The sequence below is a fragment of the Syzygium oleosum genome, unplaced genomic scaffold (assembly GCF_021117445.2).
Source record: "Syzygium oleosum isolate NSW1041296 unplaced genomic scaffold, Sole_v2.1 Sole_v2.01, whole genome shotgun sequence".
Lineage (NCBI taxonomy): Eukaryota > Viridiplantae > Streptophyta > Magnoliopsida > Myrtales > Myrtaceae > Syzygium > Syzygium oleosum.
In genome coordinates, this window is record NW_026607485.1 from 12523226 (window position 1) to 12594443 (window position 71218).

The 71218-nt window shown below is 41.0% G+C and overlaps 4 protein-coding genes and 1 pseudogene across 9 annotated transcripts; 3 read left to right on the forward strand and 2 right to left on the reverse strand.

Moving 5' to 3' along the window:
• Positions 1–3391: 3391 nt before the first annotated feature.
• Positions 3392–4571, reverse strand: LOC115683561 (uncharacterized; annotated as a pseudogene).
• A 9975-nt stretch (positions 4572–14546) lies between these two features.
• LOC115683562 (protein NRT1/ PTR FAMILY 5.2-like) lies at positions 14547–22578 on the forward strand. 2 transcript variants are annotated; one of them, XM_056321368.1, is made up of 5 exons: positions 14547–15761; positions 15821–15941; positions 17842–18059; positions 19510–20075; positions 21459–22578. In XM_056321368.1, exons 1-5 carry the CDS (start codon positions 15642–15644, stop codon positions 22333–22335), a joined length of 1902 nt encoding a protein of 633 aa, XP_056177343.1. In that variant the 5' UTR covers positions 14547–15641; the 3' UTR covers positions 22336–22578. The 2 variants fall into 2 exon arrangements, with proteins under 2 accessions (XP_056177343.1, XP_056177345.1); XM_056321370.1 differs by having other exon boundaries at positions 14548–15712.
• A 619-nt stretch (positions 22579–23197) lies between these two features.
• On the reverse strand, positions 23198–27299 carry LOC115683575 (protein unc-13 homolog). Its single transcript, XM_030608109.2, has 5 exons — positions 26716–27299; positions 25552–26433; positions 25014–25466; positions 24730–24916; positions 23198–24396 (listed from the first exon to the last, which is right to left on the reverse strand). Exons 1-5 carry the CDS (start codon positions 27142–27144, stop codon positions 23396–23398), a joined length of 2952 nt encoding a protein of 983 aa, XP_030463969.1. The 5' UTR covers positions 27145–27299; the 3' UTR covers positions 23198–23395.
• A 17772-nt stretch (positions 27300–45071) lies between these two features.
• LOC115683563 (uncharacterized) lies at positions 45072–45494 on the forward strand. Its single transcript, XM_030608101.1, has one exon. It carries the CDS (start codon positions 45072–45074, stop codon positions 45492–45494), a length of 423 nt encoding a protein of 140 aa, XP_030463961.1.
• Positions 45495–48536: 3042 nt separating this feature from the next.
• On the forward strand, positions 48537–58352 carry LOC115683583 (uncharacterized). Of its 5 annotated transcripts, XM_056314213.1 has the most exons (25): positions 48537–48690; positions 49034–49242; positions 51802–52019; positions 52592–52697; positions 52825–52926; positions 53125–53184; positions 53308–53386; positions 53571–53718; positions 54003–54126; positions 54466–54646; positions 54953–54981; positions 55091–55239; positions 55568–55670; positions 55810–55905; positions 56003–56058; positions 56151–56274; positions 56440–56502; positions 56645–56704; positions 56797–56958; positions 57038–57111; positions 57194–57287; positions 57382–57518; positions 57600–57680; positions 57766–57871; positions 58038–58352. In XM_056314213.1, the coding sequence occupies exons 2-25, from the start codon at positions 49069–49071 to the stop codon at positions 58107–58109; spliced, it is 2598 nt and encodes an 865-aa protein (XP_056170188.1). In that variant the 5' UTR covers positions 48537–48690; positions 49034–49068; the 3' UTR covers positions 58110–58352. The 5 variants fall into 5 exon arrangements, with proteins under 5 accessions (XP_056170188.1, XP_030463977.1, XP_030463978.1 ...); XM_030608117.2 differs by lacking the exons at positions 48537–48690; positions 49034–49242; positions 51802–52019 and having other exon boundaries at positions 52600–52716; XM_030608118.2 differs by lacking the exons at positions 48537–48690; positions 49034–49242; positions 51802–52019; ... (1 more) ...; positions 52825–52926; positions 53125–53184 and having other exon boundaries at positions 54050–54126.
• The last annotated feature ends 12866 nt before the right edge of the window (positions 58353–71218 follow it).

Consider the following 71218-nt stretch of genomic DNA (forward strand, 5'->3'; position numbering starts at 1 on the left):
CGACGACGCGTCTGCCTCGCCCCTGTTCGGGCCGAACCTTCGCTGCCGTCCCCAGCTCGCCTGGCTACGCGTCGCCTCGGGGCCTCGCGCGTGGCCGTTGCCGTTTGGCCGCTCGTCCTGCACCGGAGCCTGCCACCGTCGCCCCTCCTCTTCCTTTTCTTCCCCTGTTCACGCGGCCTTTGGTCGCGCCGGAGCCGAGGCCGACCACATCTACCGCTCGCCGCCCGGCCAGCAACCGCCGCCCGTCCTCCCAGCTGCCGGCCTACTCGCCGTCGCTGGCTTGCCGTTCACGCCCCACCAAGCTGCTTCTCTCTTTCCCCCCTCCTCCCTGGTTCAGCTTGCTCCTTCCCACCCCTGTTCCAACCACCGACTCGTCGCCGCCGTGAGTCGCCGCGCGTCCGCCGGAGCTGCCGCCGTTCCGGCGAGGCCCCGGCCCTCCCTTGCTGCCGCCGAGCTGCTGCCGCCTCAGCCGGACCTCCTTGCCGCCCGGCTGTGGCCGAGAGCCTCGCCAATTGCCGCCGCCGTCGCTGTCCCGACGATTTCCCCCGCTGTCCAGCCTCGCTTTCTTCCTCAAGTCGAGGTAAGCGACTCCCTAAACCTTGTCTAGGACTTTGGGTATTATTAGACTTGTTTAGTGGTTGTTCGGTGTGAAATTAGTGGCTGATTTAGAGGCTAATTAGGGGCTGTCATTGGCTGGTTCTTAGGTTGAAATGTCGGCTTTTATATGTTGAAATGGTGGGCTGAACGGTGACGAATTGTGTGCTGTCGTGGGGGCTGATCAATGGTAGAAATTGTGCTCAATTAGTGGCGGGTCATCGAGCCGAAGGGTATATCGATTGAGAATGAAATGGGGACTGATTTGTGGGAGTTTTTGACCGTTTTGTGGCTGAGTTTGGAGTGGAATGATGCTGGAATTTGTATCGCGATTAATGATCGTTTGCATGTGATTCGATATTCGATTGGCGGTGGTTCGCGTTGATTGTTCGTGGTTGGATTGACGCATGTTATGTGAGCTTTGGCTTGGCGTGATTGAATGAGGGGCCGAGCGTGTTTGAATGGCGGTTTAACTTGTGATTGCCCATGTGTGATCTAATGCTTGAATTGTGAATGCCATGTTGGTTGTTCCGTAGCTAATTGTGATTGGGGCTAGGGACCAAGAGTGATTAAATGATGGCTGGTAGTTTGTGGTGAAACCGTGGCTGTTTGGTTATGTGGCGAGTTAGTTCGGATTTACAATGGTGGATTTGGTTTGTTGGTTAGCTCATCGTGTGATCGACACTTGAAATGAATGTGTTATGGGGCGTGTGTGATCACCTGATTACCCTGATGCGTGTTTACGCGGGGATTGAAATGTCCTGAGGCGTGTTACGCGGGACAATGCCCGGATAGATCGGAGGGCTGCCAACCTGAGGCGTGGTTACGCGGGACAATGCCCGGATAGATCGGAGGGCTGCCAACCTGAGGCGTGGTTACGCGGGTGGGGCGAAAAAGGCAAGAAAAGACCTGAGGCGTGTTTACGCAGGTCATTGGAGGATGTTGAGCCTGAGGCGTGTTTTACGCGGGCTGTGAGAATGAGCCTGAGGCGTGTTTACGCGGGTCATTGGAAAGAAAGTTGAGCCTGAGGCATGTTTACGCGGGCTGTGAGAATGAGCCTGAGGCGTGTTTACGCAGGCTGTGAGAACGGGCCTGAGGCGTGTTGATGTGGGCAGTGAGAAAGGACCTGAGGGGTGTTGACCCGGGTTGTGAGAAAGTTAGATGGATGCGCATGTGAAATGTGTTTGGGTTGAATTGGGTGAACGCATGTGTGTATGGCGCTCGAATGATTGTGATATGTGCTTGAGGCTATTTTTGCGTTATAGTGACATGATTAATGTGCAGAGTTGGCGTGGAAATTGAGGCGAGGTAAGTACATTACGTGATTTCTAATATGTCATTAGTTAGGTTGCATGTTGATACTCGTCTGGGTACGCATTGGCCTATGTGGGGTTTATGGGTCTGCTTATTGAGATTTATCTCATTCCAGTTGTTAAACATTTTCAGGTTTTGAGTGACGAATAGTCATCACGTGTGGTTCGGAGGCCGGAGGTGGTATTGGACATTGATGCTTCACCCTTGTTTGGATGCCCCTTGTTAATAGTGAAGTTAGGCTACCAAACCACCACCCCATTTTGATGATCGTGGTTTTGAAGTTAGTAGCCAGGGGTTGATGTTGTGTATTGTGAATGCTATAGGTAATTGCCAAGCTTGTTATGCGTATATTGATTTGTGCAAATATTATCCTTTGGTCATTATGTATTGTCTGGGTTATTTCTATTTCGCTTCCGCTTGCCTTTATCGTTGGTTGTTTCGTTTGGGTCGGCGACGCGTCCTGGGATGTCGCGTTCAATACGGCCATCGAAGGGATGTCGCGGGCCCGTCGGGGTTCGGGGCATGATATTAAGGCAGGACCTGTTAAGCTTGCTTGAAATGTATGGATCATCAGGAGTTCATTATCAATATACGGAGTCATCTGCACGTGGTATAGCTGTAGGTGGGCATTTGGGCAAGAGGTGCCATTGTACTTGTCAAAATCCGGCATCTTGAATTTTTTCGGAATTTTGATTTGTGTGTAAAGAGACAAGTCGATTGAGGGCAAATCATGTGAGCCTTCCACTTGTTTCACTCTTTCTTCAAGCTTATTGAATCGTTTGTCGTGCTTTGCACCTAGTACGTCATCAGGTTTATCTTTGCTGACTACAATCCGGACGGGGTCATCTACTAAATCAGGAAGATCATCGTCCTCCTCACTATCAGCATTCTTTCCACCTTTCTACTTTGGATCTAGTGTCTCGAGAAGTGCAGGAATAGGAGTCAATTGAAGGGCTTTGATGTCGGAGGACATTTGTTGCATTGCGGCGAGGAATTGTTTCATTTGATCCTCAATACCAGCGACACGATCACGCAATTCAATTTGATCGGCCATTTTGGCCCTTGACCTCATATGGATAGGCGAGCGTGATCGCTCCGTAATCACCTAATTCGCGAGCAAATGAGCATATATAAGTATTAAAAACAAATAACATGCCAGTCCATGACACAGGTCTATCCGCTTTGATTTATAAAAAAAACTTTATTCATAAGGAATTCTTGACCAAAAATTATGAAAGCAACGACTTGAAATCCCCTAAACAAATATGCTAGAAAAATAATGACCCAACTTCCTAAACAACGAATCTAGAAAAAAAAATATCTTAAAAGACACGAGCTATTTCATTTGGCTTGATCAATATTAAAATGGGATGTGATTTCCAAACGTAATCGCTTATTCTCCTCGACTAAGTGTGTAACTTGCTGTTGTAACTTCTCAGCTTTTCTCTTGAGACATCTTTTCTCAACACGGTTGGTGATCTTCTCAGGCACCCTTGGTATCTTTGGGTAAGTTATTTGGAATCTTGTGTCGTCGAATGTATTCAGCTGTAGCATAATACTTTCTTTCTTTACCCTCTAATTCTTTTTTGGGCCATATGAGCATTTGTGGATGGCACATGTCCCACATCAACTTGATTAGAGAAATGTTATCCTCATGGTCGAGGACTCTGTCGGTGAAGTCGACTCGAATTGAATCAGCCTGCTTCAAAGCTAGGGGAAGCTCTTCCACCACTTGATACTGGTGAGTCACCCTAATCGAGTAATATTCCATTGCCCTAGTGAATCCCAATAAAGGGATTAGGCAAGCACGTCCACATGTGAGTCTATCCTCACAAACTTGGAACCATTTAGCATGCCATAGGAAACATTTGGACTTTGGATTTTTAAAGAAAGCTAGCCAATTCGAATAATGATAATCTGGTGCATGTTTTTGTTTATTCTCAAATCTCATGATAGGGTGATCAGAATTGCTAACTTTATGTATAATCATTAAACTACCAAACTCTTTTAAGTGAGATAAGAACCAAATTTGCAAAAACTCAGGAGAAGTATGGAAAATTTTGTCACCGTTTTCTTTAAATCGAAAAAGGGAAAGAAAAGTTTCTGCCATGAGGAATTAACAAAGTTCATTCCCCCGCACACTTGTCCTACTAACTTAGCAATCAAAGGATTAATAGCATTTTACAATGAGGGAAAAGTATAAATCCAAAGAAGGCTAAAAGGAAAATCCTTCTCATTTGAAATGAGGTGCCATTTTGAAAACATTCATCAAGAAATGAAAACGGGCAAGTATTACAATGACCTTTCAAAAATTTTCTTATCTTTTCTTCCTTGATTCTCAGAAAATTAGATAAAATCGAGACATGATCTATTCCGATAGGTGGACTAATTAATTCCGATTTCAAAGATTTTCCAATGGCAATACTATATTCTTCCAAGGTCGAAGTGAGCTCATACTTACCAAAGATGAAAGTAATTGTCTCTGGACACCAACAATGGGCAAATGCTTGAATGAGGCCGCCATGAATGTTGATATGCAACAGAGGGAGGAGTCGGCCAATTATTGATTCCACGAACTCACGGCTAGCTCGGTCTAGCTTGTCCCACCATGCTTTGAGTTCCTTCTTGGGAGGAAGAATAAGTCGAATGCCGGAATTTCCCATTGTGTATTGACCAAGACTTGCGATCAACCTAGTGTCATGGACCGACAAGACAATACGATAAAGTAAATAAATTGTAGAGGAAAAGTTCAAAGGACTTACTTTACCAATAACCAGGTGGCAATTACATAGACATATGCATGCTACGTGGCTCGATTTCTACTCTAGAAGGCTTAACAAAGTGGAGCCACGAGGATGATCGGACTAGCCGTGGGCATGCGGACTAAGTCGGGTCCTCATGACTCCGGCATCATCAAAGAGCCGACCCATGTTGCGGACATGCGGACCGAGGTGGTAATCTCTTTGATATCAAAAAAGAAATTTCGGAATTGAGATGGGCAACTCATACCGCGAGTAGACAGTCGGAATGGTATCCATCTCAATACCATCCTAGGTGATCCTATGCAGCCCAGGTCCGACGACAGGTTGTGTGTGCTAGAGTGTAGTGAAAATGCATAGGCATGCACAACTATTCATATGCAAACAGCGCTTCAATATCAAAATTAGAACATTCAATTCTCAACACCTCCTTGCAAGACAAGAGTTAACAAACACTCCACCCATTATACCTCCCATTCTGCAAAAACATTTAACACCTTAAACGTTAGGGACGTACTTGGAATCCTCGCTGCCAAACAAAAATATTTTTTTTTGTTTTTCAAAAAAAGAAAATTCGGCCTAAGTTCACTAAGAGATTTAACTCAAGTCCCCAACGGAGTCGCCAAGCTGTCGCGACCTACCCTCGGGTGCACCATCTAGGGATTCGGCTAATGGATTATTAAGTCTAAGCTTAACTCGAGCTCTTCCAAACCCTTACCAATTCGCGACTTAAGGTTTAAGTTCTTAACATGCAAATTGTTTCAATCGGGAGTTGCCACTAATATATTTTTTGGTGGGTCAATTAGAAACCCAAGTAAAGTATCGGGATAATTATTTTACTCCTACGAACTAGAGATTATGGACTCGGGGACTTGGTTACACTAGATTACTCCAATGCCCTTTCGGTACCTTTTCTCTTTTATTTAAAAAAAAATATTTGCAGGCAGCTTGAATTGATTTAAAATTATCCACTAACATGCGAGGTGATCATGCGGGTGCGCAATCAATAATTAACACTCAATAATGCAAAGCAATAAATAAATTGCAAGGATGGATAGAAAATACTTACCTTAGAGCAACAAAACCATCTGCAATGCTAGTTAGAAAATTACATCAACAACTTTAATATGATTTCTAATTAACACACAATTTCACTCACATTTTTTAGGGTTTTCTCTGATTTAACAAAAACTAAATTTTATGCAATGCATTCTACGTCTAGTATGACATGTAACGTACGATTTATGTAAATGTCCAAATTCTAATATGGCACGCAAATGAACCTAGATGTACGATTTCTAATGACACGCGAGCAATGACACATGGCAAGGTATGAATGACGTGGCAAGATGACATGCGAGCATGATGCAATTAATCTATATGACATGCACGTGGTATTTTTTTTTATATTTTTTAATTTAAATACGGAATAAATAACTAACCTAATTTAAACATGTAATAATAAAATCTAAGAAAAGAATCTAATCTATTGTAAGAAAATAATCAAAATTTATCCTAAACATGCATTGTATTATCTACTCAAATCTTACCTAATCTTTTTGTATTTTTTTTTTGTGGAAAGACAATCAATTCAATTCAAACAAAAGATAAAAAAAAATAGCAATGAACATGACACCCAATCACAATAAATATTATCCATATCCATTTAAATTTAAAAATAATAGGTTGACAAATCATATCTCGGGCATGAGAATCGGATTGGTCAATCTTCCGCACAATTGTGAATCATATCTCGGGTGGAAGATCAGATTGACGATTTTCCGTGCGATCGCGAGTCATATTTCGGGTCATAAATCGGACTGTCGATCATATGCACGTTGTGAAATTAGGAAATAATTCCTAATTTAAAGGCTATTCGAGAACTTAATGGATACGATAATATCATTCAAAGATTCATACAAAATTGCAACATTTCAAATAAGGAAATAATATACTCGAAAGTCAAATTATATGAGCTTTTTTACTTAATTCGAATATTTGCTTTCCAAATTTGAATGTCTCGGGATCGGACTCGCGGATCAGGACGGGGTGGACTGGCGATGGATCACGAGCGGCTCGTCTCGATGGTGGTTCGCGGCCAAGGCTGGCCAGCAATGTGGACGCTCACTGTGAGTGATGCTCACCGAGATCTCGGTGGAGTTAGTCGCTGAGCTGCTACTTCATGGCTTCGTCATCAGAGGGAGTCACAATAACCGGCAAGGAGATTTATCGGACTTCCCAGCAAGACCAAAGAAACCTGCAGATAATTCAAGTTGGATCCAACGAATTCTATTGACTTCGTTGGACCCACTGAGCAAGAAAGCAAGACCAAGTGCTTGCAAATTGAATGTCACAGAGGCACGATGATGTCAGCAAAGATTCACTGGACTCGGTACAGAATTCCCGAGCGCACTGTAAATTCAACGGCAGGGAATCTACTGGACTTGACTGGAACTCGGCTGAGGAGCTTTGGATGTGGGGTGTCCATGGTGGAGAGTGCTCGATTCGGTGGTCTCGGTCACGGTAGCTGCGATGTCAACATTAGGGAGTGTGGCGGTGTTGGAGCCGGGCGATGCAGCGACTGGAACCAATAGTGCGCGGTGGCAGTATTGGGCTCATCGGCACAGGGGCAACAGCGGCAGTAGGCAGAGATCGGTGCGGGAGCAACAACAGCAGCAAGCGACTCACAGCCACAGGTCTGGCCGTGAGCAGGCGGCGATGGCGCGGTGAGGCGGCACGAGCACGAGGCAGCGCGGTGATGAGGCAGCGCTTTCTCACTCCTACTCTTTAATCTCGCTATTTTCTCACGTGTATCTTGTGCTCTCGAAAATTGGTTTCTAGAAATTATTAGAGCTCTCTTTTACGCATTGTGCTGTCATCCCTTTATATGCAAAGAAATGGAGCCCACCAAGGAAAGAAAATATACAATTTTTTTCCACTTTCCAACCACATATTGCACGATCTAGATGTGCAATTTCTTTCCTCCTCTCCCCTCTCGCACACATCTCCTTTTTATATTTGTTTTGTCTTCTTCCCCCACCAAATCAGAATATTGTCCGTATTTCAGCCAAGATTCCACGCCTAAGCCAACAAGATTACGCCTTTCAAGACTTGGAAAAGAATCTCTTTCTTTCTAGTCTCTTTGTTTTTCGATTCTTGACCGAGAATTATGCACCAAATATATGGCAAACATATAATATGCGCACAATCAAGAATATAACCTTTTGCACAATTTATATTTCGCTCTTGATTGCACATCCCTAAATCATGAACTTATGAAAATTCTTTCCAAGTCTAGGACCCCTCGCGCAAAAGTGAATGGACTAGGCCAAAATTTTTAATCCACGCGGGTTTAGTCCAATTCCATTAAGTTCAGAACCATTCATTTAAATCCATTCGCCGCCGGTTTGAAAATTATGTAATTAATGTAATTAAACTATATGATAAATGCCCCTAAAACTAAATGCAGTTTAATTATTATTTTTGCTAAGTGTCGGGATCGACTCCTAAATTTCCTATGCAATATGTAGCTAAATGGATCGTCAAAATTTAGGTGTCAACAGTACAAAAATTTGGTCAATAAAGAAAGGATTGAAAAAGGAAAAAATACAATATATTCTAGACATTCTTGAAAGGAAATTGGGCTTTGTCTTTTCCCATGAAAACCCCTACGATATGCCTCCTATAAAAAGGCCACTTACGGACAAAGGTGAAGGGGAGGCCACGCATATTGAATACACGGCCACGATATAGGTGGCAGCTTGAATGGAGGGAGAGATCGTGAGTGGAAGCGAGAGATAAAGAGAGAAAAAAAGTCCTCTTCTTCCTTTGGTGGTCCACTTCTGCACTTTAACCTCCTCTTACTGTCTTCTCTAGCCTTGCAAGCACGCTCGACAACTTGCGACTGCAACTTGGAACGGCTGCCGAGTTCCTCCCAGCAGCCGCCGCCTGAGACGTCGCTTGCATAGCGAACACCAGCTGTTCCTGCAGGTTTTCTCAACGCCTACCATCGAGTCCAAGCTTTTTGACGAGTTCCCGCTGCGCATGATCTCCTCTGTCCAGTTCGGGCAGGGCCTCATCAACTCGGGTGGCTCTTGGCTAGGGACATTCAGCGAAGCAGCTAAATCCAACCCCGATTCTGCCTCCGGTCAATGCTAAACTGACAATCCCAGCAAGTTTTTCTTCCTTTGCAGGTTCTGCAAACGGACCGAGCAAGTTCTTGGCAAGATCCACAAGGAGTGGACCGACAATTTTGGGGATATCCACGATTGAGGAATTGGTCCATAAAAAGAAAAGGAACAGAGGAGACTTGGACTTGCTTGGCGAGACACACAAAGGAAGAAACATACAGAAGAAGACAAAAGAGAAGTCCTCATCGACGGTCCTTGCCGTGCCACTGTCGGGCACTACTAGCCAAGGTGCCACTGTCCTTGGTGTCACGGCCAGTTGAGCCCTCACCCCCAGTCCTCGCTCCACCACCACCACGAGCTGAGCCGCTCCCCGCCAAACCGACGCTGTCGTTGCTGCGGTGTCCGTGAACCCGGCGCTTAGCTGAGCCGCCTCCGCGCCGCCGTCGGCCACCCGTCGTTGGCCATCCTGGTCCGCGATCCCGATATCCTGAGACAATTCAAACTTGGAAGTTACCCGTGAAATTAGGTAAGATTCTCATCCATATTCTTAGAATATCTAGTTTCCTAATTTTTCGGGTGTTTGACTATTTTTGCGAATATTCTGTGGACCGCTAGATATCTAAAGATAATGCATCTGATATTCGCAATATTCTAAGATACCCCAAATTAGGAGTTTTTTCCTAATTCAACAACGTACTTGGATGACTATCTGATACGCAGCGGTACGGAAGATTATTATCCTATCCATAACTACTTGCATATTATAATATATTTTATTTGCTTTCCAAATTCAAACGATCGGTTTTCCATCGATATCCACGACCCTCTGGATATGATCGTTAGTTCGAACCGTTTGCCTAATTTGAACATGACAAATAAATCTTGCGGATTGCAGCCTAATTTGAACATGATAAATAAATCTTGCGGATTGCATGGACTGTTTGAATACGATGGCTATCTTTTGTTTGATTACCTTATCTTTGACATAAAAGAAAATCCAAAAATATTAATTGGGATTTAAATTAGAAATTTTGCATGTTTAGGAAATCCTAAATATATCTAGAAGATAAGATAATTGCTTAATTTAAATTGGGATTTAGGGTAGTTTATTTCCTAGTTTGAATTAGGGGTTATTCTATTCCAAATAGATTATTTAGGACATTTTAAATTTCGAATTTTCATAAAAATACCCAAAAAGAAGTCATTTTAGGATAAGTTAGAATGTCTTTCTAGAATAGATTCCATGTTATTTTAGTCATTTTTTTAATTCCAAATTTCATTGAAAAATACCAAAAATACATCATTTGCCCATTGTTAAAATTAGGTCATATTGTCGCATGACATATAATTCTCATGCTAGGTTTAATCAATCGCATGTCATGTTTTACATGTCATTGCACTTAGGTTAGTTTTCATCTTAATAAAGAGAAAACTCAAAAAAAATACGTTGAGTGAATTGCTTGTTAATTAGAAATCATATTATGGTTATTTGTATGATTTTCTAGCTAACATTGCAGATGCTTACATTTCTAAAATGTACATTATTCTCCTAAGCTAGTAATTTATTTACTGCTTTCTTTATTGGGTGTTAAGTTGGTGGATTGCGCACCCGCATGGTCACCTTACGTGTTAGCAACTAGATAATAAAATGGATCCAAACTGCCTGCTCAAACATTTTTATAAAAAGAAAATGTACCGAAAGAGCGTTAAACTAGCTCTAGTGTAACCAAGTCCCCAAACTCAAAATATCTGGTAAAACATATCTTCTTATGTTTTATTTGGGTTTCTAATCGACCTACCGCAAATAATTAGTGGTGACTCCAGCATGAAAACATTTGCACGTTAAGAACTTCAATCCTAAGTCGCAAATTGGTAGGGCTTGGGAAGGCCCGAGTTAGGCTTAGAGTTAATAATCCATTAGCCGAACCCCTAGGTTGCACACCCGCGGGAGGTGAGGTCACGACACCAATCATACCATTTGTTGGGTTGACGTCGCAAAAACTTGATATATTCACCGAGAAGATCATCAAGAAAGAGCCAAAGTTGGAGACCGTCAACATAACCAATCGGATCGACCTTCACTAAAAAACTTAAGCCAATGACTTATGAAACAAATGAGATTGTTAGTTGCTCCACACTATACCAGTTCTCCGATGTAGGACTTTTTCAACACAATTTACACGTGCATCTCAACATCTCAATGAGAAAATTCCTCCCAATGCAGTCACCAACGACAGAACATAATTTTCTCTATGATATCCCAAATGATAATGCACTACTAATTGATTGTTCTGCAATCAATAACATAAGATCCGCAATCCTTCTTTTCTGTCGTCTCGTTCTATTTGGAATGTTCGTTTCAAGAACCGATTCGCTACTTGATCATTCCTGTGACACAAGACTCGTAGTATCGTGTTCGGATCTGATCTACTCCACTGTTCGGTTGTTGGAAGCACAAATTGCTTTTTCCTCGTATCCTCGGTTCCGTTCTCGTCCATTTTACGCATCACAACACTAATATCTTGGATTAGCTTGTCCGTTGGTTGACTCATCAAAGCGATCACCATTTCCACCGTCTCTGCCTCCTTCTCCACTACGTCCTCGCTCATCAATCCTTCCCCAGATACACAAAATGATCGCTTCAAGCACTCGAAGTCCTCCTCGATCATTCGGTGATTCGACCTGTAAAATATTCTAGAGTTCCCTCCTGCAAGCAAAACCATAAGGTAGGCATCGAAAGAGGCCTTCATGACTTCTTTCATCGCTAATGGTTGTGCTTGATCGATGAGAATCATGCAAAGCAGACTCAAATCTGCTTCAATGTCCGCAAAGTTGGCCTTACACGTGCACTAGCGACTTCACCAATATAGAGGCTATTGTAGAAGATATGGTTAGAGTCGACGAAGTTCAAGCAATGGGCAGCAACTTCTGAGACATGTTGGCAGGCTTCACGTATGGCCGAGCAGGCGTTCTGAAAGTAGGAAGCACAGTCGTTATGGTGCTTCTTGTTGCCGAAATGTCTTTGACCAAGAGAGCCAATGCGAGAGAGTGACAACATCTCTTCCAAGGAGTGGAGATAGGCGAGGAGATAGTGCAAAGTGTTGAGGCGGATGTAAAGGTGTTGCGTCCCGTGGCTCATCGATGGGTGAGTATGGTCAGCTTCTCTCGTCCGGCATCCTCGTGAGTCTTCTATGCCGACCTTGCAAGGGGTCACCTTTCTACAGAGTTTGGCAAACTTGGAATCTCGACGACATCTCGTTAAATGGGGAAGAACAGGTATGAAATTTTGCTTTTATCCTGCATTGAAGATTTTCTAGAAATAATGAAATCAAGTTGTGGTAATTCGAAACAGAACATTATATTCTAAAGATTATTTTTAAGAAACTAACAAACGTTTCATGACTTTTTAGATATATATGCCATACTTACTCTTCATTTCTAAGGTGTCATTGGTCAATAGACATTAAATGTTTTTGCAATAAAAGAAGAATCTGGCAGTCACTTCTTATGTAATCGCAAAACTAAAGCATGAGCATACATCAAGTCAACCATTGACTTAGATGAACAATGAGAATGCAATAGGTACAAAGTGATAAGCGAGGACAAGCTACATGACAGGTGATACTTATCACATGATGCAACAATTGCGGCATAGTCCTGAAAGAGACTCCGTAAACTGTTTACGAGATCATGAACCAAATCCTTAGTAATTTCCATTCGAATGGCGAAGAAGTCGTCCACGGTTTCTTTAGTGAACTTGATCAAGTCTTCAGCTGATTCCGCACATGGCTTTGCTTTCGATTTCGGATTCCATGTCTGTTACGAACCACACTTGTCATTAGCTTTTGTTTTGAGAGAGTTAGTTATTGAACCAAACTACTGGGGCAAACCCCAATGGCCACCTTTCATACTTGGGAAGGGGGAGGTGTGGAGTTCGATTCCCCACCTTCTCAGAGAGGGCTAGGGATGGAGACGTGTAGTTTTAGTTGTAGGTTTCGACTCCCACACCCTGCAAGAGACAGGCAAAAGTCTGAGAGTGAGTTGAGAGTTAGAGTAAGACACATGAAAAAAAGAAGTTATTGAACCAAAAACGTTGATAATAAATAGCGAAAACCTTTTGTGAACAAACATATTGTTTCAAAAGGACACAATTATTCATTTTTTAACTATAAATTCGAAATTAAAAATAAATAAATAAATAACTGCCGAAAAAAAAAACAGTCGTTTGAACAAACACACACTCAAATCTTTTTATCAGTTGAAAAGATAAAAAATAACCGTCACATACTCATATCTTTTCGATATGAGACAAGGCATGTCGTAATTTGTTTTATCAACAAATGGGCCACCACTGATCTCCATCTTCATCGTCATCGGTGAACCACCACCCCATACCGAACCGTGTCTCTGGTTGTCATTGTCGTGTCTCTGTTACCCTCATCATCTACAACATAGTTCATAATGGCGAGAGAGCTCATGCTTGGCCATCGTCATTTTCTCTACTTGACTCAGCGACGGAGGAGCCCGTGCCACAACCGAGCTCGTCGACTGCAATAGAGGTCGACATCGCGCTTGCTTCAAGGCCCAACCACCATGAGTCGGTGCCAAGCCTCCATATCTAGATTTGGAAGCTCGGGAAGGGGGAGCTCAACGCACCAAACAAAGCTTTGTGATTGGCAACGGGCTCGATGCCGATGCTGTAGAGCCCGCCTGTGAGTGTGTTCTTCACTGACCACTTTGTGGATCTTGTGAATTAGAAAATTTTCGAGGCCTGAAAGCCTTCTAGTATAAATTAATAGTTCTATGAAAATTAATAGATAATCCCTTTGAAAGGCTAAGGCCGCGCATGGCAACCATTCTGTGCTCGGGAACAGATTCTGGTCAGAAATGATTCTTTTTTATTTTGTGCCCGGGAACTGATTCTGAGCTTTTGAAGGAGTTTGGTAACGGCCCAAAATTTCTATTCCTGAAATAGTAAAAGAACATAAATGCGTTTGATAACGGCATAAAATTTCTTTTTATTAATAATATTTTAATGACATTTTAAATATTTTAATATTTCTTTCTTTTCTTTTTTTCTTCTCCTCCTTCTTGGCCATGGCCGGTAAAATATTTTTTAATTAATAATACTTTTATTAAAAATAATTTTTTTATTTTTTTTGGCCATGGCCGGTAAAAAATTGTCTTATAAATAATTTTTTTATTAATAATTTTTTTTAAAATATTTTACTAAAAAAAATTTTATTGAAAATATTTTTTTCTTTTTTTTTCGCCATGGCCTGGTCACTGGCCATGGCCGATAAAATATTTTTTTATTAATAATATTTTAATAAAAAATATTTTTATTGAAATTATTTTTTTTTGCCATGGCCTGATCGCTGGCCATGGCCGGTAAAATTTTTTTATTAATAATGTTTTTTTATTAAAATATTTTAATCTTGCTAGATACGGCAAGGGTGGTCCTCGCGCCGGACATTAGAAGCTATATTAAAAACCATGAAAAAGAAGAAGAAAAAAAAAACTGATTCTCATTTTTGTTCCCAGAATCAAGAAGCTACTTTTTTTTTATTCTTGATTCTGCTCCAAAACTGATTCTGGGCACAAATTTGCAAAAATTTGTGCCTAGAATCAAAAAATTAAACAAACGGATTTCTATTCCCAAACTGATTCTGGGAACAAAAGAACAGAATCAAACACTATTTGGCAAGTTGTCATGCGCAGCCTAAGAGTAGGGTTGTGTATGTGGGAGAGAGAGAGAGAGAGAGAGAGAGAGGAGCAACTGTGGTAGGTCGTTCACTGTTATTGTGTTTTAGTGAAATTTTTGTCAAAGCACACAGCTAAAAACTATTAAAGAAAGAAATAATGGGCAAGTGTGGAGGGAGAATGCATTTCATATATGGTAGGCATTCCTCATAGAGATGACACGTGGAGAAGTCGACCAATAAAAAGTGAGCTTTTCAAAATTCAAACATAAAAATAATTTGGGACACATCACTCTAAGAATGTGATTGGTTAGTAATACCACGACTAATGATAAAATTCCTCTTCAATTTGAAGGGGCTACGATTGGGTTGCCAAAAAGTTAGGTCATTAAATCCTACCTCAAGCAGGCCAAGTCCAGATAACTTAACTATTATAAAATCATTATCCAAGTGATGAACAGGCCAGCAATGTGTTCGACTTGGGCAAAGTCCAGAAAAAAGTATTCAAAGCATATGTACAATTTTGAAATGATTCAGCGAATCTTACATAAGGCGAAACAATCAACCTGAGTATTCATGGGGTATTATATGATAAATCTTACTTATAAATTACATCACAGCACATTGCTCATCCGGCATGGGATTGATAGGTTATGCTCAATTCTAAATTACCTTCGAGAAGCATCAAAAGTTTCCATGAATTTTCCTTATTAATTGTGTGCTAATAACTATGTTGGAAATTTTAGACATAAGATGATCTTTTTTTAACAATATCGCGAGAAGTCTTGGATATAATTCCTATCTTCCCCCAACATCTTCTCCTTAACGTGACCTATATTTATAAAGGCAAATAAAAAATAAGAAAATTTTGGGCAATTCCTTTTCCTAATGCTGACACACCTACAGTTATACGCTAGTGACTAGTATAGACAATAGATCCGCTAAAACCGTCCATGATATAAATGGCCATAATCATGTAATTAAACTTACGTACGAGGTGAGATCTTTTACAGAACAGAGGAACAGCAAAAGAAAAAGCAAATGGCAAGGAGACAAAAGTAGAACGTCGACATGGGGGAGGGTGTTTGTGTCATTTCCCAATCGGGGTACCTATGATAATTGCAAGCCGTGCGAGGTAAGAGATGGGAAAGTCAAACTCAGCTGAAGCCAGAGGGAGAGAGAGTCGAATCTGTGGAGGACTGACTATAGAAGGGTGGGTTTGGGGGTTGCGAAGCTCTTCGCAGAAGATAGCTTGTAGCACAGTAAGAGCTCGTACTGTGCAACACCCAAAGAAACACAAACTCATACCTTATACCTGTAGGAAATGTCACTAGTGGAAGAAGGAGCTGATGATTACACCCAAGATGGAACCGTAGATCTCCGGGGGAATCCTGTCCGTCGGTCGAAGCGCGGCGGATGGACCGCCTGCTCCTTCGTCGTCGGTACTCTCTCTCTTTCTCTCTCACTCTCTCTGCGCATTACATGTGAACGATGGGAAGTTTGTGTTCTTCATGGGTTGAAGAGAGTTGTTGTTTTCTTGTGCTTGTCGATGCGCTTTTTGTGGGTGGTGCTGATTGGTTGGACTTGAATGGGATGCATCACGCTCTTCCACATACTTTGGAGCTGCTTTTTCCTTTTGGTTTTCTTTCCTGGACTTTCTTGATGATGGGGCGTGAATCTTGCAATGTGCGAATGACTCGTGTTGGCTGTTGTGTGTAGCTGGAAAGATAACCTAACCGACAACCTCCCATTATTATCATTGAAAGGTGAACAGCAGACATGAAATTGTAAATTGCTGAAGTAATAATTCCTTTCTTCAACTTGTTGCTTTGGGAGGTCGTGCCTTGTGCTTGTCTATTTGTATCTCTTTCCGTCCTTTACTGGTGTGCTCTCCTTGCATGATGTTGAATGCTTCATTTAGGTTATCAATATTTCAATTTCACCTTAGTTTCATGGAAGAGAACTGTGCATAGAGATTGAACGTTCGTGCAGAAAAAGGAAAAACGTATCATGGCTAATACGGTGAACAGATTCAATTACAGTCGAAATATATGTATTGGGTATTGACCAATTGGCATCTTTCGCGGGCCTCGACGTGGACCAGCGAAAATTCGATCGACTTCGATCCAGATAATCAGGATCGTGCTAAGTATTGCTCCTTCCAAAGTGGGTGTAAAGATTGAGTGAAAGCAACTATATATGAAATTCTCTTCTTCATGGCTTTAAGACTTGCAGAAGAAGTAGATTGAGCCGCAAAACACACAATAAAGACACAACTCCATTTTCCTGATAGGCTACCAGTGGCTATTATTATTCTCCAAAAAGTAAACCAAAAATCTGCCCCATAAATAGTTGGTTGGGCCTAGCATATCTTCCATATTCAATTTCCAATTTAATTTTTCAACCTACTGAAAGTACTTTGGCATTTACAAAGTCTTCGTTACATCCCCACTAAAACCGTGATGTGAATCTAGAATATGGTACTTTGTACAATTAACGATAGTGATAATCAGAAGAATACCACCACAAATTAGCTAGGGGATCTATCCAGTGTCCTAAAAGTCAAGAAAGATGATAAGCTTCCATTTGGTTTGGATCATAACCATCTAAAGAAAGTACAAAATTCGAACATAAACTTTGACTTCCTTGTGAGAAAAGTCTACCGTAGAGAGATTATAACCGGTCGAGATGTAACCAGAAGATACTGAGGAAAGCCAGTAACATCTTCTCCCAGTAGAATAATCAAACCACGAATTGACATTTTGTCACATCTTTTCTGTCCCTAATTGTCAGCTTTGGTCTAATCCTAAACAGTGAATAAGCTAGCTGCTCAACACCAACTCAAATCATAGAGCGAAGCATCTATCCGTTTCTTCTAAGATTCCTCTGATAATAATGCATCTTCAATTGGAAATAAACAGTACATGGTTACAATCTTCTTTTGGCCATTTTGTCCATTGAATCACTCAAGCCTCATGTGTACCTTGCACTTTCCTTCCTTCATTTTCCATGATTCTATGGTCATGTATTGTACTTGAACATATTAGGTAAGTCAATTTCAATTAAGTCTACTGAATCACGCAACCCGTCTCATGTCATGTTTTTTATAATCATTTTTCGTATTGCTATCGTTCGAACCCGTCTAAAAAAACCTTCTGTTTTTAGCGAAAAATCGAAAATCCTATGTATATTATCCTTGAGAATTTGAATGGTGGTAGTAATAGCAGTAATGCAGATCAGGTAGAGCCTCGCCGCAATTATTCAATTTGGCTTGTTTTATTGTATTTTGTTTTTTTTGTTTCGTTGGTCTTTGCGTTGACTTGTTGACTAAATTGGGTGCAGTGTATGAAGTCTTCGAACGGATGGCGTACCATGGAATCTCGTCCAACCTTGTGCTCTATCTGACCAAGAAGCTCCACCAAGGCACGGTCACGTCGGCCAACAACGTCACCAACTGGGTCGGCACCGTCTGGATCACGCCCATCCTTGGCGCATACATCGCCGACGCCCACCTCGGCCGCTACTGGACCTTCATAGTCGCGTCCGCCATCTATCTCACGGTACGTGCCGTCTGCATTGCCATCGGAGCGTGTGTGGAAACTTATGGTAGACATCATCAGACAAGGCCATCACCATTTTAGTGTTCCCGAATAGAGTAATCATCGGATTGACATGTGGAAATCATGCTAAGCCGGCCTAAAATCCGTTCTTTGAAAAAGCAAAGAGATATAATCGTAGTTGAGTCGATGCAATTTAATTAATACTCGAGCTTGAATCTGCTCAATTGCACCTAGCTGGATGCACGATCGGTGCTCAATTTCGAATTCTTAAAATACAATATGATCATGTGAAAACTATATCATTTAGCTATACATAATATGCATATATCATGCTTACGTAGTTAAAAAGTATAGGAATTAAGCTTTCCAGCTATGAGTATTTTTGAACTTGATCTCGACCTGATTAAGTACTTGAACCACTTAAACTCGAGAATAATCGACCCGAACCAAGTTCGACTAATCTTGGCTATTTTTCAAGATATACTAGTGGCAAAAATCCATCCCAAAAGTTTAGAGGAAGCACATAGATAATATAGTGTAAAGAATTTCTAGATCATACTTAATGGTTTGTCCTTATCGAAAAAGTATATTGAATTCATCGTCGAGACTCGCTAATAAAAAACGATTAACTTAATTTATGAACAGATATATGAGTACTGTTTATAGATTCTATACTAATCGACAACTTGTTATACAAATTAAAATTTATCTTTGATTCCCATAAACTATATGCTATAATTGTGGCAGTTTGGGTTGTACGTAAGATCTAATTCCTCCCTTCATATGGAAATCGAGGACGATTCTTGGTTGCATTTGCCGGCCAAGAATATTCTAATTTTCTAGCCACTCACGGGTTATTAATCCACGTGATCCCAAAAGTCCAAGGTTGAAAAATAAAACGAGGGAATAATTTTCCGTGAACGACTTAAAATGCTTCCAAAAATAAAATCTGGCATAAGAATTTATTCAGTGCTGATAAATTAATAAAAAGTAATACACGATGAAGACAAATTGGACCGCCGTTTTGATGGTCTGAACCCTATCGACTCGGGGGTTGTCGCCATGTTCCTCGGTGGTCCTTGCTTATCCTAGTAAGAACCAACCCACTATTCCATCGTATACTTCCAAGAGAATACGTGTTGGAATACTGTTCTGTCTATTTTAGGATGTAAAGATCACGAGCGACTGCAAAAATTAGGGAATGTTTAAACTTAATCACATAATTAGTGACTGACTAATGCTACAAAATATGACTGGCTAGAGATGCTAAAGTCTATAGATTAAGCTTAATAGGAAATAAGCCATGTATTATTATTAATAAAGACTGTATAAAATTAGTCGTCAAAGCGTTTGGTACATTGTAATGTAGAGAAAGCATCTTATACAATCGGAACATATACTTTTTCGTCATGGACGAGATAATTAAGCATGTCTAGGTTACTTCGTGCAGGGCATGTCGGTGTTGACCCTGGCCGTCTCGCTTCCCAGCCTCAAACCGCCTCCGTGCTCGGCAGCGAACGTCGGCGATTGCGAGAAGGCCTCCACGTTGCACCTCGCCATCTTCTACGGCGCGCTGTACACGCTGGCGGTCGGGACCGGCGGGACCAAGCCCAACATCTCGACAATCGGCGCGGACCAGTTCGACGATTTCGACCCGAAGGAGAAGGGCCACAAGCTGTCCTTCTTCAACTGGTGGTTGTTCAGCATCTTCTTTGGGACCCTCTTTGCTAACACCGTCCTGGTGTATATTCAGGACAACGTAGGATGGGCTCTCGGGTACGGGCTCCCCACCCTTGGGCTCGCGATCTCAATCGCGATCTTCCTCGCGGGGACCCGTTACTACCGGCACCGGGTGCCTGCTGGCAGCCCGTTCACGAGGATGGCCCAGGTCATCGTGGCCGCCCTGAGGAAGTGGAGTGTGCCGGTCCCGAGTGATCCGAAAGAGCTTCATGAGCTTGACCCGCAAGAGTATGCCAAGAGGGGGAAATTCAGGATCGACTCAACACCAACCTTGAGGTAGTAATTTGCATCAAATTCTATTTCATCCGTGTTCCCATCTGAAAGACATTATACATCAGCTGTCCAATACTGTCACATCTCATGTGTGTTCACATCAAGTTCGTCGTTAAAATCATATGTAGATTCCACAGTTTCATAGTTGTGCACTCATAGAAGGGGGGAAGAACACTAGAAGTGCCAAAAGTTGTGTACGGCGCTCACTTTGGTGCCAAAAGTTTCAAACGGATCACTTAAGTAACAAAAATTGTGAAAAACGATCACTTAAGTGCTACTTCGCCGGAAATCCGACGTGGTATTTTTTTATTAATTTCTCAAACTGATGTGGCTCGCCGGAGGTTGATGTGGCTCGCCGGAGGCTGATGTGGCATTTCTTTTCTTTTTTTTTTCCTTTTCTTTCTTCTTTCCTTTCTTTTCTTTTTTTTTCTTTTTATTTCCGATGGCCGGCGTCCGGCCACCGGCTATGGCCGGTCTCGCCGGGCGTCGCCTTCCTCCGAGCGAGGCCTGGCCTCGCCGGATCTGGCGAGGCAAGCCCTCGCCGGGGCTCGCCGTGCCCAGGCGAGCGTCGACCTCGCCTGGGTAGGGCGAGCCCCGGCCCCTCGCCAGATTCAGCGAGGCCAGCCCTCGCCGAGGCCACAGCGGCCTCGCCGGGCCTTGCCCGGGGGAAGGCGACGCCTCGGCGAGGCCGCCGTGACCTTGGCGAGGGCTCCCCTCACTAGATCTGGCGAGGCTGGCCCTTGCCGAGGCCACGGCGGCCTCGCCGGGCCTCGCCCGGAAAAGGCGACGCCTCGGCGAGGTCGCCGTGGCCTTGGCAAGGGCTCGCCTCGCCAGATCCGGCGAGGCCGGCCCTCGCCGAGGCCACGACTGCCTCGCCGGGCCTCGCCCGGAGGAAGGCGACGCCCGGCGAGGCCGGCCCTGGCCGGTGGCTGGCCTTCGGCCACCGGTCATGGTAGAAGAAGAAGAAGAAGAAAGAAAAGAAAAAAAAAATCAGAAAAAAATATTTAAAAAATTGAATTATATACGTGGAAATGCCACGTGTCATTAAAAATTTGAATATAAAAGTCACGTATTAAATTTGATCGGAATTTTTCGTCGTTGGCACTTAAATGATCGCCGGCGTAAACTTTTGGCACTTAAGTGATCCAAATGAAACTTTTGGCACCAAAGTGAGCGCCGTACACAACTTTTGGCACTTCTAGTGTCCTTCCCCCCTCGTAGAAGTGTCTTCACGAAGCAAAATGCTGGCAAAAAGATGTAATCCATGGACGATTGATGGAACAAGGATGTGCAGCATTTGAACAGTGTTTCGTGAGTTAAACCTATTCGTCGTAAGGGATACAATAGCCTATGGTTTGACTGATGTGTGGCTCTCTCTCCATGCAGATTCTTGAACAAAGCATGCGTCCAAGCCGGGACGACTTCTCCGTGGAAGCTATGCTCGGTCACCCAAGTGGAGGAGACGAAACAAATGCTGCGGATGATCCCGATCCTGATCGTGACTTTCGTCCCGAGCTGCATGTTGGCTCAAATCAATACCCTCTTCGTCAAGCAAGGAACTACCTTAGACAGAAGCATCGGCAGCTTCAAGATCCCCCCGGCGAGTCTATCTGGATTCGTGACCATCTCGATGCTCGTCTCTGTCGTGTTGTACGACCGCTTCTTCGTCAAGATCATGCAAAGATGGACCAAGAACCCGAGAGGCATCAGTCTTCTTCACAGGATGGGAATCGGCCTCATCCTCCACGTCGTGATCATGACTGTGGCGTCCTTCACCGAGAGATGGAGGCTCCGAGTGGCTAGGGAACACAATTTAGTCGAATCAGGAGGACAGATACCACTGACAATCTTCATCCTGCTTCCTCAATTCGTGCTCATGGGAACAGCTGACGCATTCCTGGAAGTAGCGAAGATCGAGTTCTTCTACGACCAAGCGCCGGAGAGCATGAAGAGCCTGGGAACATCTTATGCAATGACTACTTTGGGAATCGGGAACTTCCTCAGCAGCTTCCTCCTCTCCACTGTGTCGCACATCACCAAGAGGCACGGCCACCGCGGGTGGATACTTAACAAACTGAATGCATCGCACCTCGACTATTACTACGCCTTCTTCGTGGTGCTCAACATCCTGAATTTTGGGTTCTTCCTGTTCGTGACGAAACTCTATGTGTATCGTGCCGAGGTCTCGGATTCGATGGTGGTGCTCAAGGAAGAATTGAAAGGGCTGGAGAAGGTACATAACCAGGAAGTGCCGGTGACATAGCTATGTGATAGGTAAAATGTCACGGCTCCGATTTGCAACGAAAAGATGATAGTGAAACAATGCTTATAGCCTAAGGTCTACCTGGTGTAGAATATCCAGCATTTGTACAGCTCTTGGCGTCATCGCTACGATGCGTGGCTTAAACATTCATACACAGATGATGATGATGTTTATACTTCTTGGAAGAACACGAAGATAAAATCTCTATACAGTCTATTTGCGGGTACGACTCTTTCTTTGCTAGTTTACACCGCTGTCGAGTTCAAAGGCAACATTCAAATGACCACTCCAGGTTCGCAATTCCTTTTTGTATCAGATGGTCAAAACTCTGGCAATTCATTGTACAAGATATTTCAATCGTTATATATGTCAGTTAAAGAGAAAGGATCGATCCATCTTCACTCAACTATTATGATAGAACAACGAACTAAATTGCATATGATAGATATTAAAATGCAAAATTCAGCTCCAAAGACAATGACATCCTCGTATCGGGTCGATTCAGCAGAAGCTCGACATCTTCAAGATGTTAAACTGTTTACCCCATTAAGAAGTCCCAACTTGAATTTCCACTTTGTTTCGTGTGAGGACCAAAACAAACAATGCCTACCTTCATCCGTGAATTCTTTTGCTGGACCGAACAATGAAGGTTGCCATCAGGACCGCGTTGGTCGTGAGATTCCTTCCATGAGATATTCACAAAAAAACAAGAACTGATTATGGACTGACCAATCATACCATCTGTTGGGTTGACGTCGCAAAAACTTGATATATTCACCAGGAAGATCATCAAGAAGGAGCCAAAGTTGGAGATCGTCAACATAGCCAATCGGATCCACATTTACTAAAAAACTTAAGCCAATGACTTATGACACAAATGAGATTATTAACTGCTTCACACCATACCAGTTCTCCAATGTAGGACCTTTTCAACATAACCCACACATGCATCTCAAAGCCTCAATGGGAAAATTCCTCCCAGTGCAATCACCAACGACAGAACATAATTTTCTCTGTGATATCCCAAATGATAATGCGCTACTAATTGACTGTTTTGCAATCAATAACATAAGATCGGCAATCCTTCCTTTCTATCGTCTCGTTCTATCTGGAATGTTCGTTTCAAGAACCGATTCGCTACTTGATCATTCCTGTGGCACAAGACTCGTAGTATCGTGTTCGGATCTGATCTACTCCACTGTTCTGTTGTTGGAGGCACAAATTGCTTTTTCCTCATATCCTCGGCTCCGTTCTCGTCCATTTTACGCATCATAACACTAATATCTTGGATTAGCTTGTCCGTTGGTTGACTCATCAAAGCGATCACCATTTCCACCGTCTCTGCCTCCTTCTCCACTACGTCCTCGCTCATCAATCCTTCCCCAGATACACAAAATGATCGCTTCAAGCACTCGAAGTCCTCCTCGATCATTCGGTGATCCGACCTGTAAAATATCCTAGAGTTCCCTCCTGCAAGCAAAACCATAAGGTAGGCATCGAAAGAGGCCTTCATGACTTCTCTCATCGCTAATGGTTGTGCTTGATCGATGAGAATCATGCAAAGCAGACTCAAATTCTGCTTCAATGTCCGCAAAGTTGGCCTTATACGTGCACTGGCGACTTCACCAATATAAAGGCTATTGTAGAAGATATGGTTAGAGTCGACGAAGATCAAGCAATGGGCAGCAACTTCTGAGACATGTTGGCAGGCTTCACGTATGGCCGAGCAGGCGTTCTGAAAGTAGGAAGCACAGTCGTTATGGTACTTCTTGTCGCCGAAATGTTTTTGACCAAGAGAGCCAATGCGAGAGAGTGACAGCATCTCGTCCAAGGAGTGGAGATACGCGAGGAGATAGTGCAAAGTGTTGAGGCGGATGTAAAGGTGTTGCGTCCCGCGGCTCATCGATGGGTGAGGATGGTCAGCTTCGCTCGTCCGGCATCCTCGTGAGTCTTCTATGCCAACCTTGCAAGGGGTCACCTTTCTACAGAGTTTGGCAAACTTCGAATCTCGACGACATCTCGTTAAAGGGGGAAGAACAGGTATGAAATTTTGCTTTGATCCTGCATTGAAGTTTTTTCAAGAAATAATGAAATCAAATTGTGGTAATTCAAAACAGACCATTATATTCTAAAGATTATTCTTAAGAAGCTAACAAACGTTTCATGACTTTTTAGATATATATGCCATACATACTCTTCATTTCTATGATATCATTGGTCAATAGACATTAAATGTTTTTGCAATAAAAGAAGAATCTGGCAGTCACTTCTTATGTAATCGCAAAACTAAAGCATGAACATACATCAAGTCAACCATTGACTTAGATGAACAATGAGAATGCAATAGGTATAAAGTAATAAGCGAGGACAAGCTACATGACAGGTGATGCTTACCACATGATGCAACAAATGCAGCATAGTCCTGAAAGAGACTCCCTAAACTGTTTACGAGATCATGAACCAAATCCTCAGTAATTTCCATTCGAATGGCGAAGAAGTCGTCCATGGTTTCTTTAGTGAACTTGATCAAGTCTTCAGCTGATTCCGCATATGGCTTTGCCTTCGATTTCGGATTCCATTTCTGTTACAAACCACACTTGTCGTTAGCTTTTGTTTTGAAAATTGTTATAATCAGTAGTAAATTTTATTCAGGAGAATATACTATCAAATGAACTCACTTCTGATTCTGTCGCTCCCTGTAGACAATCTTTGCCTTTCTTGAGCCTCCCTTCGATCCATTGCTTTTGAAGCCTTGACATGGTCGACTCAACCTCATATGGAATCATTTCCCTCACAATCATTTTGCCTCCATCTTCGCATTCTACAGTGTCCTCGACCACCAATTGTGCCAAAACTTTTTCTAGCTTCCCTGCACTCTCCAATACTGTCACGATTTCATTGTCAAGTACCGAAGCGGAAGTCAAATGTTGTTTCAGAATTAGTCCATAACAACTGTGCAATGTGACGGCGGCGACTGAGGTTGCAACGGGATGGCACTTCCTAAGAACAGGACTGAAGGTTCCTCTTTCTTTTAAAGCCAAATCTTTGGTCTCTTTTGCCAACCGAATGAGTCGTTCACTCTCATCTTGTCTCGTATTCATTTCGCATTCTTGACATCCTCTTTCGGCCATCTAATGTGAGCAATAACAAGGAAAAAAGTTTAATTTCTCCACCATGGTAACGCAAAATGAAGGGAGAAATGAATCGCTTACACACCTTCGAGAATGCATTCTTCACAGACGATCGTATGTAACCATCCATGAGATCTACAGTCGGGTCCGTCACAGCATCACCTATCGCTTGTTCTGTTAACCTGGAAAGCATTACATCATCTCCTCCAATGCTTGACACAGTCACTGCAAACGGCAGCAAATTCTCCATCAAGTTCATCCTCCCGTCCTCGAAGTAGTCATGATAGTTACCCAATCTCTTCTCTGACCACCCTCGTATCGAGGTTAGAACTAACGATAGAACCTGAATGAATAGAGCATCTCGGTCCTGCTTTTTGGCGTCATTTGCTAATTCTGCCAACATGGCATGCGAAGCGAAAAGAAGTTCAGGTTCCAACTGCATCGTGCTGACGTATTGTTGGAAAAACACCCATGTTAGGCACAGATTGTGTATCGGCCGATTGATTCCAAGTATCAACCATGTTTTCTTCATGAGCTCAAGAAGCTCATCGACCTCGTCGAGGACTAAAGTCTCGTCCCTGATGTCAAATATCGACTGCAGCAGGGTCACATACAGGTGAATGTTCAAAGGGAATCCATCAGCCCAGTGGCAAACATCAGTAGGAGTTCCATTGGCGCTTCGCCATGATAAAGACACCACGGAATTGCTGAGGCTTCGCATGGTGTCTGAGTTTTCCCCGATGTCTAGGATCTTCGTCTCGCTGGCTTGGATAATTTCTTTGAGACGGACTGCGAACGTGTTTGGTGTCTCCAATGGGATTGACGGGTGAAGAATCAACCCCGCTTCTAGGATCTTGAGCTGTCTCTTTTGCCAGGCATGATATTCCCTTGAGTCGTTGAATTCAGATGGTTTTAGGTGGCGGAGAAGCTCGAGTGGAAGGATTATCGTCTCCGCCCGCTTACCAATCTACCGAGATTGAAAATGGCATGAATGAGCATTCACGTTTGAAAGATTTGCATCTGCTGATTAAAGTATATGGCTCTCAAAAATACTTCTACTTATACAATTTTCATTTGTTGTATTATATGATCAACTCTAATTCAACATGTAAGTACTTGTTCTCACTTTCAATTTACTATCTCCTAATACACAAAAGGAAGATACGTGAAAACAAATTTCTTTGCATAATAGTATGTATACCCCACAAGAGAAAGATGAACAATGAAGCACTTCTTGAGACTTACGTACATGGCCTACATGGGTTCTGGTGAGCGTTTTCCTGAGCCAATTATCACTCTGCTCCGTCACTCTCATTTGTTGCCTCATCAGCTCAGCTGATGTGAGCGGTCGCTTCGGCCTAGCCGCCACCCCCTGGGGACACGGCGAGCTCACAGCACCCGAGGCCATCTTCTTTGACGGTGTCCGATTCAGCATCTTCAACCCGAGGGTTCTCTTGATCCGGCTGCTTGGGGCCATCCCCACTCCTTTGGTCCGGGACGACGTGGACTCGGGCTGCGGCTGGTTCCACATCGAGGAATGGAACATCAGGGCGCTCCGCCCCCCGAATCCGGGCGAGGATCGGCACGACATGAAGAACATCTCGTACGCCGTCTCGCGGATGTCATTGGCCTCGAGGCCGGGTAGCTCGCCGAAAGGCCACTCGAGGTCGGCGGCCATGGGCGGGCCGCGGTTGGCGTTCCGGTGGCGAACGAGAAAGAGGGGGCCGGAGGAGGATGGTCAATGAAGGAGCGATTATGGTGGGGCAAATGTTTGGCAAGACAAAGAGGTGGGAATGAGGTGAGGAATGAGCTGTTTTTCTTTTGTTAGTTGTGTGACACCACTTTCGCACTAAGAGGAGAGAGAGAGAGAGAGGGCGGCATTGTATTTGTCAACTTTCTTTGTGCGAAGAAAACGAGGATTGCACTAGCAATTAACGAGACATGAACATCGTTTCGATTCCGTTTGTTTTTTCTTTTAGTTTCTAACTAAGGAAATGGGACCTTAACCTCTGTTTGTTTTGCGAAAAGCGTAACGTTTCTGGAAATAAAAGCTAGTCACTAATTTAAATTGAAAATTATTTTCCTTAAAACGAACGGAGTCTTATAGTAAGTTGGGATGCTTTACAATTAGGGCCAACCATATTTATTGCATCGACGAAAATATCCTCACAGTTTATGCATATCTACGCAAAGGTGGAAAAAAATCTGACATTCTCCCTCTTCCCGGGAAAATATTAGGCAGTATCAAAGTGCCACGCATCAACTGTCGTAGCGCACACCTACCCTATCAGATCCATTCATAGACTGACACGTGGCAAATGAATTAGAATTTAAGGATAAGTGCATTGAAAGTTTAAAAACTTGTCATCAAAGTCCAATTGAGTCATAAAACTTTCAAACAGTGCAATTAAGTCCTAAAACTTGTCACAAAGTGCAATTGAGTCCTAGAACTTTCAAAAAGTGCAATTAATTCCTAAAACTTGTCAAATTAGTCCAATTAAATTCTTTTTTTGATTGCACTTTTTAAAAGTTTTAGGACACAATTACACTTTCGCAACAAATTTTAGGACTCGATTGCACTTTTTGAAAGTTTTAGGACTTGATTGCACTTTCATAATAAGTTTTAGGACTTGATTGCACTTTTTGAAAGTTTTAGGATTTAATTACACTTTCGTAACAAATTTTAGGACTTTTAACGCACTTATCCCTAGAATTTAATAAAATCAAACTGATTCAGACCACCTGCAAAAGGAACAATAACGCGCGGCGACCTTCGAGAAAATTCGAACGCCCGCCAAACCATCTCACTCTTTCAACCATCGTTTGCACCCATCGTATAGTTTCAGAGAAAAGCTTTAATTGCACACATCTCCCTCTTCAACCATCTCCGCCCAGCCCATCTCTTTGATCGACCAGTCTTTTAGGTTTTCGAAGGCTCCATCTCCATTTCAGAAAAGACTTCACGTTTCAGAGGCTGCCGGTCCCTGCTCAACTTTCGCGTAGAAGACCGCCGCTTGACCGTACCCCTTTTATGAAGTTAATACAGTGGAGTACTACTGCCTTTAGATTATGGCATTCTATAATGCCGCAGCCGTCTTTGGTTTCTTCAGCATAGTGTTGTCCTGGACTATTCGTGTCGCAAAGAATTTTGAGGACCAGTACATTTTGTCTTTGCTCGCTCGTCCTTACTTCTCCTCGAGTCATTTGTTCTTTGGACATTGGATTGGTTACATGAGAGGACTAGCTGAAGATAGAGGTGTCAAAAGAACCCGCCCAAACACGATCCGACCCGACCCGATCCGATCCAAACAGGAAATTTTCGTATTGGGTCGGATTGGGTCTTAATTTGTTTGGGTAACAAGAAAAATAATTGGGTCATGTTTTGAATTTATTGGGTTCGGGTACCCAAGCCCAACCCAAACAAGAAAAACCCAAACAAGGAAACCCTAGATCTTGGGGTCTTTCGGCCAGATAGCGCTTCCGAACCATCCATGCCGGCCACTTCGTAGTTTCTTCGCCAATTTCGCGAAGAACAAAGGCTTCTCAGCTCTTCCGTCCTCTTTCTTGGTCTCCCCTGACAGCTTCAGATCATCCCACACGCCTACACACCGCTCATGCACAGGGATCTTTTACCGAACAGAAGCGGATCTTCTTCTCGGGTTTTGTCTGGGAGGGCCATGAATTGACAGAGCGCGATGGCGTTCGCGATCATCTCCACTGGGTCGGGCGTTGGGGTCGCGTCAGCTTCTTCTCTGCTTCCTCTCAGCCAAGCAGCCGTGGCGCAATGGGTACTCGAGTTGTTGCCACGGCCTGTCGCCCACCGCAGAGCGGTCTTTACCAGATACAAAGCGAAACAGAGACCAACATTCGCCGCAGAAGCTGTAGGCGAACCAGTCGGCCATCGGTGAGTGGACCATCAGCGCATGCGCGACACCGTTCTCTGCTGCATCGAGCGAGCCCTCACTGCTTGCTGGGTTCGCTCAACTCAGTCCAGTCAGAGTGGGACAGAGTCGCTCGTCACCGTTGTCGAATGTCTCAAATCGCCATCCATTTCGTCGAGCTAAATGTGGTCAGCTTTCAACAAGAGTCGGATCGGATCATGCAGCAAGAAACTGCCCATCGGAGCTCCCTCATCTTCCAGACTAGCCTCGGAACTTACGGTGGGAGAGTAAAAACAGAGACAGCGGAGCATTCGGTCTATACCAAGTCTTTAGTGAGCTTCAAATTCTTCTCCGGAGAACCTCACGCGCCACCGTGTCTCCCGAGTCATTTCTTTCCGGTCTGTAAAATTGGTTTTGATTCATTCTAGATTTGTCCACTGATTTCTGCTCTGTTTCGTTTTATTGTCGTGCATGGGGTCGCGGCATCAAGCCCTTTACGAGTCATCGCACCATACCCTCGGACTGGCGCCTATTGTATTGGACTTCACGTCGCCGCCACGGTCGCGCACCTCGTGACCTCGCACCTCGCTTTTCTGTTTAGAATTGACCCCGCACCTCGCGGCTCCTCGGGAGGCTCAGGCTTCACCGGCGAGGCCGCGCCGGAAGGGGCATCTTCGGCGTGCTGCAACTGAGGAGACGGGGCGGCACGGAAAGATAGAAACTCAGGAAGCAGAAGGGAGTGTTGGCATAGGCGCGAGTGGAGTGCATGGAAATCAGAAATTCATTTTTGGGCGTGGAATGAGTTTGGCAGGTTTTTGAGGTGATGAGAAAGCAAGAATAAAATCGTTTGGTTGAGTTTGAAACACGGAACCCGACCCGAACTGACCCGTCCCGATCACTTGGTTATATCATGTTCGGGTCTTGTTTCGGGTCGGGCCGAGCACACATGTCCATTATTTCGGGTGGGTCGGCTATCATGAAAATCCGACCCGACCCGACCCATTGACACCCCAGCTGAAGATACCATGAGTGGGGACTAATTTTCCCAACAATGTGGTGTTTTTAAGGTGGGATGATTCCTATGTCTCTTCGGAGTTTATGGATGTAAGGTACCATGGTGTTTTTTCTAATGGGGATGGAACCTTCTGAAACGTAAACATTGGTTGAAAAGAGAAAATGGGTTGAGCGGAAGAGGTTGAAGAGAGAGATGGGTGCAAAGGAAGCTTTTCTCCGAAACTAAACGATGGGTGTAAACGGTGGTTGAAAGAAAGATGGTTGGGTGGGCATTTAAATTTTCCCAACAGCTTCTTTTTGCATGTGGACAGAAATGAGTTCGCTTTTTACTTAATTTTTTCTCATTTGCCACGTGTCAGGCTATGAGTGGATCTAATTGGGTAAATACGTGTCATGCCGCCGGCTGACATGATGCTTTGATATCGCCTCTCTCCATCTCTCTATTCAATGGTTTGTCAATTGTTTACGTGGCGTGCATTGTTCCACTCTAAGTCAATCAGATATTGACACGTATATATTGATATGGATTTAGACGGACAAAATAAAAAATTTCCTTCCACCTCAGTTTTTCTCCTCCATCTACGCGGTCAACTTGAGCCCACTTTGCACCTCCCTCCGCCATCGCCACCGGCAAAGTTACCGGCTCCATGTCTATGGCGACCACTGTCGGGCATCGAACTGTCTCTATAGTCTTTGTGGTTGGAATTGCAGAACACGGCCATGGCTCCGCGCAGTTCTAAGGTCTGTCACGGCCATGGCTCCGCTGTTCCAGATCTAAAAGTTCCCCATCGTCCTTACTCGTCCATGGCAGTGCCTCCAGGTTTGAGTCGGACGCTGTCATGCTCCAAAGCCTATCACGACCATGGCTCCAAGGAGGACGATGGAATGGGGACACCACGATGGTGGGGAGGTGGGTGTCAAAGATGGAGGTCACAGCGCCCTTGAGTGGTGGTGGATGGAGACGTTAGGACATGGCCGAGTTGGGCGGTCGATTGGATAGATGGTGGCCGTGATGGAGGTGAAGAGAGAGAAAATCTGTGTTTTTATTTTTTTTTCCGACCAAGACATGTGTCAATTTTCAACTGCGTCAATTCATCGCGCCACATCACCATATGACGCGGCACTCGTAAATCACCGAATATTTTCTTGCTGCTTTGCCTCCGTTGCCATCGCCCGTCGCTCATTGGCAAATTTCATGAGAAAGATGGCAGTAGCATAACTTAATTTCTCCGAAAAGAAGAAGGGAAAATGGGAAAGAAAAACAAAAAGGGAAAGAAAATGAAAAATAAAAGGTGGTGAGGAAAACACGTCTCGACAACTCATTTTAAGTTGGCTCATTTCAATTATTCAACGGGATAAATTTTAAATATGCTGATTTACCTCCCCTAAAATTAGAGGATAAATTAACAAGTAAACCCCCTCATTTACATGTCGACGATTGAAATAAGAAGACAGATTTAGTCGCACCACCAAAAATAAAATCGACTTCATCGAAATTCCCTCGATTTTGCGGATACAAGTGTCCACAGAAACCCCAATATATTATGGGATAATTATACAAATTATCCATTAACTTTGAGCCAATATGCAATATAGTCTTCGAACTTTTAATTTGCTTAATGTGGTCCCCGAATTTTAGTCTGGCGAGCAACCCTAAATTTTTTAATTTGTTTAGTGTGGTTAAACTATATGATACTGTTCAATATTGCCCCTAAACATGAATCAGTGAAAGGATAATAGCGAATATCATATTGTTTAGGGACTAAATTGGATATGTACCAAAAGTTCAAAGATGATATCGCACGTTGGGTCAAAATTCAGAGATCATTTATGCCATCTTTTTATATATTTTTCTCTCTTTTATCTGCCCACTCAATGGACAATCATGACCCCCCACACCTCTCTCTCTCTCTCTCTCTCTGCCTCGGATCTGTGCAACCGTTGATGTCTATAAACGTGCGGACCTCTACGTAGTCATGGTCACGGTTCGGAACCGGCCGGTTTCGGTTCGGAACCGGCGGTTCCGGTTCATGGCCATGCGTGAACCGGCCGGTTCGGTTCCGGTTTGTAATTTAAAAATTAAAAATATAAATTATGAAATAAAAAATAATAAATTATAAAAATATGAAAATTCAATATAAATTATAATCAAAATGAAAATTGTAGGGGTGATCGGTTCCCGATCGGAATCGGGAACCGAACCGATAAGACCATTTCTTTAATTTTAGAACTAGGAATCGGACCGACAAACCATAGAACCGGGAACCGGACCATTGGTCCAGTCTAGTTCTAGGCGGTCCAATGGAACCTTTTGCTCTTAACTAGCAAAAGATCGTAGCCACAAAAGGCATACAACTTCACAAAATCATGGTTTGGCTTGGGTTTTATAAACAACCCATTGATAATCTCTTCATTCCCATTCGATGTGGGACTCTTGGCATTTGCAAGACAAGCCAAGAGTCTCACATTGAAGGTGTTCAAGGCAAGCCGAGAGTCTCACATCGAATGGGAATGAAGAGACCATCAAAGGAGTTGTTTATAAAACCCAAGCAAGTCTTGTAATTAGAGTTCAATACACCCAAGCCAAGCATTGTAATTGGAAATCAATGTATTTACAATGCATGGCAATTAGAGTTCAATTTGTTTTATAAAAAAAAATTAAATAATGACTTTTTTTTTAAAAAAAATTTCATTATTATTTAAAAAAAAATTTGGAACTGGAACCGGAACCGCCGGTTCCGGTTCGGTTCCGAAGCGCGGGTCCGATCAACGGGCCGGGCCCGGGTTTGACCGGCCGGTTCCGGGCCAAAACCGGTCCGTGGCCATGACTACCTCTACGGTTGACGTGCTCAAGTCAAGGATAGGGCAACACTGGTTAGAGATGAGTTCCAATGGAGGAAAGAGACGCCGCGATGGCAAGAGTTTTGCAGCAAGCATGATGAGGGACGTGGAGGATGGCAACTTTGGGCTACATGGGGAGATAGATTTTTTTTTTCGGGGAGAATGAATTATGCCTGTTAGGTTTTGGCAATTTGGCCTCTAATGTTTTGATTTTTACGATGTCCATCCAAACATCTTGAAATCTATTTTGATGTGCGTCCTAACTTTAGCTCCGGCTAAATTTTCATTGGAACTTGAGTCATGTGCTCTCAATCCATCTAGAAAGTTTGAATAAAAAAATTTACATTTAGGTCCTCACGATTTTCATACCGTTACAAGTTGTCCCCTGACTTTTCGAAATATTCGCAATATGTCCTTTGATCTCCTGAATTGCATGACGGTTCTCCATCTGCAAAATCAAAGTAAGATAGAAATTGAAACAAATTGGAAGAGAGAGAGCGTGTGTGTGTGTGTGAGAGTGTGTTTCGTTGGGCAACGGAGAGTTAACCCTCGTTGGGCTGGCACAACCTAGGAAAGCGAATAGCTAAAGCCCATTCGGATACTTAAGAAAGGATTGAAGTCGCAACGATGGCGACGGTGCTGACAGCCATCCTCACGGCCTTAACTCAGCACACACATCCCTTCCCCTTCCCAAATGTAAACTACGAGCGTTACGACCATCATCCACCTTGCCAGCGGCGTTAGCAACAATAGACACTATTGTTATACTTAGAGGTGAGCATGGTTCCAAGGTAAAATCTAGAATCGAATCGGTGGAAACCTGTCCGGTTCCAGGTTTCAAGATATGCATGGTAGATTTCAGGTTCTAAAAATTGAGGAATCTATTTCAGCAAATAAGTTCCAGATTCCAGGTAGGTAAAACTTGAAACAAGTTTTTGTTTTTTTCTTGGTCTACGTCTTAGCATGATCTTGCAGTATTTCATAGCGTTCGATGATGAGTATATATTATGGAATTACTAGTCTGAGTTTCCATTTTATGAGTTTCCATTTTATGACTGAGACTTTCACTTTGTATCTTTAAATATAAGTTGTGGTCAATGAATTGTAGCAGTAAGCAGTGGTCATAAAAGGTAATGATTTACCGCAATCGTTCAATTAATAATACAGATGGAACCTGAGTAGACCCTAGAACCTGTGATAGGGTAGGTTCCAAGTTCTAGAGTATGCAGAGTAGGTTTCAAAAGGAACTTCTATGGAATCTAGAACCGTTCACCCTTAGTTACACTGCTTCCACATCTCTACGTCAAGTTTCTTTTTGTACTTCTATATTATAATTAACTTCCTCGCGACTTAGAATTAGTATTTCAAGGGATTAGGAGGTACATCGCAAAGGTATTGAAAGCTCATTTGCACATGGTGACGACATGTAAAGGCCAAGGCGGAAAAATAAAATTTTGTCAAAAAATTTTGTACGAATTTGCCTTGATAGAAGGCATCCATTGATCATGTGAGAGCACGTGACCAAGTATTGACGAGAATTTAGCCATAGTCGATGTTAAGTTTCACATTGAAACAAAATTGAAAAGTGTCTGGGTGAAAATAGATTAATTGAAATGTAAGGTGGCATATTGCCATTTCGCATAAAACCTAGGGGAATAATATAGTTCGTTGAACCCTCAAATTTTGCTTCCACTTTAAAAAAAAAAAAATATGAACTGTAACCCAGGGTTGACCGAGAGTTGATCCGCGAAATACGTGACGCAAGACACATTTTAAACCTCAAACATGGGTTCCAACAAGTCAAAACGAGTCCTTTGACACCTAGATCGCCACTTGAATCTGGTAGGCAATTTTTGACTGTCGAGCCGCTTGCATATTCCAATACTAGGAATCACAAGCATTCCAACGAAAGCAAAAATGGGGCCAAGTGGATGTCGAATGAGAAAGTAATGGCCGATCAAAGTTCGGTCTAACCTTTCAATACCTGAAGTAAATGTTCCACAGCAAAATAACGGACCTACGGTCTCGGAATAGAATGAAACTTTCTAGACCCCTACGAATGGTAGATGGTGATTTTTTTTTATAAAAATGATATGTCATCAAAGCATCCGATTCATGGGCCCGAGCCTTAAACCCAATATAGGTTGAAATATTGGGTGTATGGGGAGCAGATTGGAAGTCCCAACACCATTGCTTTTCGATATGGGATGGAAATGCAAAATACAGCGTCGTAATATTCGTTTTAGCGTAAGCTAAATACATCGTTATACCGCCCACATGTTCTTAGGCCACTGTATTGTCAAAATGAAATCTCTAGTCTCAATAATATCATTATGCTTTTAGAAATTATTCATGTTTCTAGGCCGCCGTAATGACTGTTTTATATCTCATATTTGAATTAGGCTATTAGGATGTTGGGGGTATTAAAAATTGCCTAAAGTTGCATATGAACATCATTCAAATATTCAAATTCGCTAGCAAATTTGATTTCGACTTCTAAGTCATTCGCTCATGTCTCATTCAATGCCTCTTTCCATGTCACACGCAATGCATAGTACACATAAAAAACAATGCATACACACAATGGGGTCACCCAATGCACAAAATGATGCGATCTTTCTGCCTGATTGCATATTGGCTAAAATTCAACCTTTAGATTTTTTCAAGAAAAGGCACGATAAATGTGAATTATGGCTCAATCGTGAAGTTATGGTATTGGAAGGACTTTGCGAGACGTTAATCCGTACCTCACCTAATCAAACCCCCGGACCTTAGCCTCTAGTTATTGCACCTAGACCAGTCATTCTGCACATACCATCTAGGTAGTTTATTTTTCTTATAACTGCTTAAACATTATAGGTGTCCAATCGATTTAAGTTAAACAAATTGATTGGTGGCGACTCATCTCTACTTTTCAATTTATGTACCGGGTATGGTAGCCAACTCAAACCTAAGGTATGGGAAGGTCCAAGGAATGCGGGGCGCAACAATTTGGTGATCCCTAATTTGCAAAATTCGAGGGCGCTACAATGGCAACTCCACTGGGGACTACATTAGAAATAACTTGTTAGAGGGTTCGAGCCACATTTCCCAAAATTTTCGATTAAGCGCTCACCTTGTCATGCAATTTCTTCGGTTCGCGTTGTTGCATTCATTTCGCATGTGTTTGATTATTCGAACTATCTCTTATTTTGTTTGCTAACCCTCGATGCCTATTGTCTCTTTACATGGTTGCACATGCGTGTTACCACCATTGTATATTACAGCTCGTTGCAAACTCTAAAATAGATAGGGGAACTAGTACTTGCGTAGATTGTTGTGACATGCGTCACTGATATCGACATAGAAAGCATTTCTTGGCAAGGATGATGAGTTATGGACCCCCGAATACCTTAGGTTAGCAGCTAACATCAGATTGCATCACCTCTCATGATTCACAACACCTCGGTATGCCATACCATCCCTTGTCACACTCACTTTTCCAATAATTCAAGATCCCCAAATTTTGTCAAACCATAGTTAAGTTTGTTGTCTAAATTAATAAGGGGAAATTTGTCCAAAAAAATCCTAAACCTATTGTACGACGACCAATTCCATCCTAAATCTTTCAATTGTGTCAATTTAATCATAAAATTTTTTACCATTTGTCAATTTAGTCATTTCAGCCAATTTTATCTAGAAATCAATGATGTGAACAATTTTTTGCATTTTCTTATAAAAAATTTCTGAATTTTTCCTTTTGTTCATTTTTTTTTCTTTTTTTCCCTCCCCCACTCGTCGAGCTGGCCTGACGACTAGCCACGGGCGAGGGCAAACCTTGCCTATAGCAGATCGCCGACCATGGCCAAGTACTGGCCACAGGCAAAAGGAAAGAAAAGGAAAACTTTAGAAAAATTTTAAAAATATGCAAAAATTGGCCATGTCAACGTCGGTTACGCTACGTAGAATAGCTGGCATTCATATAAGTGATTTCTGACCAAAATTGGTTGGAATGACTAAATTGACAAATTATTAAGAGATTTAAAACTAAATTGGTATAATTAAAAGGTATATGAATGAATTGGCCGCTGTACAATAGGTTAAAGACTTTTTGGATTAATTTTCCCATTAATCAAGTGCATTCACTTGAACCGCATTCCAAGGTTCGATTGATACTTCACGCGAATTAGCGATCAACTTCAACTGTCTTTCTAGATCAGACACATTTTTCAAAATTTAAGTTTATTTCACAATCTCAAAGAGTAACATTTCCAAACTATCACTGGTTTCGAAAATTTGAGCTCTGATGCCGAGGGATTTGGCCAAATTTCTTATTATGGCTCGAAACATAATCTAAAATGTTTTTGGCTGAAGTTCCGCACATTTACAATTTATCTATACGGACACATCTTTCCTTTTGAGGAAAAGGTTTACCCTGATTGTTCAAACAACAGGTCGCAGAAGTCCCATTCGAACGAGTTCAACAACAAGAATGGCCCAAGGAGTTGAGCAGAGGGTTGGCGCCCTGGGAAAGACTATCCATGGCCTAGCTGATGACGTCAAAGTCCTCTCATCTTGGCTCTTTCGCAAAAGCAAAGGTCCCCCACTGAACCTTCCAACCCAGTTGCTCTCCCACGGACATCACCGCCCTTTGTCTTTTTCTTGTTTGCTCACTCTTGAAGATCCTTTCGCTGTTGTTCGCATCTCGACCTTAGCTGCTAAATCTCAAAAGAAGAAAGAGCTCAACCGCCTCACCCCAATTGAGGAAAAGTTGAAATGTAACCAAGGGCTGGATGATCTGGGAGGAAAGTTGCAAGAGATCAAGACCTATCGAATAATTTGCTCGATCCCATCATATACACCGTTTCCGAATCAATTTTCACGGTCATGTACCCCTTCTTTCCTCTCGTACCACTCATCTTGTAGAGAAGTTCCTTCACAGTGATGGGCATTATCCTGCGGTCTTCTCCCAAGTATGAAACTAGTCGAAAACAGGCTAATCCATTCATCCAGGAAGGCTCTAAGCCTACCAACAAAGGTTCTTCTTGGTAACTTTGCAAACCGAATTACATAAACTTACGAGCCGAAATTGATTTCGAGTCTCAGGATTTTGGCTTTCAAAGATTAACACAAGCAGATTGTCAGTAACCTCAGGTGGTATACGCCCAGATTGGAATACGAATTCGAAGAGTTCACAAGGAGATTCACCAACTTATGTTACACAGATTTGGAAGAAACCCACGCGTAACCTTATAGGGTATGACCGTATGAGGTTCCATAAGGCATTGTTTATATCATCATCAGTAAAGTGACTAACCACCACAAAAAGATTCCTGATGGTCCATACCCATAGGCTCAAACCTGAACGTTCTAAGCTTTCTAATCCCTCTGGGGATTAAGGTCTAACATGATAGGAGCATGATCAGAAAGCAACCTACGGAGGTGGGAAAGACAAGCTTTAGGAAACTTGGCTCTATAACTATGATTGCAGCAGGCCTTGTCAAGTCTTTCTAGGATAAGGGTATCCTGATCGTGATGACATCCAGGTAAGAAAAGGTTCAGCAAAACAATATCCATTAATCCGCAACAATCAGAGTAAACAAGAAATTTGTTATTTCTCTTTCTATTAGCTCTTCTACCACCTATTTTCTCATTACTGCGAGTTATTTCGTTAAATTCACCTATAGCGATCCGAGGCATATCAGAAGAATTAGTGACATTTACCTAATTATTCAATAAAATAATACGATCCTCTAATTTAGGGCTAGCATCTATACAAGACAGATAGCAATTTTCATTGGAAGAGGATCAAGCATTACATGTTGGCGTGAGTTGTCAATTAGGACTAAGTGGAGCTATTTAAGGCTAATTAGTTGCTAAATTTGTACTGTATAATGTCCTTATTTTGAGGAACAACCAGATTCTTAGTTTAAAATAGTGCATAACCTAGAATAGTTTTGGTAGTTTTTTCTCTATACAACTATTTATGCTTTCGTATTCATTCAGAAAAGATATCGAAGAAAAAAAACATCTCTATTCATCCTGGTATCGGGGCCAAAATCCTAGGGTTTTCTACTATGATTAGACCTTGACCAAAAACTTTAGAAGAGGAAGGAACAAAACCTGATCAGAAACTATGATAGAACCAACTGATTTGGTGGCGTACCCGCAGCATGACAAGAGGTCTTCTACAAATGCCATCCTTGATGACTTAACGACCCGAATGACATAGGTCTTGACGCAGAATCAGACTCAAACCATGGCACCAATCAATGATTCTTCTATTGCATAGATTGGCATTTAGTTGGACTGCACCAACTATGCCCTATGGTCCCAAGTTGTTGAGATGTATATCTCCGGCAAAGACAAATTGGGATATATCAATGGGCATTTTCCACAGCTTCAATTGAAAGATCCAACCTTCATAAAATGGAGAATTGAAAATGCAATTGTGAAAGAATGGTTGATTAATTCCATGGACTCAGCCCTGATAAGCAATTTTATTCGTTTTCAACCGCAAAAATGGTATGAGATTTGATTGCTACAGCTTTTTTTTATGGAACTGACACCACTCAAGTGTATGATTTGAAAAGACGTGTGACTAGAATGAGACAAGCCGGATGGCCCATTGAAACATATTATAATGATGTTCAAGGCTTATGGAGAGAAATTGACTTTCGTCGTCCTAACCCAATGGAGAGTCCCACTGATATAGAGAGGTATAACTCGGTTCTACAGAAAGATAGAATCTATATTTTTCTTGATGGGTTCGATAATTGTCTGGATAAGATACGGGCCGATGTGCTTCAGATTCGTCCATTCCTTACAATTGAAGAAGCCTATGCCCCTGTCCGAAGGGAGGATGTAAAACAAGTAGTTGTGATGTTAGGCACGAAACCTGCATATACCACTGCCATGGCTGCTAAAGGAATCAAGACGAAACCTCAGCAACCACCGATGCTCGGAATATCCAAAACCGGTTCTTCATCTTGGAGATGGAAAGATGAATACAACCTCAAAGGCTAAGGCACAACCGGAAGGAGGTTGTACACACCGTGGGAATATGAAGCATACTCTTGAAACTTGCTTTTAAGTTACATGGGTACCCAAAATGGTGGAAAGAACTCAAGGCACAAAAAAAAAAACCATTAATCTGATGCTAATAGTGGGTTGGAACGAGATTCCTTGATAAATGCAGAACCTCACTTGTCTTTGATTCCACAAGTAGAACTTCAAGTGATTCAACTACTCTCAACAACAAAGGTAATCGTGGCTATTCTCACAAAGGAGATCATTGGGCGTGGTACTAAGACGGAGGGTTGTACTACATGGATGATTTTATTCCTGGTGTTGACACCCAAAATTATCCTTGGTGGGAGCGGGCCGATTGCAAGTCACAAAGGACGTAAAACACGGCCCACATAGCATGAATTCGGAGAAAGGTCGTGAGTCAGGCTCATAAGTATCGGAAAGATTTGGAGCAGTTATCGACAGGACACGTCATAGAAGTGTCAACAGGTTGACAAGCCCAAAATCATGAGCCTTGCACATGACGTCGACAAGTCCAAGATCACGAGCCTTGCATGTGACGTCGACAAATCCAAGATCACGAGCTTTCCATGTGATGTTGATAAATTAAGCACGTGGTGTTACATGGTAAAGAAATTCATTTCCACGTGTCAAAAGGTAAAGACATGACCGTGGACGTGAAGATCAAGGAAGTTAAATAGTGAAACGTGGGAAACAGCAGGAAATAAGGAGACACGTGGAAGAAAATAAGCTATTACGTGATGCTCAAGGGGCGCAAGCAACATCGACAAGTCAGGAAGCGGTTAAAGTGTGAAATGTAAGGAAGTGGAAAATAACTTTCAAGGAGAAGTAGCCGATCAACAATTATCAGGCTGCCCTATAAATACTCAAGGATTTCCGACGTAGAAAGGACCTCCGAACAAGACAACATACCTCTTATCTATCTTTATTTTCAGCACAATAGGAGTAGTAATAGTTATAGCCTTTCGATTCCACGTCGTAGATTCAATTTCGGTGCGAGTCTTTATCAGATCCAACATTGTTAATTAAATTCCAATGTTGTGCCACCAGTTCAACGTCGTCGATTAGATTCCGGCGTTGTGCTTAAAATATAGCTGTTGATTAGATTCCAGCCATATTCTCTCAGGGCACGTCATTGATTAGATTCTGGCGTACCTGGAATTGTAATGTTGTGTATTGGTTGTGTCGTTGATTGGATTCCGACATAGCTTGGTCTTGGCATTTGCAAGTTGTCATCCTATTGTTAGTATTGTGGAGTTAAGTGTATTATCGAGTTAAGTTGTAAGACACAAGTTGGGTTTAATAGACGCATTTGACATTCTCTGTCCGAGCTTGACTCAAGACCTAGTCTCCTCTAATAAAATCCGAAACGCAGCGTTCGGTAAAAGATTTTTGACGAGATAAAACCGGCGAAACACCTGGTAAAACAAATAACATGCAACACTCAACTGGTATCAATGAGAGATAGATTTGGCTATAGCATCGTCATTTGGGACATCTATCATTTAGTTATATGAAGTACCTATTTCCTGAGTTATTTTCCAACTTACAGAATTCATCTTTTAAATGTGAAACTTGCATTTTAGCTAAAAGTCATAGGGTACCTTTCTCAATAAGCTTGCATAAGAACGATATTCCCTTTGCCTTAATTCATTTTGATGTTTGGGGACCTTCTCCAATTACTACTGTTTCCAGAATTCATTGGTTTGTGACATTTGTTGACGATTGTATTCGAATGACTTGGCTATACTTACTCAAACACAAATATGATGTGTTGGGTGTGTTTCGAACTTTTCATGCTATGATTCATGCTCAATTTTCATCTAAAGTTCAGATTCTACATATTGACAATGGTGGAGAGTATGTTAATCGGGAATTTCAAAATTACTTCCAAAATCAAGGTCTTCTTCATGAAACATCATGTGCTCAAACAACACAACAGAATGTAGTTGCAAATGAAAAAACATACGTATCTTAAAACTGCTCATGCATTATTGATTACGCACATGTGCCGAACAAATATTGGGATAATGATGTGGTCACAAAAGTATATCTATTGAACCGTATGCCTTCAAAAGTGTTGAATTTTAAGACTCCATTATAAGTTCTTTCCAATCATGTATCTCTTCAATCCTACCCAACAGTTGAACCTGCAACTCTGGGTCATATTAGAGAACCCGAGTTCCTCCAGCAAATCCAATTGTTTCAGAGATAAGCCGTTCCATGCGATCTCCACTGATTCTAGCCTCCAGTAGCATGAGGATATGCAGCTGATAGTACTCAACAATATCCCGCACATTACTCAATGCGGGGACGTATAGACGCATGTTGGGAGATTAAAAAGAACACAAAAAAGGGAGCGCGTGAAAATAAGTTTCATAAAGAGAAAAGGGACCGATTAATGGACATTAAAATTCCTAGCATAACAAAATTTATGAATCTCAAAATCTCTAGTTTGTAGAAAGTAAAGTGAATTATTGTGCTTTAGCTCCTAACCGGCATAATAAATAGGTTAGTGAGGAATTTAGGATAACGATGCTTAAAATAAATGAGAAACGAAGTTGTGATTAGTTAGACTTGGGCGAGTCCAACAAAGGGCAAAGGCTATCTCCTGAGAGGATACCGTTTGACATCCTGTTAAACTCCTTGGGATTCATTTCAGTAGGATTGTTAAACCCATCAATATATCTAGTTTAATTTAACCATCACTAAAACTTGAAGTCAATAAGTTGTGGGCAGACCACCCTAGGTTCTGCACCCACCAATTTATCCTAACCTCTCTCTCCGGGGAAAGCATTTTCACCTTGGTTTCCAAAAAATGGAATAAGACTTCCATCTTTTAGATTTGGGAATAGCACCAAAGAAGTCTTAAACTTATTGCATTTGTACCAATTCAGGTCTAAATCTTTTAATTGGACCAATTTAGACCTAAACCCCAATTCAGTCCATCTAGCCAATTTAGGCCGGAAATCGCTAACGCGGACGCTGACCGTCCTACATGGCACGGTCAGTGCTGACGTAGACATGTTTCATAATTTTTGAATTTTTTATTAATTTTTTAAGATTTCCTTTTTTTTCTTTATTTCCTTTCTTTTTATTTTCATTCTCTCTTTTTTGGCATGTGGTAGGTACTTTGCCATGGCTAGTGACCAGCCACAGGCGAGGACATCACAGCACTCGCCAGCCACTGGCGAGGGTCACCCTTACCCAGGCTGCAAGGGTTGAGCCCTTGCCAGTGGCCGACGATGGCCGAGATGCACTCGCCTGTGGTGGGTGTCCGGCCATGGCCGAGTACTAGGTACAAGCCAAAGGAAAGATAAGGAAAAAAATGAAAGGAAAAAAAGGAAAAAGAATTAAAGAGAAAAAGGGACTATTTTTTAAAATTAATAAATTAGTTAAAAAATATAGGGAGAATACCACCAAAAACCCCAAACTATGTCACTTGTGATAAATTTACCCTAAACTTGTTTTTGTGATACGAAAAACTTCAAACTGTACCACTCATGACAAATTTACCTTGAACTTTTTTTGTGATGCAGCCCTCACCCAACCCCAGCGCCGGCGAGGGCCACCCTCGCTAGCTTCCCTCTTCCATGGCCGGCGGAGGGAAGAGAGAAGAAAATAAAATAAAAAAAAAAAAGAAAAAGGAAAAAGACGAAAATATCCATGGGCCAAAGTATTGTGGGGTAAATATATCACAAGTGACATAATTTGAGATTTTTCGTATCACAAAAAAAAGTTCATGGTAAATTTGTCACAAGTGGCATAGTTTGGGGTTTTTTGTGTCATAAAAAAAAGTTTATGGTAAATTTATCATAAGTGGCATAGTTTGAGGTTTTTAGTGGTTTTTTCCCAAAAATATATTAAAAATGTCCGCGTTAACACCGGCTGTGCCATATAAGACGGCTGGCATCCACGTCGGCAAGTACTACTTAATTTGGCCGAATTGACTGAATTGGTATCAATGTGAAAATGTTTAAAACAAAATTGATTCAATTGAAGGAATTAGAACTAAATTAATACAAATGCAATTGGTGTATGACTTTTTTGGTACTTTTCCTTTAGATACCGAGGCCCCTTCTCCAAATCAAGCCATCATCACCGGATGTCCCTATCTTCCATTATAACAAGAAGGATATGATCCTTTAAGCTCATTAGTTTCTCGTGTTGGCGAGGTCTAAAATGACATCGATGTTGCGTGAAACCGAGTCTCATATACGTTGAATTACCATCGCATCTCTTGCAATTGTTCATTTCAAATTCATTCGGAAGTCCAATCAAATTGTGTTAAGAATTTACTTTTCAACGAGCACGTGTGACGAAAGCTTAAAGAAACACGTCTTGAGAATAAGATAAACAAGTGGATTTCTCTTCCTAAATAGTAAAATAACCTAACCCTTTGGAGCTTCAAACACGATACGTCATGGTCATAAATATGACGAGATTTTTTTCTGACCATTATTGAATGATGCCAACAAGGCTAATTCATTCGAGTAAGGTATATATCACTATCTAGCTATAATGAAAGAGATTCTGCTATAATGTCACGTCTCCAATTATGTCAATTAAGGGCGTGCATGATAATATTTCTATTCCAGAAATAGATTTTTCTATTTCTATTCCGTGGATGAGTTTCTAAGCAAAAATGCGTGTTTGATAACGACACAAAATTTCTCCCTTTCGAGCTGCCGGCGGAGGACGGCGGGTGGCGGCGAGGGGTAGAGGACAGTGGCCGGCGATGGGAGGTGGCCGACCGGCGGCGAGAGGCAATCGGCAGCGGCCGACGTCGGGTGGTGGAGCACGGCGGCCAACGGCGGGGCACGGTGGCTGGCGACGGATAATGGCGGCGGAGGGTGGCCGGAGGCAACCGGCGTCGAGCGGTAGAGCACGACGGCTGGCGACGGAGGATGGCGGTTGGGGGTGGGTGGCAAGGGGCGACTGGCGACGGGGGGTGGCTGGCACCAAGTGGCGGCCGGTGTCAGGTGGCGATCGGCATCGGGCAGTAGAGCACGGCAACCGGCGGCGGAAGACAGTTGCTGGTGGCGGGTGGTGGCTAGCGTCGGGCGGCGGAGGACGGTGGTCGGCAACAAGAGGCGGTCGGCAAGCGGTGGACGGCGGGCGGGAGGCGGGCGGCGGTGGGAGCTGGCTGGCAGGTGGCGGCGAACGATGTGGGAGGCGGCGGTGGGCAGGTTGCGGCCGGCGTTGGGCAGCGGCGAACGACGGAAGATGGCAGTGGGAGGAGGCGATCGGCGAAGGAGGCTAGGAGTAGGCGGCCAACGACGGGAGGCGACTGATGGCAAGAGGCGGCCGGTGGTGGTGGGAGGCGGCCGGCAGCAATAGCGAGCGGCAAGGGAGTGGCTGGCTAGTAGCAAGGGTAAGCGATAAGAAGAGTTTTTATTTCTCATATCTGTTCCAGAAATAGAAAAGTAATTTTTTTTTACTTCTGATTTCTACTCCAAACCTATTTCTGAAATAGAAATTTGTTTCAAAAATAGAAAAATAAAATTACATTACTAAACGGATTTCTGTTCCAAACCTGTTCCTGAGAACAAAAAAATAAAAAAAAATAAAGAAATAAAAATATTACCGTGCGCGCCCTGAAACTCCCCTCTAGCCATATTCAAAGTTCTTTACGAAGTTTTCTCCTTTTTCCTCCTTAAAAGTCTAAACTCACGTCCCAAGCAGTCCAATTCGAGTAACATAAAAAATAATTTCCTCATAAATGATTGACGTTTTGGGAACGATCGCTTGCTCACAATCGGAGCACGTCACGACGCTCACTGACCAACGAAAAACGTGCGGTCGCAAACGAGTTGCAGGGATCAGACGGCGTGGCTTCATTACGTGCAATCATTCGTTCACGGCGTTAATTGAAAAGTTCCCCCTGGGACGTTCTTTCGTTCTGACCACTCTTTATTGGAAGGGAAGAAGATTGGCGGGCCATCGTGCCTATGCTTAATCTGGGAAACTGGATTTGGATTGGCTAATTGAAAAATAATGAGCGATCTGTTAGGGGCATAGCAGAATTGTTTTTTCAATATATATGTCGATAATTAATCAAAAAGATATTTTTGGATAAGAATGGAGAATCTTTGCAATTAAAAAAGTTTTAATCTTGGAATAGTGCCATTAGTATCGGGGATTACAGGTTAATCTTTGATTCTTTCTTGACAATTAGTGGGGACTTAGAATAGGAGTTAGGCTTATGGGAACACGTTGTACGGTATCTACAAAAAAAGATTTTGATCCCATGAAAAATGGCAAAGGTTGAGATTCCCAAAAAATGGCTATGTGATGCTTGAGATTTCCAATAATAACAATGTCCTTAATTAGTATTAAAGATTAAATGATGTAAGAGCAAATGAATGCTCACAAATCCTCATGAGATATCAATTGATTTTCAGAGATTTTTTTGCCTCATATTGAGGGACACATTTACGGTGGATTGAATGCACCGGACAACATTGCGATGTGTCATCCTAATTTAAAATATATAAACTTCATAAAACGAAGTAAAATTACTTTATAACGTTATGGCGGTTCGTCGTAAATAAATATAAAAACGTCATGATAAAAGAGGTGGTATTATCTATTGTTATACCTTAAAATTTCCCTCGGTATTGGGAGGGTCCACAACCTTCTCATTACTCCTTCGGAATCTTGAAATTGAAAAAGTGGGAGAACATTTTGCTTTTCATTTTCTTCCTTTCTTTTATTTTGTCAGGTTATAAAGTTCAGGTCTCGCAGTAGCACCTACTACATATGGTTAACATTTACAACATGGTGCAAAGAAAGAAAGAACAATCTAAATCTCAAACAAATTATTAAGATATCTCTTGAGTTTGAGTCCGTAAATGAAGTATGATCCAAATAAACTAGCGAGGAGTTTAAATTTTTTCCTAGTTTTTAGCATGTTTCCTAAATGGGGTTTCCTACTTTACATACAAATTTATTTTTTTTGTTGCCAGGTGTATTCCTAGACTTTGGAGCTCCTCTAAGAAGAGTTTACACACAAATATTATATATATAAGAGATTGATTGCACACGAGAGCAAAATAGATCAGCGTTAGGGTTTTTCTCTATAAGTTTTCTAATTGAGTTCTTTTTTGTGGGCTAACACTTGTAGATTTGCTTTTGGTATAATCTAGGTTGAGAAACACTTGAGCAAGTTGAACGACTGTAAGTTGTGTATTCTTCAAATTCATAGTGAATTTCTTGGTTGGTAGCTCTCACCATGGAGTAGATACCAACGCTCGGATCGCATCACGGTATCCAATTCTTTGTTAATTTCTCGGCTAATTCTTTCTTCTAGAGTTATACCTGAATTGCAATTATGTTAGCTTTCTGTGTTATTTTCACAATCTAGAGCGCATCTATTTCTTTGTTTTAAATCATTTCACAAGTTATCTTTCATAGATTAAAAAGGACACTCAAATTATAGCTTTTCCGATTCAAGCTCTAGCTTATAGCAGTTCCAAATGGTGGAATATGGGAACGTACTTCCCCACCAAAAGCCAAACAAATTTTGTACATTAGTCATATTTTGTAATTTTTAATAACTCTTACGGGTCCCATCCTTTTCTGCACTTATGCAATTCCATGCAATAAATTTAAATAGTTATTTTCTTGATGATATTACTGAAAAATTATACTATGAAATACAGTGCATCAACCAATTAAAAGAGTCGTTGTAACATATATCGCATGGCGACAAAAAAAAAACATAACGCATAATTTTTTTTCTTAAACAATTATGAATGCTTTATTTGAGAATTGGACCTAATTCTCTAAAAACCCTCAACTTTATGTTTAGTCCCAATTTTATGGGGAACCTTATTTTGTCTAAAACAATCTCTCAACTTTCACTTTAGTTTCAAATCTGCCGACACGTTAAAAAATCATTATTAATTTCTTCAAAATTATGAATATCAGGGCTAGTTGAATATCAGCACCCCCACTTTCGTATGGAACAGCATAAACCTTCTGATGTCGATAATTTTGCAGAAACCAGCGGCGATTTTCGGACGCGGGGGCAGATTTAGGACCAAAGTGAAAGTTGAGATTTTTTTTAGACAAAAAAAAAAGGTTCGGGGGAGAATTGAGATTGAACCTATAGTTGGGGTTTTTTTTTTTTTTTTTGAATTAGCCCCTGAGAATAGTAATCCATAGAACTATTTCATTCTTTCAGTAACCACCAACCAGTTCGCCCATTTTACATTGACGACGAGTTGGATTGGGGTAAGGTAAGACGAAGAATCGCTCTCTCTCTCTCTCTTTCTCTCTCTATATCTCTCTTCATGCTCAAGCGGCTCGTCGTCCTCTCTTTGCAACCGACAAAAGTGTGCATGTGATAGAATCCGTAGTAGTAGGAGATATTTGAGGGAACGCAAGTACCAGTCCGAGCGATTCTGGGCTTCTCTCTCGCCCCAGTCTCTCTGCTATCCCAACCCATTTAAAAGGTTTAACCTCTTCATCTTCTTCTTCCAATCTCTCTCTCTCTCTCTCTCTCTCTCTCTCTCTCTCTCTCTCTCTCTGTGGATAAAGTTTTACTGGAATGTACACAGCATTCTTCTTCTCTACTGAAAGTTCTTGAATTCATATCCCCAGAAAGAAGATCTGCAATTTCCTTGAAAATTTTCCTTCTCGAAAGATCATCCACCTTCTTGTATTGCCTTGTGTTCCATGCATTTTGAAGAGTACCCCTAGTCACTGCAGAAAAATTTTCCAACTTACCCTAAAGGAAAGATTGCATTGGCATTCTTTTAACAGTCTTTTCTTTCTCCCTTTCTTCTGCGAATCAAGATTAGGGTGTCTGCTGAGAAGAGATTGGGAAGAAGATGAAAGTCGGGGTGATTGGTGGCGGCGTGAGCGGCCTCGTGGCCGCGTACGAGGCGGCGAGAGGGGGAGCCAAGGTGGTGGTGCACGAGAAGGAGGATTACTTGGGCGGCCATGCCAAGACCGTGTCCTTCGACGGTGTCGACCTGGACCTCGGCTTCATGGTCTTCAATCGAGTAAGTAGTCTGCAGCCATCTCCATCTCCATTTTCCTCCTCTTCTTCTTTCGCATTTTGCCCCCACCATTATCGTCACTGCATTTTCCTCCATTTTTCTTGTTGAGTCCGCCCCGCTCAGGGCAAAGACAGAGATCTAGTTGTACATGTCAGGAGCCAAACATCTCGTGACAGATAAGAGTGACTTCCTCGTTATTACGCTAGTCGCCCATGCTCGTCCTCTTTTCCCTAGAAACACAATAAACGACTCTCTAATTGGGGTTTTAGGGGGCTGCGAAGGCAGTAGAATAGCTGACTTTCTGAATGTGCAATGTTCAGATTTAGAAAGTCACAGTGCCTTTCTCCACGTGTATATGTCTAATTTCAACCTTTTGTTTTTTCGGTTTTTGCGGCATATATTTTTCTCTCTTTTTTTTTCAATCTTAAATATAAGATGGGCTGATTTCGCAAGTATACTCTCCAATTGTCATGAATCAGAAAGCTTTTCTTGAAAGAGAGAGCGCCTTAAGATTATAGGTATTAATGGTTATCGAGATAGGCATGCTGCTGCCTGTTAGTCTCTGATACCATTTATTTCCATTTTATTAGTCTCGGAGCGGTAAGTGGAGATTATAATCTTTTTAAGAATTCGAATAACATATTAATTTTACTTGAAGGGAGAAAAGTTAATAGTTGGACAAGTTCAATCAAACAAACTCTAATTGAAGAATTAGTATGAGAATAGAGTGGAATTGATAACGATGTGGAACTATTTTTGGTGTTATGTGAAGAAACAAGGAATTGAAAGAAAAGGGCTTCGGTGGAACAGTCGGGTGTGGTCCACCGCTGCAATGTCAGCCCAATAAAAAGTTAGAGGCTCTGAAAATGATTGGGCCTCTTTTCAGTTCTTGGATTTTTTTTATTCAAGTATTTAATTTGAAAAGAATTGCAAATGATGATGATTTAAAAAAAAAAGTTTTGTTTCAAGTAACACGTGCACGTACATGTTGTTCTAAGCATTAGAAGTTATATGTTAACTGGACTAGCCAACCTATTTACATGAGGATCTCGCTTATCGATATACCAAATATCAAATTATATTAAGTTTAGTCCACTATTACAGAGTTACCTATTTAGGTACTCACATGTTATGAGGATAAACTCGGAGAGTGAACCTGTGCACACGCGAGATTATTTTCTATTAAAGGGAGTTTAGCACGTTTAGTAGGGACAATAAGGTGATCCAATAGTTTGTAGATCCTTCGTTATCAGTATGAAAAGGTTCAAATGACTATTTAAACATGTCCTGCTCGTTTGAATGTGTATTTACTTTGTCTCCGACCCCGACTTTCCAACCGCTCTAGAAAATCAATTGTCAAGTGTAATCCGATGATTAAAAATTATGACATAAAATGTATTTTCGAAATTTATGGCATTATCTTTCTCTCCGATGCTATTTTCAATTCCGATGATAGAACAACTAGTGGGCAGTGGGGACGGCATTGCAACATGGGACAATGTCCATGAAAGTGCACAGCTAAGCCAGTTTGTCATCTTCTTCTTTGATTGGGAAACAAAGTTGCATAGTATTATCGTTTTTTTTTTGTCGGAACATATAATTGTCTACTTCTTCTACTTGTCTCGCCTCTTTTTGGTGTTTGTGGCGGGTTTTCGAGAAGGTCATGGGAATAACCATGTGACATGTATGAGAGCTCTAGGCTCGACTAGTATCGGTCGCGTGCGACCATTTAGTGAACTTAGGTTGGATTTGCGTGGAATCCGCATGATACCCATTAATTATTTTTGGGTAGATTCCATTAATAATTTCTCGCTACTCGCACTTTGGAGCTAGAGCCTGAAGTAGACCTCAATTGCGGCCCTAGTGGTTCCTTAGGCTTGCCAATCCGGCTAGATTTAGAGCCGGAAAAAAAGCGGGTTCTTGTCTAGTTAGATTTGCTTTATTCTCTAGTGAGAGATTTCTTTATGTTTATAGTTATACTATAGAGAAAGGAGTTACATGACTGAAGCAACATGCATGCTGAACATAGACATAAAGATATAACGGCTCAATCAATTTTCAACTGAGAATAAAAATAAATAGATCTGGTCTTAGTCGGGCTGCATAATAATGGCCCGACTAGTTCTTTTCCAGCCCATGAGTTTGGGGCTGGGCTGGAAAAATGTGTTGGTCCAGAGAGTCCGATTTCAATCGTTGAGCAAACAGGCAATCTAAGTGTGTTGCGCATGTAGAAACTTAGGTAGTTGAAAATTTCTTTCTTTCTACTTACAGTGATCGGAACTATTGTATGTATGGATAGAATTTGTTTATTATACATGTATAATGTCAATGCTGAATGTGCTATTGATCAGTTTTTACCCTCAAGACATGGCACATCATCGAGAAAGTCGTCGGCCATTGAAATGTCTGAGTAGCTTTAACCATCAATACCACTAATGCGCTGTGTACGTCATCGGTAACTCGAGTTGCAGCCATTGATCTGTTATTCTCTCACTTTGAGATCATGGTTCTTTGGCATCTTAGAAAAGTAATTTTCTTCATAAAATCACGGGTCTCCTGCAGGTTACATACCCTAATATGATGGAGTTGTTTGAGAATCTTGGAGTGGAAATGGAGATATCGGACATGTCATTCTCCGTCAGCTTAGACGAAGGCCAAGGCTGTGAATGGGGAAGCAGAAATGGTCTTTCGAGTTTGTTTGCCCAGAAGACAAATTTGTTGAATCCTTACTTTTGGCAAATGGTCAGAGAAATCGTCAAATTTAAGGAGGATGTCCTCAGGTAAATCAAATCTTTTTAGTGCTCAATATTGGAAGGTTGTTTGTATTTCTGTCTCTGGTTCTCTGAACTGCTTGTAGCTCAGAACAATGATAGTGATCATTATCATTTTATGCCAAAGATTTCCTGCTAATCTTTTTTGCAATCTTGCCAATGAACTTCCCACTATAAGAAGTAGGAAATATCATTAATGAAGTGTTGCCAGCTCAATTGATCACAGATGATATCAGTGTCGAGAGGATTTCTTGAAGCCTACGTTTTTGGCAATATGCTACACTGTTGACATGAGATTTCAAACTTTTTGAGCAATGATATTGGTCATTTTTCAAAAGGAAACTCTGGGACATTCCATGCATTTTATAGCAGGATAAGATGATTAGATATCAAATGTTGTCTCGAAAATGGTCAATATGTATTCTCAAGGTAGCATATCCTACATGACTTTGCAAGGTGATCAAGCTGGGCCTACTGCGTTAAAAAGTATAAGCCAATCTTCAAGTTCTTACATTCTTTTCATATGCACGACTGGACAATCACCGGCATTCACTCTGTTTGATGCCTGTTTATTTTTGCAGTTACCTAGAAGGACTTGAGAGCAATCCCGACATCGATCGCAGTGAAACTTTGGGACAGTTTATCAAGTCACGGAGTTACTCTGAATTATTTCAAAAGGCTTACCTTGTGAGATTGTTGAATCACTGTACTCTGTCATATCCTTGATCTTTTACTCATATAACAAAATCTGTCCTTCGCTTGTTTTTAGAATGTAGATCTATGGCAATTGTCAATTAATTTTATTTTCCTATAGATCCCAATTTGTGGTTCAATCTGGTCTTGCCCTTCGGAAGGAGTCATGAGCTTTTCAGCCTTCTCGGTTCTGTCCTTTTGCCACAATCATCATCTGCTTCAGGTAGTTCATGTGGCTCTAGAAGTTTGATTGGAAATGATAAAACCGTGTTTTGCCATTTCAGATATCCTACCAACCAATTCTCTGCTGCTTAAGTCGGTAGCATTTTGTATCAATGAGTCAATCACCTAATCTTTTCTTCCACGTCTACCAATCGGTCGTCATAATACTCTTTGTCCATTTTTACTTGGTTTCTTGTAGGTTTTTGGCCGCCCTCAGTGGCTTACTGTCCGGAGACGCTCGCATTCTTATGTCAATAAGGTGATGACAATTTGGATGTTCAGTAGTTCGAGATGGAAAACTGGATGTTCTTGGTTATAATTTTTCCCTTTGAAGCTCTACAAAGAATTTGATGAATTGAATAGTAAATATTTGTGAATTCAGGTCAGAGATGAGCTTGAGAGTAGAGGGTGTGAAATAAGAACAAGTTGTGAAGTGCGATCCATCTCAACTAGTGACAAGGGTAAGTACTTGCCGTTTAAGTCTCATCCTTTTCCGCATTGTTTAGGTGACATGACATGGAACTAGAGCAAACGATATGGATGTGATAACCAAATTGTCATAGTAGGTATATTCAAGAATCATCATGGCAATTTATAGTTTGTGTCCTTTCAGTCCGAATTTATTAGTAACAGGAGATTGAACAGGATGCGTTGTCCTAACTGGAGATGGTTCTGAAGAAGTATATGATAAGTGCATCATAGCCGTCCATGCACCGGATGCTCTGAGATTGTTGGGAGACCAAGCAACGTATGATGAGACGAGAGTACTTGGTGCATTCCAATATGCCTACAGGTATAATTGGTTAATCTGTAGCTTGCGCATTTTCGGATCATGTTGTCATGACTAGTATTTGCAAACTTACTGCTAATGAAATATCCAATTGTCCACAAGGGCACAGTTAGTTTATGTAGAATGGAACAATGGTGTCCACAGTGATAACATTGTCGATAGCATCTGCTTTAAACCTTCTGCTTGGGAAATTTTATTTTTTTTAAATTTTGAGAATGGCAAGCTTCTTTTTTCTTTCTATATTTACTACAGAATGCAAAACCATCGGTACATTTTTCTATTGGCAGCGAGATTTATCTTCATCATGACAAAACTTTCATGCCCAAAAACCCAGCAGCGTGGAGTGCATGGAATTTTCTGGGGAGTACTGAAAATAAAGTGTGCTTGACGTACTGGCTCGATGTGCTTCAGGTATGGCAAATGTGCTTTGCTGATTTTATTTTTGATGCAGCTGTGCCCTTCAGGATCTGTTGCACTACAAACTCGAGCTACATATTGCCTTAAAATAAAAGAAGTGAAGCTTGCAGTTGTCATGGAGTGCATAAATTACACTAAATAGTATTAGGTTGATATGCATAAAAGTTGTTAATGCCCACTAAACTTTTAGCAACATAGCATCTTTGTGAGGTGCATTCCGCAACATGTTGACAATTTCCGTGGCTTGACTGCCTCTAGAACTTCATTTATGTTGGCACCAGTTTCAGCATGACCGATGCTCTTTTCTTTAATTGGGCCTGAAAAATTTTGCAGAACCTTGATCAGAAGGATTTGCCATTTCTCGTGACTCTCAATCCTTCACGAGAACCACAAGACACATTGCTTAAGTGGTGCACTGGCCATCCAATTCCATCTGTTGCCGCATCAAAAGCTTCACTCGAGCTAGATCAGATCCAAGGAAAAAGAGGAATTTGGTTCTGCGGAGCATACCAGGGTGGGCCTTTCAATTTCTATATTAGCCCCAGTGATTGTTTTTAGCAACGCTGCAAGTATTATTTATTTCTATGCATGCAATAAAGAACTCCTGCAAGGTTCTTGCCATCTTTGTTTTGGTTAACTTTTGAATGAGGAGGGTCCTAAATTATGCCTATGTGATGAGTCAATTTTGTATGGTCTTTGCTCATGAAGTTGCTGTAACTTGAATCTTTTGGTAGATAAAACTTTTTAATTCTTGGACTCAGGTTGCCAAGGGAACATAGTTGTATATCATGACCAACTTGTGTTCTTATTTTTCTTTCAGGGTATGGCTTCCATGAGGATGGATTGAAGGTATAATCTCTCTCTCTCTCTCTCTCTCTCTCTCTCTCTCTCTCTCTCTCTCTCTCTCTCTCCTCGACAAGTTGGATATGCGATTTTAAGTTAAGGGACTTCTTTGCAGGCTGGCATGGCTGCTGCACATGGAGTGATTGGACAAAGTCCTTCTGTTCTTGAGAATCCTCGACATATGGCTCCTTCACTCAAGGAAATGGGGGCACGCCTTTTTGTTACTAGATTTCTCGGACGATATATTTCTACTGGCTTGGTAACGTGAGTATACTACTATTTATCATGATAACTACTTGCTTGTAGTATACATGTTTCTTTGTCTTATTTCTCTGTAGATCCTTAGAAATGTTAACTGTCATTGCTCTGAATCAGTCTCTTAGTCAACATCTTTTCATCTTCAACGTCATATCCATCGCTAGTTTGTTGTGGTCTGCTCCTGCATTTTCATTAATAGCTTAGAACAGAATATGCGAATTTACTTGTCAGTAAGAATGATATCGCAAAAAGTGAAAATTGTTCTTAATGACTTACGGCTTAGGGGAACATTTTCAGAATCACGTAGCTATAATTATGCTTTCGTGAGTGGCAGTTTATTAGAGGAAGGAGGCACCATGTTTACCTTCGAGGGAACCATGAAAAGATGTCCTCTGACGGTTACTTTGAGGATCCACAGTCCACAGTTTTACTGGAAGGTATTGTTCTAACTTTACGCTCAACTTCAGCCCACGCCGGATAAGACCATTCAGGACCCTTCTATGAGTAAAGCACAGTTTTTGCTAGTTCCTGCTGAGACCCTTTTGTGTCTTAATAACAAATTTTTTGGTTTTTCAGGTCATGACTCAGGCCGATTTAGGCCTAGCAGATGCATACATAAATGGTGATTTTTCTTTTGTAGATAAAGATAAAGGTCTTCTAAATCTTATTCAGGTTATTTTCTTCATCAAACAGACTTCATTTTCCAAATGCTGTATCCTTTGAACTTATCAAATGCTTAATCACTTGTCAACAATATGTATAATCGCAGATTCTCATAGCCAACAGAGACACTGATACTACTGTCTCGAAATTAAGTAAGAAAAGGTACTCAATAATTTACTAAGTGGAACACAATGCTTTGGACCTTGTACGATCTTATTAAAGATATTAAACCAATGGATGCCCCTTTTGATTAGGGGTTGGTGGACACCAATGTTAGTAACAGCTGGTATTGGTTCAGCTAAGTACTTCTTCAAGCATGTATCGAGGCAAAACACTTTAACACAAGCTCGCAGGAACATCTCCCGGCATTATGATCTGGTAGATACTTTATTCCTAGTCTTTTTTCCTAGCATTTTGTCAAGAGAAAAGAACGAACCAGAATACATTGTTAATTTCTCAATATTGATGTATATCAAAAGCAAGAATGTGCCTGTACATATGATATGATGTAATTCTAGGATTTCCATTTCGTCATATTCGCAGAGCAATGATCTTTTTTCGCTGTTCTTGGATGAGACTATGACATACTCATGCGCGGTATTCAAGGTCAGCAACCACAACCCTGTTTTGATATTTCTGCTGCCAAATACGTGCTTTAGAAGCCAGAGTGAATAAAAAATTCATATCTGCATGAAGTCTACTCGCTCAAAACAATGACGCGTTCTTGTCCTGTTGAAAAATATGATAGATGGCAGGTGAAGACCTAAAAGTGGCACAGATGAGAAAGATCTCTCTTTTGATTGAAAAAGTAAGTTTTACTTGCTCTTAGTTGTCGGCTGCTTGACGGTTAACCTTTGACTGTTTTGTTTTGTGACTAATGCTTTGCCTCACAAAATGTAGGCGAGAATTGAAAAGACGCATGAAGTTCTTGAAATCGGCTGCGGTTGGGGAAGCTTGGCCATTGAAGTGGTCAGGCAAACTGGATGCAAATACACCGGCATTACTTTGTCGAAAGAGCAACTGAAGTATGCTGAATCGAGAGTGAAAGAAGCGGGCCTTCAGGTATCCAATCTGCCTGCATTTTGTACTTGAAAAATTGCTTTATTCGGTCCGGGAGATGATGTATTTCCTTTTGACGCAGGACCGCATCAAATTTCTTCTTTGTGATTATCGCCAATTGCCAAGTACCTACAAATATGACAGGATCATTTCCTGGTGAGTTTGTTTTTTTATAATATGGTTAAACAGACCAAAAAAGATGCTTAAAAGACTCACTCTTGATGGAATGAATTCACAGCGAGATGATAGAAGCAGTCGGCCACGAATACATGGAGGAGTTCTTCAGCTGTTGCGAATCGGTGCTAGCCAAAGACGGACTTCTTGTTCTACAGGCATGTGACATAAACCAGATTTGCGGCTCAAATTATTGTTTCAAAAGTAAAGGATTTGTTAATTTTTTTTCACTGGTGTGTCAAATTCCACTAGTTCATATCCATACCCGATGAGCGGTACGACGAATACAGGCGAAGTTCAGACTTCATAAAAGAATATATCTTCCCCGGCGGCTGCCTGCCTTCCTTAAGTAGGATAACTTCAGCTATGGCCTCAGCGTCCCGACTTTGGTACAATTGCGTAACATTAAGTACGTAAGTTTCTTTGTTCTTCTTCACTTCATTTATTCAGCGAGAGATCTTCCACTACAGCGTGGAGCATCTGGACAACATAGGAATCCATTACTACCAAACGCTTCGGTGTTGGAGGAAGAACTTCATGGAGAAACAGAGGTGACTAGTGACAGGATGCTGCAATCACTTTGGTACAATTTCTCCCGGTTTAGTCGTTATTCATGACAGCTTTCTCCTTTTGCAGGAAAATATTGGCTCTGGGATTCAACGAAAAGTTCATAAGGACGTGGGAGTACTACTTCGACTATTGCGCAGCTGGTTTTAAGTCGCACACACTCGGAAATTATCAGGTAATGCCTCATTATTTTAAGCAGTACTCCTTTGTTTCCTCGTGATGGGTGATTTCGCTCTCGTCAAGTTGAAAATAAAATAATACACTAGTGCAGATTACAAATGCACGTTTTAGTTTAGTGCTTCCTCTTCAAAGTTTAATTTTCGATGAACTTCGAGATGCAGATTGTGTTCTCACGTCCGGGAAATGATGCTGCATTTGCCGATCCGTACTTGAGTTTCCCGCCGTCTAATTGATCTTTTCATTTCGAAGTCACTAAGCACGACCCAACCGAGCCTGCTCACAATGGATTCGCTCAGGGTCATTCACCCCTTGGTTCCCGGGAAATTTTTCTTGCTTCTTTCAGTGATTCAACATTCTTTGGTTTTTAAACACCATATTCAAACGTGCAAAACGTGCAAGTTGATCGGTTGAGAGAACAGTTCTCTTTTTGTAGTCCAGAATGATATTCAAATGGGTGCAGTTATTGATTCAGAGAAGGAATTGGCCAAATTCTTCTTCTGCATCTAGTAGTAAATCATCTGCATCTGAAGGTGCGAAAATATGCTATTCTTTAACCGCTTTCGAGCTGGTTGCACAAGCATGTGATGATGTGAGTTGAGAGAGAGAGATTACATTAGATAGTTTTGATTGCCCATATGGTGTCTGCACCAGATGAACGAGACGAGATTGCGTCCTGTGACAGAAATTTCCTCAATCTGATCGGGACATTCTCAACATGGGTTGGTAACTTAGTTTCAATAGCACGAGGAAACTTTTCATATAGATCATGTAGTTGTCACGGGACAAATGAAAGATGGCCAGAGTCTTGATCAAAGGCAACTCATGTGATTTACCCAATACTTTATCAAGAATTTCGGGATGATTTACCTCGATTTTTTCTTCATATTCTGAGTCTGACATCAAACAAATGTTTGCACACTCGATTTCATCGTTGGCCTCACTTTCAGTGTAGCTCCAAATCTCTGCCTTTAGAACTTTCTTCTTCTTTCTCGAATTTTCCTTATTCTTTTTCAGAAATGGACAGTTTGGTTTAATGTGCCCGCGTTTCCTCCATTCAAAACAAATAATGTCTTTACCTTCTTCTTTGCTCTTGAAGTATTTTCTTTCTTCAGGCTGCTCGTATTGTTTCCTTCCTTTGAAGTCCGTTTGTTTCTAGCCTTGTTTCTGCATTTCTTTACCATTAGAGCCAGTTCTTCATCATCTACTTTTTCTGCTTTAGAATCTATTTCACATGTATCACAAATATTAGATCTTAAAGAAATTGATTTCTTACCTTTATGATCTTCTTCATCATTCACACGTTCTGCTTTGTATGCCATAAGAGTTCAAATTTACTCATCAACTGTAAGAGGCATGATCCTGTGTGTTTCTCAATGGATGTTTTTATGCTGTTCCATTATTTGGAGAGTCCTTGCAGGAATTTATTCACTTTCTCTGCAGGTGTAAAAGTCTTTCCTTTGATATGCGAGTCCATTGATGACCTCAGTGAATCTATTGCACATCTCATTGACTGTTTCATTTGGTCTCAAATTGAAGGATTCGCATTTGCCCAAGAGTACATTTATTTTGGTCTGCTCGATTCTGTCAGTTCCTTCAAAGGTCACTTATAATCTGTCCCATTTCTCTTTTGCTGTTTCATAAGAAGAAACGCGACTATACTCATCAAGAGATAAAGCATGGTAGAGTGAATTGCATCTAAAGCTTCTCGTTTTGCCAACTCTTGAGGGGTAATTGTGGCTGTTGGAGTTGAGTTCGCATTTGTATCTCCTGACTCAGAGGATGCAAGTGTAGTTGTTCTTGGTGTAACAATTACTCCATTTTGCACTGCTTCCCACATTAAGGGATACTGAGGAAAGTTTTCAATTTGTTTTTCCAGATATCATAATCTTTCCCATCATAGTTGGGAGGCCTAATGTTGCTCTGTGCTTTGATAATACCTGGTCCAAGCATACTAGCAACAATAGATCATTAACTCAAGAAGTAAACACTTAAAAAAAAATAGCACCAAGCTTTGATATCGATTGATGTTGGCTAACAGTATCACGTAGAGGGGGGGGGGGGGGGGGGGGGGTGAATAGGTGATTTCAAAAAAAATTTCAATATATTACGGAATTAAAAAAAGTCAAGTTTGATATAAGCATAATATTGGAATTGATATACGTAGGAACATGTTATATCACATAGTGTGGTGTGCTTCTATTAGGTAGTAATGAATATAAGCAGAGAGATAAAGAACGATGCATTCGGAGCTTTCTAGTGATTCAGCTTAGTATAGGCCTATATCCACTCTCCCTAACAACTTACTGGTTGGATTCCACTAGCGATCTTTGAGTAGTTACAGTAATATGTGCCACTTATACTCAAGCACTTCTTCCCAAAGCTAGTGCTACTATAGATCTCACTATCATACACCTAAGCACACACTATAACACCAACATACTTCTCAATAGGTTACAATTTTTGTGCACTCAAAAGACATTACAAAGATGTAAAGCTTTTCTTTGTATTTGGATTAATTATCACTCTTGATCTCTTGTACTCTTCTCGACGTCTTGTTAATCTCTTTTATACTCCTCACATCCAATCTTCCCGTTGGACAATCTTCATAAGGATCAATCTTCAAACTATTCTTTGGAAGATTATTGAGCAAATCAATTTAGCAGTTGAAGTCAATCAATTTGAGTTTACATAGATTTGGTCCATCATACAATCAAATTTTCAGTTTCCATAAGTAGAGTAGCTTGAACTATGGAAAGTACTTTGCCTTTAGGATGATTGCCAATCAATCAAGATATCACATGTGATTAATATTTTTGCGTAGATAATTCTTGAGATTAATAATCAATCAATTTCTACCAAAATAGAAATCCATACCAAATCACTAGTTGTCGAATAATAAGATGAAATAATTCATCTTGGGATATTTTTCTCTGAGCACTTGACAGGGTTTTCCCCCTAGGTAGTGTAGTTCCTCTACTTATATCAGCAATCCCCAGTTATATCTGACTTCCCGGTGATATCAAACTCGGGTTATATCACATTTCATGGTTACATCCAATTGCGTTTTACTAGGTACTTCGAGTACTATGGTGATGTAGATCATGTATAATGTTCACCTCAGTACCTCCAAGTCCTTAAGAACTTTCCATTCTTCTAGATTTGTTCACCCTATAATTTAGGTCTTTCCATCTATCTCGAATCTTTTCAATTTTGTACTTCTAAGATCCTTTTATGCAAATATTACCTAAAGTATAAATAACACTTGCATTTATCAAACTCGTAAGGAATTATGGATTGTTTTGTCAACTTCAAAATATATGAGGAGGTTTTCTCAACATCCAGAACTTGGAACTATTTATGGAGTTTCTTATTTTCTCATAGAGAGTGAAGAAAAAAGAGAGAGTCATTTGGGTTTGGGTAAACTGTGAACCCATTTAACATCTATATTGAGAGGGCCTGAAACTATTTGGGAAAATTGTCAAAAAAGTCTTAATTCTATTGTACTTTTGTCAATTTAGTCATAAATTTTTCAATTTTGTCAATTGAGTTCAAAACCTTTTCATATTCTGCCAATTGAGCCCATCCGGCCAATTTTGGCTAGAATACGCTGACGTGGACGCTGGCTATCTTACATAGCACGGCTGACGCTGATGTGAACCATTTTTAATATTATTTTAATATTTTTTCGATTTTTTATTAATTTTTTTCTTTTTTCTTTTCTTTTTTTCTCATTTTCTTCTTTACTTTTGTTTTTTTTTTTATACCAGTGGCAGGCAAGGGTCTCGTCGCCCGCGAAAGAAGGCAGCCTCACTTGAGGCTGGCAAGGCTAGCCTTGCCTGCAGTCATAACCTTCGATCTCAAGCTTGAATCTGGGCGAGTACTGTGGGCCATCGAATGTATCGACCCTTTGTTCGAAGCCCTAATGGATATAGTCGCTTGAGCTTGAAGGTTTTGGCCGCGGGCAAGGCCGCCTTCAGCCGTGATTGGCGAGGCTGGCCTCGCCCGCAACCTTAATGGCCTCTCCCAGATCTGGGCGTGATAGGCCAAGGGCCACAACCCTCACTTGTGGCTGGCGAGGGCGTCGCAGCCCTTGGCAGCAGCCCTTGCCCAGTGGCCAGAGAGGGCCCAACAACCCTTGCCGACCACTGGTAAAAAAAAAATGAAGAAGGAAAACAAAAAAAAGAAAGAAAAAATTAATTAAAAAATTCAAAAAAAATGATAATATTATTAAAAATTATTCACGTCAGCGCCGACCATATCATGTAGGACAGCTGGTGTCCATGTTAGTGAATTTTGGCCAAAATTGACCCGATGGACTCGATAGGCAAAAGGTGAAAAGGTTTAGGACTCAATTGACAAAATTGAAAGGTTTAGACTGAATTGGCAGAAGTGCAATATGTTTATGATTTTTTGGACAATTTTCCCGAAATTGTTCTCATAACTTCTTTCAGAGATTTTGAAAAAAACAGGAGAACATTTTTTTTTTCATTTTCTTCTTCTTTTTTGTCATGTTATAAAGTTCAGGTTTGACGACACCACTTAACACATACAAAGAAAGTAGGGAAATGACATAAATGGTCTATAAACTTTGACCTAATATTCAATGCCGTCTCTAAACTTTTAATTTATTCAATATGGTCCTTAAACTTTAGCCTAATGTGTGTCATCACTGAACTTTTAATTTATTCAATATGGTTCATGAACTTTCGGTACATGTTTAATTTAGTCCTACACTAGATAATTCAGGAATTAGTTTGAATATTTGCAAAAAATTCAGAGACCACATTGAATAAATTAAAAATTCAGATATGACATTGCACTTTGGGTTAAAAGTTCAAGGACCCCATTAAATATATAAAAAGTTGATGAACGACATTGCACATTAACCATTCGTGTAATTATCCCAATATAGTAATAACAATCTAAACTTCCAACAAATTATTAAAATATATCTCGAATTTAATCCAGTAAAGGAAACCAGATGCAAATAGGTTTCCTAAAATTGAGTGATTTTCTAATTTGTGTAGGTGTCTTGAAAAGAGTTTTGATTGGATAAACATTTTATATATATAGGAGATGAAATTTTTGTTGGTTATTTACATACTTGAGCAAATAAGAGGAGTTGGATTTTCTATGTGAGTTTTTTAAAAGAGTTTTCTGTGCTTGCGTGAGAGAGAGAGAGAGAGAGAGAGAGAGAGAGAGAGAGAGAGAGAGAGAGAGAGGTGCCACTGGTCAATGATAATATCAGTCGTTGGAGATACTTGAGGGAATGCAGGTATCAGTTCGATAAATTCTCGGCTTCTGCATCGCTCTGTCATCTCTACTCTCGCAACACCTTTTGAAGATAACCTTTTCATCTTCTACACACACTCTCTCTCTCTCTCTCTCTCTCTCTAAGGATAAAATTTTCTCGGAACGTGCTGAGGAAACTCTTGAGAAAATCTGGGTACGTAGTATTCTTCTTCTCGACTGAAAATTCTTGAAATCTTATATCCCCAGAAAGAAAGAATTTGAACACTTGCAAGAAAATCAAGTTTCCTTAACAAAAAATTGTCACTTCAAGTTCCTCCCAATACATTGCTTCTTCTTTTTTTTTCCTAAAAACATTCACTTTCTTGCATGCATTTCCAATGACTGCAGAAAATCTCCATTTACTCTAGATGGTAGATTGCATTGGCATTCGTTTTAACAGTTTTTCTTTCATTTTTCTGGAACCTAGATTAGGGTATAAACGAAGAAAAGAATAGGGAAAGAAGATGAAAGTGGGGGTGATTGGAGGCGGCGTGAGCGGGCTCGCAGCAGCGTATGAGGCGGCGAGAGGAGGAGCGAAGGTGGTGCTCTACAAGAAGGAGGATTACTTGGGAGGCCATGCCAACATTGCCCAGACCGTCTCTTTCGATGGCGTTGACTTGGACCTCGGCGTCATGGTCTTCAATCGCGTATGTCTGCAACTCTCCATCTCCATTCTTTCTTCTCTTCTTTTTTGACCTTGTTCTTCTTTTTGTGCCCACCATTATCGTCACTGCATTTTCTCCATTTTCGAGTCCCTCTGCTCAGAGCAAAGACATATCTAGTTGTACTTCCTCCCTAGTACTCAAATCACCCTTCCTCGTCCTCTTTGCCTAGAAATTAGAACAAGTAACTTTCTAAAAGAGTAACATCATTGCACGTTTAGAAAGTTACATTGCATTTCTCCAAGTGTTCATGTTTACTTTTTATCTGTTGTTTGTTCAATCTTGCGCAATACACATTTTGATTTTTTTTTCTTTCACTTTTAAATGTTTAAAATCCTAGCGATATATAAATACAAATATCGAGATTCACGTATGATTTTATTATTTTTTAAGATTTGAATATTATATTTAATTTTGACGAAAAGTTAGTTTCTTGACAAGTTTAATGAAACAAATCTAAATTCAAAATTAGTACAAATATAGAGGGGGGACTGATTGTGATATGGAATGATTTTGTATTATATGAAGTATAAACCAGCTACGGATTATAATGCTACGGATTATTGAAAACTTTTATCTTCCCTGATATTGTTGTTTTCACAAAAAAGAAAGTTCATTCCAATTACTTGAAATGAAAATGAATAACCAAATCATAAATTAACAAGAAAAGCTCCCAAACCCCAAAATTATTTAAACCCTCTCATCTCTCATCTATAGCATTTGACATTCAAATTTTGAGGAATTCCTCTCTTAAAATGCATGCAAACGAAATTAGCATAGATTGACCCTTCCATGTGTAAATCTATCCATCTATGTTATATAGCAAATCCACTAACAATTCTGAACTCAACAATTCACCTAAAATTTCATAAAAAGTCCATAGCCATAAGATAAATAATGACCTTATACTATTAATTAGTAGGCCGAATTGTAGTTTTCATTGGCCAACATGGTATCCCAAAATTTCTCATGGATTACAAATAAGAATTAATCTTGTCTAATATTCTTTCCAAGTAAATGGGATGGTCATATCAAGCATGAAACTTTGCTTATCAAGTTACCCATTTAGGTATGCGTAAGATAATCTCGGTGGAGAGTGAATTTGTGCATTTATGTGATTATTAATTGTAAAAGGGAGATTATCACGTTTATTAGAGACAATGACATGGTAAAAAAATCTCGAATACAATGTTGTCAGCACGAAAAAAACAGGTTTAAATGAGTATTTGAACATGTCCCGCGCGGTCTTTCTGACCGGTTTAGAAAATTAACTGATAAATTCATTCCGATGATGTAAAAGTTTAAATATATTTAATACACATTCTACATTTATGGAATTATTTTTCTCTCATGTGCTATTTTTAATTTTGATGTAAAAACAATTAATGGGTACTAAGGACGGCATTGCAACAATGGACAATGGCCATGCTAAGGCAATTTGTCGTCTTACGAGAGCCTTAAGCTCGACTAGTGTCGCCCGCGAGCAATCATTTAGTAAATCTAGGTCAATGTTTTAAATCGAATTCGAATATTGAACCCATGAATTTTTATGGTAGATTCGGGTAATAATTTCTCATTGCTCACACTTTAGAGCTAGAACCTAGAGTAGACCTCGATCACGGCCCGAGCGGTTCCCTCAGCTCGACGTGACTAAATCAACGTGCATGACCATGTTTAATCTGAATATAGACATAAAAATAAAACGGCTCAATTGGAATAGAGCGGGCTCAATTTGGCTTCCATTTTACCTTCTGATTTTTTGTAAACCCCAAAAATTCCTGCATACTGTATGAATCACTTTCAAACTAATAATATAAACGAAAATGTGTGTAGGTTGGGCCGGAAAATGTTTTGGCTCGGAGATTCCGATTTCAATCATCGAAGAAACAGGCAATTTGAGTGTCTTGCACATGTAGAAACTTAGGGAGTTGAAAATTTGTTTGTTACCAGTAACACTAATCGAAACTATTGTAAGCGTGGATAAAATTTGTTTATTACCATGTAAAAATCGTTGATGGATATGCTATTGATCGGTTTTTACCCTCGAGACATGACACATGATTAAAACAGTCGTCGGCGATTGACATGTCTGTGGGCAGCTTTAACCGTCGAATCTTGTCTCAGAATATAAATCGATTCAATATACCATTAACACGCTACGAACGTTATCAGTAACGAGAGTTGAAGACATTTGCCAGTTATTCTGTCCCTCTGAGATCATGGTTCTTTGGCATCTTAGACAAGTAATTTTCTTCATAAAGAACCACTAGTGTTGAGCAACTTCAAATGCCGACGCGAATCACGGGTTTCCTGCAGGTTACGTACCCTAGTATCATGGAGTTGTTCGAGAGTTTTGGAGTGGAAATGGAGATATCGGACATGTAATTCTCGTTCAGCTTAGATGAAGGTCGAGGCTGTGAATGGGGAAGCAGAAATGGTCTTTCAAGTTTGTTTGCCCAGAAGACAAATGTGCTGAATCTTTACTTCTGGCAAATGCTCAGAGAAATCATCAAATTTAAGGAGGATGTCCTAAGGTAAATCAAGTCTTTTCAGTGCTCAATACTGGAAGGCTATTTGCATTTCTGTCTCTGGTTCTCTGGACTGCTTGCAGCTCAGAACAACTATAGTGATCATTATCATTTATGCCAAAGATTTCCTGCTTATCTCTTTTGCAATCTTGCCAATGAACTTCCCTCTATAAGAAGCAGGAAATATCATTAATGAAGTGTTATTGCCAGCTAAATTAATCATGGATGATGTCAGCGTAGAGAGTGATTTCTCGAAGCCTAAGTTGTTGGCAATATGCTACACTGTTGACATGAGATTTCAAACTGTTCGAAGAATGATATCGGTCTTTTTCCGAAAGGAAACTTGGGACATTCTATGCATTTTATAGCAGGATAAGATGATTAGATACCAAATGTTGTCTTAAAAATGGTCAATATTCATTCTGAGGGTAGCATATCCTCCATGACTTGGCAAGGTGATCAAGCTAGGCCTACTGTTGGCCACGAAAATGGCACTTCCAGGATCACCATAAACAGAAATCGAAACACGTAAATGGAGAAATTATCTATTCGCGTACCTGGTTTGGAATTCATCGAACTTGACGCGGAATTGGTGGCGATTTCCGAACACGAACTCAAGTACATCTCCCCTATACCCTTTGTCGGACACTGGCCTAATGAGATTGCTACTCACGAGAAGAAATTCCTCTCTAGATCCGTATGTGAGTCAAATTGTGCATCATCAGATTAGGAGATGGACTTGAGCGCTATTTAAATAGTTTTCGACCACGGGCCCTCTCATTACGGGCCGGGCCATACTCGGCCCACACTAGCTAGCCCCATATTAGACTTATTAAGAATCCATAGATCTCACATTTGTTAGACTAAACTAATTCAGTTAATTTCAATTAATGAAGCCCACATTAGGAAATTCTTACATTCTCCCACTTGGGCGATATTAATTGAAACAGAACTGTGTGCGCACCCTTATTTTGAACTAGAAATTATTCTTAATAGTCAATCCAATCCCATAAAGTCTCGAACATCAAATCATGGCGGTAACTACATGTACTCACGCAGAGCCTTCCATGGTCACGAGTGCTTTCAACTTTACTGATATGGATTCAATATGGTAGTGTGTTAAATGGACAATACCTCATAATGAGTGATACTTCATGTGTTGTCCATTTTGTCAGTCTAAATTCTCTCTCCTCAAGTGTCACAAAACCTAGTGTGTCACTAGATAATATCTTTCATGGTTCCGACGAACCTACATTTGTCTTACCCTTATAGTTAACTATTCCTTATGTGTAATAAGACATATCGATAATGTTAATACCAAGAATGCCCCTAGCCTGTACTCAAGGTTTACACAATGCTTCGAGGATTTTATCAAATATATATATGTACTCAGCTTGATAAAATTACATTCACAAATACCCCATTGAATGCAAAGTTGATACATATCCAATTGTTACAAAATGTAACAAAATCATATACAAATTTCATAAGAGCAATACAAGACTAAACAATTCCCACTAATTAACAATATCCCATGATACTCTTAAGTCCATGTTAATGACATGTCGATCAAATATACGAGGGTGAAGGCCTTTAGTTAGTGGATATGCAATCATATCATCTATCGAAATGTGCTCTACTGTAATGTCACCATTCTAAACTGTTTTCTTTATGGTCAGGAACTTGACCTCCATATACTTAGACCCCTTGAAACCTCTGTTATTGTTGACAAACAATACTGCAGCTTTATTGTTACAATACAACTGTATGTACATATCCACAAAATCAAATACGGTCAATTCTCTAATGAGGTTCTGGAGCCAAATAGTCTGAGTAGTGGCCGAAAAGCATTCTATGAACTCCGCTTGCATGGTAGAGGATGAAATGGATTTCTGTTTTTCACTTTTCCATGATATTGCACCTCCCACTAACAGAAAGATGTATACTGTTGTCGACTTCTTTTCATCCTAACAGCCAGCAAAGTCTGCATCCGAATACCCTACTAGGTGCAGGTCCTGAACATATCTGTAAATCAGCATATAATTTCTTGTCCTCTTTAAGTACCCCAAAACCTTCTTGGCAACAACCTAGTGATCGTGTCCTGGATTTGACTAATATCTGCCTAGAAGTCCTGTTGCAAAATTAATATTTGGTCTAGTACATACTTGAGCATACATAATACTCCCAAGTGCACTAGCATAAGGTACATTCTTCATTTGGGCTTTCTTAAAATCTAAATGAGGACACTGTGACAGACTCAACTTATCACCCTTAATGACAGGAGCAATTCCTGGCTTGCATTGCTGCATGTTGAATCTTTCTAAGATACGATCAACATATGCCCTCTAAGATAAACCCAATAGTCGGCGAGAACGATTTCTATGAATCTCAATGCGAAGGACAAAAGACGCCTCACTAAGGTCCTTCATATCAAAGTTCTTTGACAACATCCGCTTTGTCTCATGTAGTAAACCAAGGTCACTGCTCGCAAGCAGGATATCATCCACATAGAGTATAAGGAAAATGAATTTCCTCCCACTGACCTTACAGTATATACACTGATCTACTTTATTCTCAACAAAACCAAATGAAGTGACAACACTATGAAACTTCAAGTACCATTGTCTAGAAGCTTGCTTGAGACCATAAATAGACTTTTTCAGTCTACATACAAGCGTACTCGAATCATCTGCCGCAAAGCCTTTGGGTTGCATCATGTAGACTTCTTCATTAAGGTCTCTATTGAGAAAGGCAATTTTAACATCCATTTGGTGTAACTTCATATCGAAATGAGCTACCAATGCCATGATCACTCTGAAAGAATCTTTAGAAGAGATTGGAGAAAAAGTTGCTTCATAGTCTACTCCTTCTCTCTAAGTGAAACCCTTAGCTACCAGTCTAGCTTTAAACTTCTCAATCTTTCCTTTGGAATTCCTTTTAGTCTTGTATACCCATTTGCAGCCAATAGATCTGTGACCAGGTAATTCAGCAAGTTCCCAAACACCATTATGCTTCATAGACTGCATTTCATCTCTCATTGCATCTAACCACAATTCTGACTGAGGACAAGAAACAGCTTCTGCATAAGTCACTAGATCAGTTACAAAACCGATATCTTAATCTTGCTCTCCTATATAGACTAAATAGTCCGGTGGTATAGCTAATCGTCTCTCCCTAATGGATCTCCTAACTGGAGCAGCAACAATCTCATCTTGCACCTGAGAGGCTTGAGGAACTTCATCAAGAGCTGTCTCAGCAATAAGATCCTGAGCCTCAACAGGTTTAGTCTGTGGTGTGGGAATCTTTACAATTATCTGTATGGGAGAAGAAAAAGATATAACATTACCCACCTTACTATTATCATCAATAGTCTGTGTGCAGCTACTTTCTTCGGCCAGATCAAACTCCAGAAACTTCGCTATTTGTGATTTCACAATTCTTGTGCCTCCATTGGAATTATAGAACCGATATCCCTTTGAATGATCTAGGTAAGATACAAAGTAACACCAAGTGGTTCTAGAGTCCAACTTACTTAATGTTGGATTATATAACTTCACTCCTGTAGGACATCCCCAAACCTTAAGATGGTTTAAGCTAGGCTTATGTCCAGTCCATAACTCAAAAGGAGTCAATGGGACAGCTTTAGTAGGTACACGATTTAGAATGTACAAAGCTGTTTTCAAAGCTTCACCCCACAGAAAATCAGGTAAGTTTTTCCTACTAATCATACTCATCATCATTTCCATAAGGTGGTGATTGTGCCTTTCGGCCACACCATTCTGCTCAGGACTTCCGGGCATAGTAAACTGAGCCACTATCCCAGAATCTTCCAAGTATTTGGCAAATGGCCCTTTAAGCTGTCCAGCATCGCCGTGCTTGCCATAATACTCTCCACTTCAATCAGATCTAACAACCTTTATGACCTTTCCTAACTGTTTCTCGACTTCAGTCCGAAAAATCTTGAACTTGTCAAGAGACTCGGACTTTTCCTTAATCAAGTACAGATAGCCATATCGAGAATAGTCATCAATAAATGGGATGAAATAAAAATATCTACACAAAGTAGCCGTATAGGGTCCACAAATATCAGTGTGAATGACCTCCAACAGGTTAGAACTTCGGACTGCAGTTTTCTTCCTTATCTTGATCATTTTACATCTACAACAGTTTATGCATATCTCTAGGTCATTTTTAAGAGTAGGAAGGATGTTAGTTTTTATCAGCCTTTCTATTCTATCCTTAGAGATATGACCAAACCGTTTATGCCACAATGCACAAGATTATTCCTTAGGTAGAGGTCTTTTAAAAACAACATTTTTAGCTGTATAAGCGACATATATGTCATTGCGAGACAAACACAATGTGTACAATCCATTCGACATATTAGAGTACCCGACCTTATTTGAATCATGAAACAAAGAAATAATATTGTTCTTGATTTCAAAAAAGTAGCCATATATGTCCAAACACGATACGGAAACTAAATTCCGTCTAAAAGAAGGTACATAGAAAGTATCTTTTAACATCAATCTAAAATCAGAGTCTAGAATTAAAATAACATCTCCCACAAACACCACGTCGACTTTCTCGTTATTTCCCACAGTGAGTCTTAATTCATCCTAATTTGGCGTCATCCGGTTTATGAATCCATGTATGGTAAACGCAACATGATTAGTTGCACCACTATCTAGCCACCAAGAATTGGATGGTGTTTCTGATAGGTTGGATTCACAAACAAGTGCCAAAGAATCATTACCTGTAGGCTCATGTTTGGATAACCAAGCCTTGAACTTTCCACAGTCCTTCTTTATGTGACCTTTCTTCTTACAAAAGAAGCAGCGATCACCATCCTTCTTGAAG

Excerpts from the sequence above, each read along its gene's own strand:
- LOC115683562 (XM_056321368.1), top strand. The coding sequence starts at position 15,642 with ATGGGAAAGTCAAACTCAGCTGAAGCCAGAGGGAGAGAGAGTCGAATC. Across the intron at positions 15,942-17,841 it reads CGCCTGCTCCTTCGTCGTCG|TGTATGAAGTCTTCGAACGG; the intron begins GTACTCTCTCTC and ends AATTGGGTGCAG. Across the intron at positions 18,060-19,509 it reads CGTCCGCCATCTATCTCACG|GGCATGTCGGTGTTGACCCT; the intron begins GTACGTGCCGTC and ends TACTTCGTGCAG.
- LOC115683575 (XM_030608109.2), bottom strand. The coding sequence starts at position 27,144 with ATGGCCGCCGACCTCGAGTGGCCTTTCGGCGAGCTACCCGGCCTCGAG. Across the intron at positions 26,434-26,715 it reads CCAGAACCCATGTAGGCCAT|ATTGGTAAGCGGGCGGAGAC; the intron begins GTACGTAAGTCT and ends CAATCTCGGTAG. Across the intron at positions 24,397-24,729 it reads TGCATTTGTTGCATCATGTG|GATCAAAGCAAAATTTCATA; the intron begins GTAAGCATCACC and ends ACTTCAATGCAG.
- LOC115683563 (XM_030608101.1), top strand. The coding sequence starts at position 45,072 with ATGGCGGCGGAGGGTGGCCGGAGGCAACCGGCGTCGAGCGGTAGAGCA.
- LOC115683583 (XM_056314213.1), top strand. The coding sequence starts at position 49,069 with ATGAAAGTCGGGGTGATTGGTGGCGGCGTGAGCGGCCTCGTGGCCGCG. Across the intron at positions 52,020-52,591 it reads TTTAAGGAGGATGTCCTCAG|TTACCTAGAAGGACTTGAGA; the intron begins GTAAATCAAATC and ends TTATTTTTGCAG. Across the intron at positions 57,112-57,193 it reads TATGACAGGATCATTTCCTG|CGAGATGATAGAAGCAGTCG; the intron begins GTGAGTTTGTTT and ends ATGAATTCACAG.